The sequence below is a fragment of the Ursus arctos genome, unplaced genomic scaffold (genome assembly GCF_023065955.2).
Source record: "Ursus arctos isolate Adak ecotype North America unplaced genomic scaffold, UrsArc2.0 scaffold_13, whole genome shotgun sequence".
In the NCBI taxonomy this organism is placed as follows: Eukaryota; Metazoa; Chordata; class Mammalia; order Carnivora; family Ursidae; genus Ursus; species Ursus arctos.
In genome coordinates this window covers 1019367-1090118 of record NW_026622797.1, presented here as the reverse complement: position 1 = coordinate 1090118, position 70752 = coordinate 1019367, and the positions used below count along the sequence as shown (strand labels likewise).

Here is a 70752-nt window from a genome sequence, read left to right as displayed (position 1 = left end):
ATAGTAGCACAGCCCCAGGAGGACTCTTCTCTGGGCTACGCCCCAGGTCCTGACTCAAGTCGGGCAGCACACCAGGGTCCAAAGAACCTGTCGGGTTTTTTGGTTCTTACTTTCAACAGCTAGAAAAGATAATCCCTTTCCATGTACAGTTAGCAATTCCGCACCCTCCGAAGTGCAAGGCTCATTTCCCTTTTCCCATTTACCCGTTTGGGTGAAGAGACTGTTTTGAGATGTGAAACAAACACTCTTTCTGACTCCCACATGGCCACAGTCTGAAAGCGGGCACGTTTGTAAACGTGAATTCTGCGTGGAGGTGGTTTTCTCCCGGGGTGTGTGTGTGTGTGAAGCTGTGTGCTTGTTTGTGTTTGGTGGGTGAGGAAACAATTTACATCTGTAAATATTGCACCCATATCCAGAAAATAGGTGAGCCTACAGATCGTTTATACACACTGTCCTCTATTCCAAAGCGCATGTTTGAATGAAAAACCAAATTTACTTAATTGTCAAATGCCTTGTAAAACATCCATAAGTGCCATTAAATCTATGGTTACCCAAAGAAAGCACAGCATGTTTGGAATCATAAGTAGACACAACTGTTTTGCTGCCTAAAATCTAGTTCGTTTTCAGGAAAATAATGAATACAGCTTAATATAAAAACAGAAAGAGAACTAGCACATATTTAGACGATGTTATGTATATATTATTATATAATATATATACATGAAACACACGTGAGTCCGAGGAGAGTCTTGATCATGAAGAAATCAGGTGTTGCTTAGTGATTGCTTTATTTTATGTTGTGTACCTAAGATGGGTTTGAGGGATACAGGTGATGCTCGGTGGGGTGGAGTCCAAGCCCAGACCAAGGGAGAATTCTTGAGACGTCCTTGGGGCAAAATGGTGGCTTATTAAAGCAGGAGGACAGGACCCGTGGGCAAAAAGAGCTGCTGCCCGGGTTGTGAGGGGGGCTGATTATATGCTATGGGGTTGGGGGAGGTGAGGAAAAGGGAGGTTTCCAGAAAGTACTTTCATATGTTAAAGAGACTAGGGATACCAGAGGCCTTGCCATTGTCAAGTGAAGGCTGTTTACCCTCCAGCAAGGTATTAACATGAAGATAGTTGGGGGCTTCCTGGAGGAACATTACACTCTGGTCGCTTCAAGTATCTGTCAATGGGCTGCAGGTTACAAGGACATTCAATTGTATCTACATTCCCTTCCGGAAGCTCGTTACTGATAGAAATGCTTTGTTCTTGTTTTTTTTTTTTTTTTAGATTTATTTATTTATTTGACAGAGATAGAGACAGCCAGCGAGAGAGGGAACACAAGCAGGGGGAGTGGGAGAGGAAGAAGCAGGCTCCCAGCAGAGGAGCTTGATGTGGGGCTCGATCCCATAACGCCGGGATCACGCCCTGAGCCGAAGGCAGACACTTAACCGCTGTGCCACCCAGGCGCCCTGAGAAATGCTTTGTTCTTGTAGCTCGTTAAGACATTTGTAAACTGAGGGAGACTCGGGTCTTGCAGGGTTGTGGTCTCTATAGGTTAACTATTTCTTCTTCCTTTAGGGCAGCCGGGGGTGCCTGAGGGATGTCACGCACATCCCATGGTGGGGGGTGGTGTCAGCGTCTGCTTCGTCCTCAGCTGGCCTTCTGCTCCCCCATCACTTATGTTCGTCTACTTCATTGTCGAAAAGACTTTCAACATACATTTGCTGTTGCGGGAGAACGTTGGGCAGGGGACGCTGGAGCTGGACAGAAGCCCTCGTGTCCTCTTCAGGTCCGGGTCCCAGCTGTGAAGTGCAGGAAATCGTCCCGAAGCTTTCTGTCACGGGATGTGCCATCTCCACCTGCAGGGTCTGCTCAGGGGTCTCCAGGAGCAGGATGGAAGGACCCCCAGGTCCAGGAGCACAGAGCCCAGGGCCCAGGGTCACAGGTAGATTGCCAGGTGTTGGGACACTGGGACGACATTCAGGGCAGGGCAAGCTCTCAACTCGGAGCCGGAGGTTGGCCTCTGGGGAAGCCCGAGGGTCGCCCTGACTGGGCGCAGGGCAGAGGGAGACCCGATTAGACACAGGCCTGCAGTCACGCCCAGGGGTCCGACTCTGGCGAGGTCAGACCCTGGGAGCCCAGGACGGCCCCTCCAGCCCGTCCAGCTGAGGAGAACAGGGGCACGCGGTCAGACTGGGGCTCACGCGACGAGATGTGAAACACCCCGTGAACTGCAAAAAGTAACCACTTCTAAGGCAGAATGTGGGGTCTGTGCACTGTTCCTTTTCTGTGCGTCGGGAACCGAATTATTACATGAGATCAAAACACAGGGTTTCCTACCCAGCACGGGACACTGCTCTGCTTGCCGTGGACACACGGGCTCGGCCGTGGCCACTGTTCACAGTAGCAAGCTCACGTCCAGCCCGTCCACGGCGTCACCCTGGCTTCTCCCTGTGGCGCCGACGGGTGGGATCCACTCACATGAACCCTCCATGTCTGGAGGGTTTGCTCTGCTCTGCTCTGCTCTGCTGGGTCTTCTCTCTGATCCGAGGAATGTAAGACCCACGAAGACCTGGGTTCCCAGGCCGGTCCGATGCAACGCTGCTGAGGGAGGCCTGGATGAGTAACGCACGTCCCTTTAGTACTCGGGACCAGAAGGTTCTCTAAGCCCAGGTCTGCTTACCTTCCTAATTCCGTGTCCCCCCCACACACGCAGGCAGTGGCCCTTCCCCAGGGCAAGCTGGACATGGAGCCCTGGGTCCCCACACGCCCCACTCCACAAGCCTGGAGTGCAGCCGTATTCGTTTCTGGGGAGTCAGGCAAACCTTGGCCCCGACCGGCCCCTCCGGCCCTGCGTCTGCAACCGCGCTGACCACAGGCACGCATGTCTGCGGCCCGGCCCCGATGGGTCGGTTCTCTCCCACATCCCCAGACCCAGAAGAGGCAAGTGTCTGGGTATGCGTGTGGGGAGCTCTGTGTGCGGCCAGAGGCAATCAGCCCCAGCAATCTGGGTTCTTCCTAGCTTGGGTAATCCTAGTTGCTCTTTTCTGGGAAACTTGGAATCTTGGTGTTTAAGAAATTCATGTTACTTATTTAAGGTAGATGTTGAAACTTTCCATTTCATAATAAAGTAAAAGCTAGATGTATTCTCACTAGCCATTAAGGGAACCACAAATGACTTGCCGATTTTTTTTTTCAAAGAAATGTTTTTTAAGTCATGTTTTGGCAAGTAATATAATAGCTATTTCTGGGTTTTTAGCTTTTCTTCACTAAGATTTCTGGACTTAAAATGTTGAAGACGACTTCAGTGTAAAAATAAGAAAATATATGAAACACCAAGTTAAGATTAATGCCCCATAGTTTAGTGTTATTAAAAGATGCAAAACTCATAGTTTATTAAACTACTAGGGGAACCTGGACACAAGATAAACTCAAAATGGTGCCGGCAAAAACTGAAGTGGGTCCCAGACAGAAAAACAAACATACACACAATTAAGCAAAGAGCAGGACTTAAAACTTCCAAATCCTGGTGGAAGAGTGACAGTTGGGTCCCTGAGCCCCGGGAGGGCCCTGACAACAGCCAGCGATGCGAAATCGGGGTGTGCTCTGAGGGACTCAGTGAAGGGAAGGGAAGGCCGTGTGCTGAGCCCCCGGGGTCCCATGGCGCTCGGAGAGTCTCTGCGCACCTGCAGGGTTCCCCGCGCTCCGTGATTTAGCCGGCTCCGAAACCACAGGCCTGGACTTTGTGCCCAAAACGTAGGCTTCTTGTTACAAAGCAGGGCCTGAATTCTACGAAAGGTGACTTGTGTTCACGCACGGATAAAATAATACCCCAGGGTCACAGGGTCAAAACGGGGGCCCTGGTTCCCTCACGTTTTGCTTGAACATTATACACAGCGTCTTAGGGAGTCCACTGAGGCCCCCACTTGCAGAAAAGGATCCTTCGGTCTTCCTGGACCAGCTCATTTGTTATTAAAACTAAGTGAGAAAATAAGGTATCAAATTTCTAGTTTTCCTTTTTATACTTGAATTGTATTTTAAGTTTAAATTTTATTGCCTCCAGAAGGTAATTCGGTAGCAATCTCCCTTCCATCATCTTCCGCTAAGCAGGACGAGCCACAGGGGGGAGGCGAGGGTGGCAGGAAAAACAGGCCCCCACGCCTCCTGCCTCTTCAGTCTCTAGTCATCCTCGCTCGGCTGGCACGGACAGCCTGCGCCCCCGTGCCCGTGCTCGGGGACAGCATGTCCGGAACGGCTCCGCGGCCCTCCTCAGCCTCGCACGCCTCCTTTCGAGGGCCCAGCTTCTCCCTCATCCTCACGCCCCGTCTCCGCCGGACATAACCCCCGACCGGACCCTTGATCCCACCCTCTGAATCCCATCCCCCCTCCCCACTTTCTGCTCTTTCAGACCCGCAGGGAGGTGCTGGCCTCCTCACCCCCGACGCCAGGCCCCCTCCGCTCTGCCTCATCGCCTCGGGGATCGAGCCGCAGGGCTCAGGTGAGGCGGTGCTGGGCACAGGGCACGTGCAGCGGGCACAGCGACCAGAACCCCGGGACTCCAGCTCCAGACCCTGTGCCGAGGCCCACTCAGTCCTACAAAAGCCTTGAGCTCTCTGAGTTCGTCAAATCTGTTCAAACAGAATCCTCATATCCTGATGCTACCGAGGCGGGCTGTGCCCACGTAGGGTTTCGGGTCGGGGTTTGGCCTGAGGTGCAGAAGGAAGGCAAAAATGGCACATCTTCTGCGTGGGGCGGGTGCTCGCGACGACCCTTCCTTCCCCCGCAGCCCGCCCCTCTTCCTCTCCACCAGCGTCCCACGACCAAGACAGGGCCGCTCCAGGCACAGGAATCCTGCCCAGACACGGATGGTGCCTCGGGAGTCCCAGCGCGGCGCACAATGCTGTTGTGAACTCAAAATGGTGACCTCTCCGCTGGGCCCCTGGGGTGCCAGTCCTTGGGATGAACGTGGCAGAAGCCCGGCAGGGACACCAAGGCACATGCCACGGGGGCGTGTCCCAGGCAGGCTCTCGGAGGAAGGACCGAGCACAGTCGGAGGACAGCGGCTCCAGCAGGACACGAGTGCCTGGATGTGGCCTGTCCTGCCCGGGACGGCCCACCCGGGACAGAACCGTCTCCCGGGGGAACACCTGAGTGACAGCCATCCCCTGGGACCTGCTCTGTATGAGCTGCAGCCGCGGTGACACCGCTGTCCCTCCTGCCTCGCGTGAGCCCCTTGCAGCCACCTTCCTCCAGCACAGCCCACAGGTGAGTGCAGCCCAGGGCTGAGGGACGGGGGAGCCCAGGGCTGGGGGTGGACAAACGCCCAGACTCCTTCCTTTCACAGGGACGTGGGGTTCCTGCCGCAGCCTGGGGAGTGCGGAGCCGGGTTGCCCACAGCGATTCACACCCTGGGTGTGCGTGCTAGTCCGCTCCCCTCCCAGCTCCCGGTCCAGCTTCCCAGGACCACCTCCAAAATGAATGAGCTCATCCGGCGCCAGAGGCCATGCCCCGCTCTGGGCGAGCCAAGCTAGGACCGAGCCCAACTACAAAGTTTCCTTGGTTATTAGAGAATCGACCCAAGGAAACTAATCTTTTGGGGTCCTAAAGGCTGAAACCAGCAAACTCTGATAAGCATCACGGCGTGACTGCCCGGGCCTCTGAGGATGGAGCCGTCTGGGCCTTTGCACGCTGCCCGGGAAGCCCGCTGGCTGGCCCTGCGGCCGCCCTCCCTCCCTGCCGCCCCTGTGTCTGCACTCCACGGCTCGCTACCCTTTTTCCAACAGCACAGCTGTGTTCCAGCGAATTGACACACAGAGGAACACGTTGGAGCTTTTGCAAACGCATTCTTCTGGCAGGTTACACCCAGGACATTTGATTAGGACCCAGGTGTTGCTGAGACGCTTCCGCGCCCCGTCCGGAGGCTGCTGTGCGGGGAGGTTACCCTCCGTGCCGGAGCCTCACCCACCACGGGCTCGCTGCTCCAGCTTCGCGCTCCACGCACAGGGTGCCCACAGCCCCCATGTCTCACATGTGCCCAGTCTGGCCAGGGTGGGTCGCAGTGCATCTTCTGGAAGGTGCGGGGAGGAGCCTCGAGCCCTACGGGCTCCCCTTTCCTCTCCAGCTTTCTTGGCCTCGTTTTGGTCCTGCCGAGACCTAACAGAAGTTCTGCTTGGAAAGAGGCTCCATTACGAAGGCTGTCTGTGCAGCCGCTCCGTCCGCCCGTGAGCCGCACCCAGGGGGACAAGCAGGTGCACACCTGTGTCAAGCCACCTGTCACTGCCATGAGGGTGTATCACTTTCAGCCAGACTCCCCTCCTTGTTTTCAGTTCTTTTAGGAACTTTGTCCTACATATTTTTAATGGGTGCTTGTAGTTTTTCTCATAAGACAGACACAATGTGAGGGTCCAGACGAAGGTGGAGGCTTGCTTGCTGCTACCGGCATCTTGGCTTCAGGACCCCTTCCAAGGATGTACCCTCACCCACTCAGTTTTCTAGGGCAGGACCGAACTGCAAACCCTCCATGCTGCTGACGGCCTTCCTCTGGGTTTAGGAGGAGCCGAGGTGCCCGGTGAGCTCCCGCAGTGGCTTGTTCCCCGCTAGTGAGCCGGGTCCCCGTCCCCCCTGCAGAGCCTCTGCACGGAGTGTTTCCGAGTTCCCTGAGCCCGGCTCGGGCTCCCCATGCCAGCTCTGTCCTCAGCAGCTTCACGGTCCCAGCTGCTCTTCCTCCAGAGTCTCCCATGGCTCCCGGAGGCCCTGTCCTCCCTGCAGTGTGCGTGCATCGCTCCTGCCCACAGTCTTCCTCTCGCTTCTCACCCCCTACCTTCTCCAAATCACCTCAAGCCCAGTTTCAGTCATTGCTTTGAATGCCCTTTCATTCTTGCAGCAACCCTGAAAGGGATCTGTTACCTCTGCCGTGGAACAGACGGGGAAACCGAAGCTCAGGATAGGCAGGTCACTTTCCCAGAGACACACAGCCGGCCGGTTCGTGGCTGAGCCCACGAGGGGTGCAGAGTTGCCCAACGTGAGACGCGACACTCAAAGTGTCCAGACGTCATCGGGGCTGAGGCTAGAAACAAACTTCCGTGCAAACAACAATGAAAACTGCATTTCACAGGCTGCCTGCCGGCCACGCGCGCCTCTGCTCAGAGCCTCCCACCCACGCGTCACGCAAGCCGAGGGTGTGGGGACGGGACCCTGGCTTCCTACGTGGCCCGAAGGACGTACCCACGCCCCGGCCGAGTCCCGGGGTCTGCACGACTGCATCACACGGGCTCCCGGAGGCACAGCCGTCTGCCACAATCATTCACTCCATTAACCCGCCGTTCGGTCCCCCTGACTCTGAGCTCAGCCACACTCTTGCAGACACCTGGGCTGCAGGTGAGGACGGGCCGGACGTGCTCCCGGGAGGCTGGCGCTCAGCATCCCGGCGCGGGAGGCTGCGCTGGGGACGGAGTCCTGCTGAGGACTCGGAAGGCCCCCCCCTTGCAGCACGGCCCATCCCCAAGTGCAGGCGGCCACATAACAGTCCCGTTCTGCAGGAAGAAGAGGCAGGAATCTTCCGTCGGAAGGCAGCAGCTCCCCCAATCCACACTCCCAGAGAGATGGAGTTGCTCACGGGAACTCAGAGAAGCCGCCGGACCCGGCCTCTGTTTCCTCGTGGGACGACGGGTACCAACAGGAAACACAGAAGGCCTGGAACACTGTGGTGCGTGCCCAGCATCTGTTCCAGCCTTCACTCCCCAAACACGCACGTGCACACACGTGTGCACACGCACACACATGCACGTGCACCCACGGCATCTGAACGAAGTTCCCAGTGCAGGAGTTTCGACACCTCGAGGTCCAGGAGGTCTTGAGAAACAAGGCAAGACTTAGCGGTCAGAGGAGCACACTTGCTGTGTCCTCACTCTCCGTGGTGGCTTCGCAGGCTCTGGCTCTCACAACGTGGGTCTGTGGAAGAGTCAGGGGGTGCGGGGCGAGCGAGGGGGGGCTGCAGGGGTGAGGCAGGGCGGCGCGGGGCGAGGCCGGGCTGCGGACACTCGGCAGTGAGGGCCCAGCGCCTTCCCCAGGGCACGTCTGCCGAGCCATCCCCCCAGAAGCAGGGGTAACCCTCCTGAGCACCTCCCTCTCCGGCTGCAGTCCCCCGACACCCCAGCTTGGCCTCGCCCACATGGAGGGGCAGGGGCCACCCCCGGGTCACAATGAGCCTGACACACCTCCCCCCCCTTCCTCTCAGGGAGGCTCAGGGAAGATAGGACCGCCAGTCTCGGTGGGAAGAGCAAGGCTCAGATGGTGTAAGTCAGGGTCTGAAATCAGGTCACAGACACCGACTCAAGTCTGTTGTCACCTCTCCACGGTTTTCTTTCCTTCCAGGTCAGGATCCCACCGAGGTCAGAGGGAATGAGGAGTCCTGGGAGGAGAAAGGACCGGAGAGAGGAGGGAGGGGGCTGGGGCGTCCCCACGGTCCCGCCGACCTGTCTGTGCTCCCCCGACACCCTGTGCTCACAAAGCAAACGCCCTGCCCCCAGTTCTGGCGACGAGTCTGGCGGCTGCTTTCGGAGCACGGACGCACTTAGACCCTGCACTCCTCACCGTCCTTTTTCTCATCAACGTGACGTTTATGGAGACAGAATTAGCCATTTTAACGGGTACCACCTGGAGGTTTCGTGCATTCATGACACGGCGACACCATTATTTCCGTCTAGTTCCAAACCATGTGATCACCCCCAAAAGAAACTCTGTGCCCACCGTGCAGTCATCCCGGTGCCCCGCGGCCCCCGGCACCGGCCGTCGGCTACGTCTCTTCTTAGCTGCTCCGGGTACTCGGGATAAACGCGGCTGTTCAGCACATAACACAGTGTTATTCGGGTCCGTGCATGCCCGACTTCCTAAAGCTTCCTGCACCTTCTCCTGGGACGGCTGAGTGATGCACCGCTGTGCGGACAGGCCATGCTCGGCCACCTCTTCACCAGCGGCAGGACACTGACGCCGTTTCCACCTTCTCACTGCCATGCACGATGTGTTAAGAACGTTCAGGGACAAGTATTTTTTTAAAAAAAGATTTTTATTTGTTTATTTGAGAGAGAGCGAGCGAGAGAGAGCACAGGCGGGGGGGGAGGGGCAGAGGGAGAAGCAGACTCCCCGCTGAGCAGGGAGCCCGATGCGGGACTCGACCCCAGGACCCTGGGATCATGACCTGAGCCGAAGGCAGATGCTTCACCGACTGAGCCCCCAGGCATCCCCTGGGAACAAGTATTTGTCTGAGCTTCCGTTTCTAGGCCTTTGGGGTGTGTGTCTAGGAGTGGACTTGTGGGGTCACATGGGAACTCTGTGTTTAACTTTTTGAAGAACCACCATACTGTTTTCCACAGCAACTGATGTCCTAATTAAGAAATAAATATCACAGGGATGACCTGCTCAGCGGGAAGTCTGCTTCTCCCTCTGCCCCTCCCCCTGCTCGTGTTCTCTCTCTAATAAATAAATAAAATCTTTAAAAAAATTTAAGGTGTACTCCCGTTTTTTTAATCTCTGAAAGATAAGAAAGATCTTGGGGATTTAAAAAGAGGTTATCTAAGAAGTCCTGTAGATGAGATACTTTGGCATTCCTGCCCTGGACTCCGGAATGGGCAGGTATCCCGTGCTGTAGTGGATGACATGTGACAGCCCGAAGGGAGTCAGCTGGACACACGATGCCAGGAGGGGCCATTGGACCCCCCTCCTTGTTCGCTCGCCCGGGACGAGCCTCCGTCCTGGACGATTCTCCCCAAACACGGAAAGAATGTCCAAAATGTGATGGAACCGTCCTGCGGGGATCCCTGCCTCTTCCCAGAGTAGCTGGAACTCTCCTCTTGACCACAGAGATTCTTATCTGCAAGGTCGCGACTCCCGGGGGTCATTCCTCACGGAGAGGCTGTGTCTTCACGTGGTGGGTGCGGAGTGTGTGCATGGTACCAAGTACAACCTTAAGTACATGGCTTTAAATAGTCACAGTTAAACATACAGTGACACATTTAATATATATGTCTGGTTTAACAATGCCATTTGTTCCCGAAACCATATTAAAAAGAAAAATAATTCCATTTTTAAGTGGGAAAGATTACTTGCATTCTGTCCCAACCCAGAATAACTAAGCAATTTTCAGAATTAGAAAAATAAATCCACGGAACAACAAAACAAATTTATATAAATAATAAACAACAATCTGAAAGTAAATAAATACCATATAAAATAGAGCATAACCGAGTTTTATTATACTAACACTTTTTCTTCTTTTTACTCAATTTTTTTTTTCAAAACCCTTTAGAGGCTCACAATTAACTTGCAGTCAGACTGTCCTTTAACATACAGTGATAGCAGAGAGAAGGCTCACCGGTGCAGCCCTAAGGTGAGTCCCAGCGTGTCCTGGGAGCCATAGGGACAGGCGGGAGAACATGGCAGGGGTTGGGGGGAGCCCTCCTCCTCGCTCCTCCTGGGCAGTTGGCCCTACCCACCCGTGGGCACTTGACCTAACTGGCCCAGGTGATGTCCTGACTAAGCCACGGTGTCGAGGTGTATGCCAGGGTATCTGCTGGAAACCAGGGGATCTAAATGTCACTTCTCACAATGCATTTGATGTGTTTGGCGTGAAACATCCGTTCTTTGGAGAAAGCAACAGCACTCTTGTGCCAGGAGACGTGAGCTGGAAACCCATCTGTGAGGCCAGCCTGCAGCTACCAGGCCCCGTGACCGCCCAGGGGCCGGGCCGCCCACATTGTGTAAGGACAGTGAGGGTCAGCTGGGGCTGTGGGCTGACACTTGGCAGCTCAAGGCCCAGACTTCTTGGCTGGCGTGCCCACCCGTTTCCCCGGCGCTGATGGCCCCTCGCTGTGCTAACACGGGCTGCTCCCGTCCATCCCGGACCTCCCCACCTCTCCCCCCGCCGAGTCACTGCCTGGGGATTATAGAGGCTTGGCCAGGCTTGGGCCGTCCCCAGAGGTCCTGGGTTGTTCCCTCCCCCACTGGGATTGCAGGCTGTGGCCCAGTCCAAGCCGTTTGAGGGTGTTTCTGTCCTTCACAGAACCCTGCACAGCAGATCCTGGGTTTCTGCTTCACGGCGGGCCACCAGACCAGGGCCACGATGCTGTGGGGTGGCTCATGGGTTTCTCTGCAAGCCCCTGCCCGTTCCGCTGCCAGGGCCAAAACTCGACTTTGTGAAACTCAGAGTCACCGAGCAAAACCTGCCTGAGATGTCGAAACCCACAGAAACCCCGGGAGGGACCTGCATTGAACCTACAGTGGGCGCTGCTGGCCGCCAGGGAGGGGTAAGGCCAGGACTCTGTCCCAGAACCATCTCCCCTCCCGGCGATCATGGACCCCTTTCCGGATCCTTGTGACTCAGGATGCCACATGCACCCGCAGCTGGCACGCGCAGGCGTGTGCGCTCGTGGCCCCGGGGCTGAGCGCGGCCCGCACTCGACGGCAGCTTCTGCTGGAACGCAGGCCGGTGGGAGGTGGCCGGACTGCTCTGTGTGGGAGCCTTGCCCGGAAGGGAAACACAGGACTGCACAGCCGGTTCTCCACAGAATGTGTCCCGCTCCAGCGATGCCTCGCTCCTGTCGGTCCTGGGGGGCACGGCCCCGGGGGCTGTGGACAGACAGCAGCCCAGCCCGTCACGGACGTGTACAAATCACAGTGCAGTGAGTGTGTGGAGATCGAATCTGAGCCTCATGCCGGCCTCCTGATCAGCGGTCCGGGTCGTCTTGTTTTTATTTCTCGAGTAAAATGTGCATTAAGCTCCCTCCAAGAATCACCTACCAGCCAACCAAAACCACTTCCCTCTTTGATTTCTAGATTGTTCAGAGGCCTCCTGTTTGATGTACACAGACCTGGTCTCACCCTCTGCGATTATGTCACCTCCCGGATGAAATCAGGGCTTTGTCCCGTCCTGTCTCCCCAGACGGCCTGTCCTGCACCTTGTGGTCCTAACGCGAGTGTCCCCCGTGGCCCCCCTGTATTTGACTCCACCGTACCCTCAGAAACCCCACGCCTCCTCCTGCCGAGGGGCGGGCTTGCGCGCGTCTCGGCGCCAGACTAGATGTGTGCTCCTCTGTCTCTGCTCGGATGGGGCAGAGCTCGGAGAAATACAGCTGCATCGGTGGGGGGTCTCCTGTGCTGCTCAAGTCCCTCTGAATCTCCTCGGACACCCTGGCCAAACCCACCACACGCCTCCGCTCTCGTGTGCACGGAGGAGCCGCAGGCGGGAAGGGGCGCTAGGGACTGGCGGCCGATGGAACACGCGAGGTCGGCCCTAAACGGAGCTGCTTTCTCCACGAGGACCCCAACCTACACCTTCAGCTCAGAAAGGCAGGGGAAGGCCTCCAGCCAGACGAGCTCACGTGGAGGGAAGCAAGACATCAACTCTCCCGTCGGGGTTTGTCTCCCTTCCCCCCAACAGAAGCCCTGCTACTTCTTTTTTAAAAAAGGGAGAGAGATTCATGTATAGAAAACCTTTTTACAATTTATTTCCTGTTATTAATCCTTAAAGTATAAAAATGAGGGTCTAGCTAAATGCAGGGTTTCAGTGGTGAAATTTTGACCATGTGAACAAATAAATAAATATTTACAGTCTTTGGCAGAACAAATGAAGTTTCATCAGTCTGGAAGAGAAGTTTGTTCAAAAAAACATAAATAATTTACCAAAAAACTATGGTACATTGTAAATATTCACATCATCACCCCACAGCACTGTGCTGCTCGGCTAAGGGGCGCCAACACGGAAACCTGTGCGGACTCCACGACCGTTACATTTAGTCCCATCTCCCACCCCCGCCGTCCTGGGGACGCGGATCTACAGAACAAAGGAGAAAGTGCAGCAAAACAAAAAATCAATCTCGAAGGAAGCAACAAACATAACTTTATCAAATGAAGTGTGCAAGTTACGACAAAAGTTATGGATCCTCTCTACTTTGCGTAGACATGAGATCGCTAGCAACAGAAAGGGGAGAAAGATTCGCCCGCCTCAGACAAGACAAACTTCTCTTCTTAAACCCCTTATGTGGAGTGAGATTAATATTTCCTGCAGAAAGATCATGCAATTTAAGGCAAAAAACAAACACACGCAAACTTGTGTATATTATTGTATGACTGATTAGTGGGTGTGTCTGGCAAAGCTCGATGCTGGTTTTCCTTCCGCATTCAAGGCCTTAAATCCTGTGTACAGCAGAAAGGTAACAAGAACGAAGACCGAATGACAGTCCCTGGCAACGGGATGGATTAAGGTTCCATTATAAACTCGTTATCACTGATCTATCCCGTTTAAGCACGCTTTATCATGACAGCATACTACGGTAAAGCTTTTATCTTGACAGGAAGGTATTCGTTGTATTTTTACATTATCATATACGTGTTATACGTTTATTCCTGGAAATCCTGCCACACGTGTTACTTCACATATTTAACGTAAGTGATTGTGGATGAAGCTGCATCTGCAGTCATGTAATAAATATTCACAGAGCATTTATAACTGGAACCTTACTGAGAAGTGTTGCCAGACCAGGTAAGGCACTTGGCGTACTTTCAAAGTCTAGAATAGGAATCGACGCTAAGGGGCATCTGCGGATGTGTTCGTCTGCTGGTCTGTCCCCAGTAGCAGAGACTGGCCTGGAAGCACCAGCAGGAGTCCCGGCAACGGGAAAGCAAGATCGCGGGACAGCCGGCCCGGCGCTCCCGCGAGCCTGCAGGCAGGAGCGGCCAGGTTCCCTACAGGGGGCTTTGCCAGGACCCACGTTAGCGCCGCTTTGCAGAATGTCCCTTCTCAGCCGCCACCGCACCTCTGCGGGTACGTGGACTTCCTCCGTGGGCAGGGGCGGGGGGGAAGGGGCTTCGTTTGTTCTTGTCATTATTGCTAATGTGCCGATCAGAGAGCTGGCTCCCCACGCGTGTGACTGGTCTCCTGACCTCTCTGCCCCCACGGCGCTTCACACTTCAGTGGACCTGCCTCTGTGGTCGACCAACAAGCCTCCACGGTAGGTAGAGCAGCTCTAACCCAGGAACGGAAATGGCTTTAAGCACTGAAAGTCATGTAGCAACATTTTTCCTGCTTAATTTATGATAATGGCTTGTGCACAATATTCCCTTCAACTCCATATACACATAAATACAATAAGTAATTACATTTTATATGTAAACGTCGTTCTTTTTAAACAAACAAGAGAAAAACGATGTAATGCCATGCTCAGTTTTCACCACACAGAAAGCCTCGCGCAGCATCAAGCCATGTTCTTAGCGGGCTGGGTGTTCACCTTCGACACTTATCCTCTGGAGGCGCCTGGGCTCGGGGTCAGTGGTGGCGAACGACCCCCAACGTCAAGGTCAAGGACAGGAGCTGCTGCTAAAGAGAGAGAAGCTGGAGGCACCCCACACACTGCGGGTCTACGTAACAGCGTCTACAGTACGTCTCTGGAAATGCAGCCAGTCTTGCTTAGACGTCTACAAAAATAAAAAAACAGTAAACAGAATTAGGACTGCTGAACCATAGGTTTTGTTTTCTTTTATTTTATTCTACCTGTAACCTAAAATATTATCTTAATTTTTTTAAAAAATCCACAACATGGATGGATGGATGAAAGGCTGGACGCACACACACACGTGGAAGGGAGGGAGGGAGCGTGTCACGTCTTGAAAGACAATCCGATAGAGGGGAGAAAACGTATCACCAGAAGCAACGTTTTCATGTTCCCTTTCTCTACATGTGATTTTCAGTGCGTGACTGTTGAGAGGTGCCTCGGAACCTCACTGACCTCATCAGTAGGAGGGAATATTTTCATGTGCTCGTGAAGGTCTGGGGTCAGACTTCCAGGTCTGCAATATTGCGATTCAAATATAGTCCTAGAGCCATAGCTGCAGAGAAGCCCCTTCTTGCTCGCTTCTTTCCTCCCTCCCCCGCCCCCCTTCCCTTTTTCAGCAAAGGTAGCCATCTAAGATGCCGTCAGAGGCCCAGGAGGGGTACAGAATACACAGCTGAAGGACAGAGCACGATGTGAAGAGCAGAGCCTGTGAACTGGAAAGGGTTTGTTCTACCAAAGGGATTCACACTCAATTTAAAGCAAACAGATAAGGAAACAAAACAACAACAACAAAACAGTCGCTTATTGTCCTACCGTGCTGCTTTTATAAAAGGAAAGTTAAAACACGTGCCCCTTCCCCATTCTCTGTGCTGCAAGCCGCCTCGCAGTGCTGCTCTCACCCACCTCTGCATTCGTATTTGAGGTCCGAGAAGTAGACCATTTCTTGAGAGAAGACAAACAGACCCAGCCGCCCGCCAGCGTAGGTTTGGTCATAGATGGGTCCTGAGTCCGCCATGACCTGCTTTCCTTCATGCACTAAGACTCTGAAAACAGGGCGCAGGAGAAAAAGAGGGTATGAATGTTGGGGGGTGGGAGTCAGCTCTCCTCACGCAGCCAGCCAGCAGCAACAGGTCATCGCTCCAAGACCCCCAGTCCCCGTAACTGGCCCCTCAGCCACCGTGGGATAGCTCTCGGTCCCCAGGTCCTACCACCAGGGCCACCCTCCCCGTGGCCTGCATGGAAGCCACGTGCTCACCTGCATCCATCCACCAGGCTGGAACTGCGTGGACAAGGACGGGGCTCTATCCTAATGCCCGAAGCAGGACTGCGGGCACTAACGTCTCCCTGACAGGAGGGCGGCAGGTGGGCGAGTAAACATCACGCCCAGACAGCGAGTCTGTGCTCCCCTGCCCTGGTCTGCTCATTCATGCCGGGGACACACACACTCCTGGCCTTTGTGAAGAATCCAACCCAGTCCTGACCTTATCAGCCCAGTTTAACTTTGAAAAAAAAATTATTTAAATCATTCGTTTAATGAAAATCAATGACAAAAGCTGTCATGCCCAAAGAGCAAAATACTGTTAGCCTGACACTTGTGAAAGTTCTACTTGAAGATGTGTTTTCAGTTCAGCCATTCACAGTATCAGAAATAACCGTGACTGTTCTCTGAACGGAGCACATGTGAATTTTGCAAAGATGCCTTTACTCTGCACTTTCTGGGGGCGCCTGGGTGGCTCAGTCTGTGAAGCATCTGCCTTCAGCTCCTGGGGTCAGGAGTTTGGGGTCCTGGGATGGAGCCCCGCCTTGGACGCTCTGCTCAGCCGGGAGCCTGTTGCTCCCTCTGCCTGCCCCTCCCCCTGCTTATGCTGCTCGGCTGCTGCATCTGTGACCCTTCAGACCTGCGTCCCACGCGGTGGGCGGTCCCTCGGGGGCGTGCCCGGGGCGGTGGGCGGTCCCTCGGGGGCGTGCCCGGCGCAGTGGGCGGTCCCTCGGGGGCGTGCCCGGCGCAGTGGGCGGTCCCTCGGGGGCGTGCCCGGGGCGCGGTGGGCGGTCCCTCGGGGGCGTGCCCGGGGCGCGGTGGGCGGTCCTCGGGGGCGTGCCCGGCACGCGGTGGGCGGTCCCTCGAGGGCGTGCCCGGCGCAGTGGGCGGTCCCTCGGGGGCGTGCCCGGCGCGGTGGGCGGTCCCTCGGGGGCGTGCCCGGCGCGGTGGGCGGTCCTCGGGGGCGTACCCGGCACGCGGTGGGCGGTCCCTCGGGGGCGTGCCCGGCGCGGAGCCGCGCTCACCTTATGTAGCCGGTCTTGGGCCTGTGAGTTAGATGCCACCGGTAAGCCGTGTAGTCTTTCCAGCCGACGTTTTTGGGGTCATGCCACAGCGTACGCACCTGAGAAAACACGTCAGTTGGCATCCTGCGTCGTGACCTCACGGCACCGAAGCGGAAACGAGACGCGACCCTGCAAACCGATCCCTTGGCTCGGGCCGCTACACCCCCTCCGACGGTTTCAGGGCCCAAATGTCTCGTGCGGATCGAACCCGCGGACCGGGAGCAGCGGCGCCCGACCAAGAGCCTGGGCGTTTGAGCTGGAGCCAGCCGTGGATTCAGACTCTCCGTCCTCCGCCTCCTCGTCGCGGGGCGGTGGGCAGAACACAGGCTCCAAACCCAGTTCTCCCCACCTCTAGAAGAAATAGGTTTAACGTGCAAGAGGATCGCCGGCTGTGGTCATGAAAGCACCAGGCCCGGCTTCTTCAGTCAGGGAGATACTCCCTAAACGAGCGTTCAAACCGGTGCAACTTGAGGGCAACTGATGACAACACCGAGGCGGGGGCGTCTTTGCGGTGGGGGGCAAGGGCTGCTCTTGGGAAGCCGTGGCGGCTGCGACGCCCGCGGAAGGGGCCTGGCTGGGCCTGCCTCGGTGTCCTCACCTGCCCTTCGGTGTTCCCAGTGTGCCACAGGGCGTTCCTCAGGTGCTCGCCGGTCCCCGTGGTGGAGTTCACCACCTTGAGGGACACGCCGGAGTAGCCGTAGGCCCGGGTGGGCTGGTCCTCCCAGTAGGTCTGCGTCACCTGCTTCCACATGACCACGTAGAAGCGGCTGCTGGACTGGTAGCCGAAGACGAAGCCGGCGTAGTCATCGTCGCGGTCGGTGTTGACGTAAAATGTGCCGCTGAAGTCGACAGACCCGAACTCATCGAAACCTGGGTGTCAGGGGACATTCAGGCGGAGGGTTCGGGGGAACAGCCTTCGGGCAAATGCCTGCATTAGCCCGGGATCAGGGGATGCAGATATTAGGAGATGTGCCTCGGGTTCTGCGGCTCACACATGACTGACATGCATGGGATTTAATAGGTTCAGATCCCACGTGCAGAGTGTAGGCAGAGCTTTCCCGCATCATGCAAAATTTCACAGACCAAGTCCAGAAACTAAAATGGCGTACCGAACATGAAATTTCAAACGTGTGACTCCCCAGCCCCTCGTCGAGACCATTTAGGCAGACGTGGAAGGACGAAGGCTCCCAAGAGACCTCCCTAATCCCACCCCCATGAGCCTCCTGCGTGCCCCGTGGGCACCTTGCCCCCACGAACCACAAAGGCGCATATCTCCAGGCTCACCAACAGCGATGCCGGGGTCCGAGTTGGCCGTCTGCACCAGCTCCTTGCCTTGATGGCGAATGACCCAGTTGGGGTCGATTTGAGTAGTGCCCTTGGGGTCCAGGTGGACCATCTGGAAGTTCCTGAAGTCGGTTTCACTGATGGCGCTATTTTCAGGACACACGTCATCAATGTCTGGGATGCTGTCATTGTCAAAGTCGTCCTTGCAAGCGTCCCCACGTCCGTCACCTGCCGCCAGGACAAGCAGGACAATGAGAAAACAAATAGATGGTTTGCCATTTGCCTTTCTGAAGCGTCCTCACATGCTAGCTGGGGCACTGCATGGAGCAGTGACCCCGTGCAGTGGCTGCAGTGGCCTGGCCAGCCTGCAGGGTCCCCCCACTCAACACTGGACCGAGGGGTGGGGGCGGTCAACCGGAACCGAGCTGAACTTGCAGCTTTGCTTTCTGATAGTTTTCAGAACTATTACGACCTTTCTTCATCATCTTGCCCAAACCTTTGATTTGAAGCAGAGCTCTTACTCTACTAATGACTTTCCCTGGGGAGATGCTTTTTTCTGGAAGCTTCTTTCAACTTGTCCATCGAGGTAGTGGAAGGGGTGGGGTTTGCAGCAGGCCCAGACCTCTGGCTGCATACGGGGGGCCCATGGCCCCCACAGCTGCCAGTCTGCACTAAGTATGACCACCCCCAGGCCGATGGCAGCTTCCTACACTTGCTTGTTCGGGTGCTGATTGCTTCAGAAGGAGAAAAGGTACCTACTTCAGCTAATTTCCCATCACATTCTGGAAACTGGTTCCGCCCCCTCACACATCCCACAGGGCGGCCTGAGCAGAGCACTGTGGGTCCAGACAGGCTTCCCGTGTCCACTGGAATCACCTTCAGATCCCGAGTCCCTGTGTGGCTGTGAGTCACATGGGCTCAGAGGCCCATACTCCGTCTCCGCTCCTGGAGGCCGAGCAGAGCCACACGCACCTGCAGCCACTTTCTCATGCTCCCCCAAACCCTCTGAGCACAACGTGCACCTCATTGCCTATTGGAGACCCTCCCGGGGGTCCCAATTCCTGCTGCGGCCCCCTGGGTGCAGTCAGCTGCGGGGAAACAAGGCCCTTTTCCTAACATTTCACACCCACCATTTTTTGCTTGCTTTGCCCTTGAAAGAATAAATCCCAGCCCTCACTGTCATGACCACAGATCCCCACCCCATCCTGTCTGTGACGGGTGCCTCTCTGCGGAAACCGCCAACAGCTTTGACTCTGAGACTGCTGCTGCCCCGATGCGCGAGGAGCCTGTGGCTGGCACAGCAGGCTGGGGGGCGGGGGTGGAGCTGCCACAGAGGGGGCGTGGCACCCCCATGTACCCCGCAGACTTGGCCCCTGAGCTCCCAGGCGCAGCACCTACCGTCCGAGTCCTCCTGGCCCGGGTTGGACACCAGTCGGCAGTTGTCCCTGTCATCGGGGACCCCATCGTTGTCATCATCTGAGTCACAGGCATCGCCCTGGCCATCATGGTCATGGTCAGCCTGGTTGGCATTGGAGATGTAGGGACAGTTGTCCTGGTTGTTCTGGTGACCGTCCTCATCAATGTCCTCGTTGTTGTCACACTGGTCTCCCACGAGGTCATTGTCCACGTCAGTCTGGGGGACAGAGCAGGACCCATGCTCAGCATCCGCCCAGGGAGCCGGGCGCTGGGCCGGAAGTCGCCCGGACCTTGCGGCTGGGCTGCCACCTCCTGCACGTGCGCGGCTGAGCCCCGGGGAGGGCTGTCTGCGTCAGGGGGCGGCATCAGGACACTCCACCCTCCACGACCGCTCTCCACGGGCTCGCGTCATGAAAAGAAGACTGGAAAGAATTAACGCCACGGAATCGAGTGCCTTTTTGACATCGTCTGTGCGGTGTATCCCGCGTGCGACAGCGATGAGCTACGTTCACTGTCTTCCAAAGGCAGATCTGGAGGAGAAGCCGGTTCCCACGTTTGCTTCAGGGAAAGGAAGTTAAGTGGAGGGAGGCACAGTTCCCATCAGGAAGGGCGGCAAAGGCACCCACGCGTTTGGCTCTTGGCCACCGAGATACGAGAGGGAAGCGCTGAGTTCAGTAAATGTTTTCAGTTAAAATGATTGAAAAGCCCGTGCTGTCACTTGTTGGCAGAGCTCACGGAAAGCCACACAGACACATCTATCGACGACTGATAAGGCCCCGACCCCCTTCTGCTCATAGACACACCGATCAATCACGTGATCAATTACCTGGTCGGGGTTGTGCACCAGGGGGCAGTTGTCGCAGTGATCGCCCACGCCGTCCCCGTCGGTGTCTCTCTGGTCAGTGTTGTAGACGTAGGGACAGTTGTCCCGTTCGTTGAAGACATCTGTGGGTATTCCAGGGAAAACAGAGAAAGCACGGAGCTTTTCCTACTGCATTAAACAACTTACAGCCAAACTTTTGTTCAACAAAAAAGGATCTAAGACTATGGAGAAGTGTAAATATTATTGAATTCCTGGAAGAACATGTGTCAGATTTCCCACTGAAGTTCAAATCCCCTTAGTTTGTAACAGCCGCTCGCAGAGGCTTCCGGATAATGCGGCAGACGAAGCGTTGTGTTCTCACGGTGTGATCTCTGAGTTCACCCTGTGGATTGTTCCCCCACATCCATCCCTAAAACTGGCCTTGAGCCCGGAGCTGAGTGCCTTCTGGGGCCATGCTGCCTCCTTGTCACCATCTGCTCCACAGAGGAAAGTGATGGAGGCAGAGGCTGACCTCTGGGTTTCCGGGTGTCCTACCTCATTTCAAGAAATCTGCCTGCAGGCGATGGGTCCCATCACCACTGGGGTCATGGGAACATGAAGTAACAGTGGGTCGCAACAACCCCATCCACAGCTGGCAACCCCAAACATCACGATCGCTGAGTCAGAAGCAGGCGCAGGACGGGCTGAGGCGCCTCCTGCCTGAGGCGCCTCCTGCCTGGACAGCTGGGGCCCGAGGGGGCGGGAAGGGGAGGGCAGCGAGAACGGACCCCAGGAAGGGCTGGCTCACGCTCCGGCTGCTGCCTGGGCAGAGAGCGCCCGTCGGCCCCAGCCCTAGCCCACGGACACCCGGCAGGCGAGGGACAACCACTGCTGGGGGTACGGCCTCCCTTCCAGGGCACCAGCAGCCTGGGAGCTCGGGGCACTCTCTGGCAGAACGTGACCTGGAGGTGTCAGACGTTCCTGACACCTGGGGCACCCCTGAGGGCAGCTTTGCCATGGCTGACTCATGAGTTGTTAGAAATAAGGGCATGGCAGGATCATCCCCGGACAGGGAGGCAGGCAGCCGTCAGACATGTCCCGGAGGCGTGATTTGGTGAGGAGACAGGACTGCACTCTTGGGGCTCTGACGGGGGTAAGCGTGAAGGACATAGCGCGTGGGACTAAGGGCTGGGTCACGAGAAGGAAGAGGCCACGTCTGCAGTTCTATGAAGGGAGGTCCTAAGGCTGCTGACGCCCCCACCGACCCCAGGAAGGACGGGTCGGGGGAGGCTGGTTGGGCTCCCGTGAGAACAGCTGAATCTCGTGCCAGCCCACATATGCGGCCAGCTTACGCCACGCCCGTGGGAGGACGATGACTCGCCGGGTCTCGAACACTCGTGTATGGCAAGGAGCAGAACTGACCGTCTCCGTCGATGTCCACGGAGCACGCGTCCCCCTCGCCGTTGTTGTCCGTGTCGATCTGTGCGGGGTTGTGCACATACGGGCAGTTGTCACAGCGGTCCCCAACCTCATCCTTGTCGTAGTCAAATTGGCGGGGGTTAAAGAGAAGCTGGCAGTTGTCCTACGGGAAGGCGAGGGAAGGAGTCAGGAAACCGCGTGGGAGCTGTGCTGGGTTGCACGTCACACCCTCCCAGGGAGCGGACGACCCACGCAGACGGAGCTAGGCAGCCCCAGAGCAATGCATCTGCCTCCCGCTAAAACCGTTGAGATTTTCTTATGGCAAAGATGACATACTGCTCGCTGCATGGTGAGAACAGATACGTGCCCATCTCACGAGCGAGTGAGTAGTGATGAGTGGGTCGGTGGATCAGGAAAGGCAGAGGTGGTGAAGCCGTGATTAGGAACAGGTGGCCTGTTCCCGCTAGGGCCGTGCTGAGCACCATGTGAAGTCACTGAGGTCTTGCAACGACCTTCTCAAAGCGCTAGCATGCACACGCAGTAAAGGCAAGCACATCGCTCATCGCGGGGACAGCCGTGCTCGTCGCTGCGCCCACAGGAGGACGGGCGGGCCCTCTGCGCGTCGCGAGAGGTTGAACTACTGCCAGCGTCCCAGCAGAGTGCCCACGGCCCCACACCGGGCTGGTCACTGTGTGTTGCCCACGCCCCACACCCTGTCAGTGCTGGGTTGCGTGTGCGGGAATGCAGATCACAGACGTGTACGGGGGCCTGGGACGAGGCTCTCCTCCCTGGCCACCTGCTCCTGAGGCCGAAAGTGGCCCCGCTGGCCCCACCTTCTCATCGTCCACGCCGTCATTGTCGTCGTCATCGTCACAGGCGTCGCCGGTGCCGTCCTTGTCGAAGTCTTCCTGCCCAGAATTAGGCAGTAGGGGACAGTTGTCCTGCGAGCAGAGGACACACAGGAGTCATAAAACACTCAGGGGGCAGGGGAGTAATGCCGCGGGCGCAGAGCTGTCCCCAGGGGGGCGAGGCTGCGCTGGAGACACCGTCCTGCCGCCAGCGCGTCCAGACAGGGACGCTCGTGTCCTTCGCTCAGGACCCCCGTGAAGCTGCCACAGGAGAGCAGAAACCCAAGGGGAGGAAGGGGCCGCTGCTCTGAAAGCCTGGAGGAGGGCAGAGCCCGCGGGGTCCCCTTCCTCCCCACGACGCCAGCTCACAGAGAGCCGCGCTCACGCATTCTCGCCCTCCTCAGCCAACAGGCGCCAGGAGTCAGAGGTGGACATCTGCTCAGAAACCGAGGCATAGAGTCCAAATCATCTCCCCAGTCAGCTCTTCGCATGAGTGGGTAACTGGCGTAATGAGAAGAATCATTCTGTGTCACTCCAACGATGTCATAATTCAAACCTGAGCTGCATTTCAATTCTGTTCCCCCGTGCCCCACGGAAGTCCCAGGGTGGCCTCCAAACAGACCAGCAAGGACCCCAGTCCCACACGTGTCCCACCTGGGGTCAGGTCTGGAGCCGGCAAAGGGCTCCCTGGTGCCATCGCACCCAGGCTTCCCCAGTCCCACAAATGTGGGGAAACATGGCTCCAGCAAGTTACCGCCTCAAGAAAGGGAGCCGTGCGAGCGAGCGGAGGATGCCGTGGGAACCACCCGGAGCTCCCAACTGTTTAGACCCGTAGGTTATCTCCAAACTGCCACAACGGCCCCGAGTGGGGACTCCTGGGCCGGTGGGGGCGGGGGAGCGCTCACCTGGATGCAGTGGTACGTGGCGTTGGTGGCACAGACCAGGTTCTTGTTGGGCCAGCCGTCCAGGTCCGAGTCCTCCCCGCAGATGAGCCCGTCGCCCGCGTAGCCCGTCTGGCACTCACACTTGTACATGGGGTCGCTGAAGTGCCCCAGGTAGATGCATTCTGCATGCTTGTGGCAGGCATGAGTCTTGTCCTTGCACGGGTTTTCAGGCTCACACACCTGCGGGGAAAGGGCCATGTGGTTAGGACACATGGAGACCCTACCCCTCACGTGGAGGGTCTGAGGTGGGCGTTCGGGGACAAGCGCAGAGGTGCAGGCCCCCCCTGGAGGGCTGCAGGGTCAGCAGGTGCCGGGCAGGCATCCAGAGACTCAGAGCGATGCTCTCTCTGGAGGCGTTTTCCAGAGGCTCCAGAGCAGCACTGGCATGACGTCCGAGCCCACAGGCGACCGTGTGCTGTCACCCCGGGCCTCTCGGGCTCCTTGCAGGAAAGCTCCGCTCCGCCCCCACCAGGCTAGTCCAGTCGGGGTGGTGGATAGGCTCCCACAGCCCTCCGCCGGCCCCAGGGAGGCCGCCCCTGTTCTTCTCCACCCCCCTATGCCCAGTGCCCCGGGCTCTTCCCAATGGATTTACAGCCTTTCCCCAGCGCACGAAGGGCCGGCTTCCTCACCTGCTTCTCGGTCCTGGCGACCTCTAGGCCGACGCCGAACGGCTGGGTCCCTTTGTAGCGAGGGGGGCACGGCAGGCAGTGGAAGCCGGGGTTGGTGTTGACGCAGCGGTGGGCTTTGCTCGTGGTGAAGCAGACGTCGGTGACCACAGCGCACTGCGGGATACACAGGCGTGAGCCCTGTCCCCGCCTCCGCGGGCACCGCTTCCCCAGGGCGGGCACCCACCTCGTCCAGGTCCTCACAGTGCGTGCCGTTGCCCAGGAAGCCCACGGGGCAGGAGCCGCAGGACCAGGAGCCGTCGGGAAAGCTGCTGCACTGGGCTCCAGGGAAGCAGGGATTGGATAAGCAGCCGTCTGCGTGGGAGGACGCAGAGCGGGGTTAGCCGGGCTCACACCCCAGAGCCAGTCACAGACGCACCGCCACGCCCCAGGGGCTCGGCTGCAGGGAAACTGAGTAACTCAGGGAGGGCCGGGGGCGCCTGCAGCGTCACCACCTCCAAGAGCTCACCCTTGGGCGGTACAAACACAGCGGCTACCAGGCACGTGCACGGCTGTCGCCACACAAAACACTCCCTGTGCGTCCTGCATTTGCCATGTTCGCATAGACATGCTGACGAGCTCGGTGATAAGAGCGGCTATCGTGACGTGCACAGAGCTCATCTTTCTTTTCTATTTTTCTACTGTTCTGCTCTTTGTTTTACGCTTTCTGGTTTTGCACCTGCCCCCGCCCGCACACCCACCGATGGGACAGCTTCTCTTATTGCACATCTGCTGCTCCTGGACGTCCCCCACGCAGTCCTTGCCCCCGTGCTGGGGCTCGGGGCTGTTGCAGACACGCGTCCGCTCCCGGATCCCGCCGGCACAGGTGACGGTGCAGGCTGACCACGGGGACCACGGGCTCCACCGGCCGTCGACTGCGGGTGGAGAGCACAGAGGGTCAATGGGGAAGGCAACCTATGCGGGAAGAGCCAGATGGAGCGGAACCTCCACACATGGCTGGAAAATTGGGAAGAGTGTGCTTTCGTGGCCCTAAGCTCAGGGGTAATGCAGATGATAGATTTCGGTTGGCGTGGTTTTCACCTCTGGGAAGAGAAATCACACAGGCGCTGCGCGTGGAAGCTGACTGCTAACGCGGGCCTGCGGGCGCAGGGGCACCTGTCAGGGAAGAGCTCACGTTCGTTTTAATGGACATGCTGGCTGCCCGTGCTGGGCACGAATCGGGCTTCTGAGAGGCCTCCTGGCACCGTGGGTCCCGGGTCCAGCTGCAGGTCAGCCGTGCCCTGAGACCCACGGTTCTGGGGCATCCACACGCCCCCAGTAAAGGGCACACAGTGACAGCTCCCATAGTTCTGCTGATGTTTCGCTCAATCGCGGACGAGCCGTAATCTCACTGAGCTAGCTTGGACGAGGTCAGGGCTCGCAGGTGGTCGGGATCTGCCCCGAGGCCGGCTTCCAGCAGCTCAACGGCTCAGTCCCGCTGCCGCTGGGCAGGAGCGGGCCTGGCCCGGAGCCCTGGTCCCCACTGTCTCGTGCACCCGCTCCCGCCCTGCCTTCACCCCACCTACTCGGACATGGGACGCCCTGGCAGCCCTTCGTCTCGCGGCCGCTCCCTCTGCAGTTCTTGCCGCCCATCTGGGGGACCGGCGAGTTGCAAAGACGGATGCGCGTGATGTTGCCGACGCCGCAGGTCACAGAGCAGGACGACCAAGGCGACCAGTGGCTCCAGCCCCCATCCTGCCGGACTAGCACACAGACAAGGACAAGGGCGTCAGGGCGGCCGCTGTCCGGGCATTTGCTCACGCCCAGCGGTGGAGAGGAGGAGAAGCAGCCGACCCCACCCCCCGACACTGAGCACCCCTGACACTCACTGCGGTTGTCACACTTGCCCAGGCTGCACACCCGCGTCTGGATGGACGGCCCCAAGCAGGTGTTGCTGGTGACATCACAGGACCGCCCTCTCTGCTGGGTGCCTGAGCCACAGGTGACAGAGCACTGGGTCCACTCCGCCCATGGGGACCAGCCTTCCTCTCCGTCCAGTGCTGCATGGGAATCACAGGGCCTGTCAGGCCTCTGTCCAGGGCAGCCCGGGGGTGGACCAGCCCGTGAAGGGAGGGAGAAGCCGCGTGCTGGGGAGGGCAGGTGTCCAGAGTACACCCTCCCCTGAGCAGGGCGCCCGGTGCGGCACACACCAGTCACCCGACGTCCACACCTCGGTCGGAGCTCAGGGCCTGCCCGCCTGGGTGGGACGGAGGGACACATGGGGATGCCTGCAGAGCGCCCCGGAGGCCACGGGATTTACCGTTCGTGCGCTGAGCCGCACTCACTGTCCGTGTCGGGTCTACGGATTTCTTAAGATGGCTCACAGGACAGAGTCCAGAACAGCGTCCACACGGGACTTTATGGGACTTACTAAGATTTAACTTGCTTCCATTTTAACCTCCTGCTGAGTTACATGTGATAATGAAATTTTTAAATTTTGATTGAAATGACAGGTCACAAAATTAAGTCCCAAATAATTTAAATCAGGACAAGTTAAATAAAAAGGCAATTTCTTGCAAAGAAAGTCTTCCAAGTGAATTATAATCCGTAAGTAAGAGAAACGAGAACAACTTCCTGTGAGAGATCTGTCTGGTGAGCGCACAATGCACTGCTTTCCCGCGGTCGTTACTCGGGGCATGTGCTGTGTGAAGATTAAACATTGCAGAAAGCAGGAAACCAGACGAGAATGAGGTCGCGGAGACTGCTCTCAACAGTGCGGACGTGGGCCCTGCCCCTCGGGGTCGGGACGCCGCCCATCCAGCTCTTAAGGCACGTCAGGCCCTTGCACGGACGCGGTCTACTCTAATATTGTCCGTTTTAATCATAAAACTAACCCCATGTAGTGGGCATAATCACCCCATATTTTACAGATAATGAATCTGAGTCCCAGAAAAATTATATTTTGCCCAAAATCACAGAGTGGCAGAGCTTGAGCTCATCCCCAGAGCCATTCTCCAGCCTCGTCCAGAGGGCGTGTGGAAAGCCTGCAGCGCGTCCCCAGCCCATGACCTCGGCCTCGAGGCCTCCAGACCAGGCAGGGGAGGAGGAACCACAGACGCCACCGGAGTGGCCGGCATGCTCACACGGGGGAGGAGAGAGGGGCCCGCAGGGTAACAGAGGGACAAACGCGGCAGAGCGCAGCGGCAGGAGCGGGGGGCGGCCGCGTGTGGCTGCAGCGTGAGACCCCAGCTGGGACACCGGGGCGACGAAGCCTGGGCCGGCATCCGTGCAAAGGTGCCGTCCCCAGGGAAGCCACGAGGGCGCAATCCATGCAAGGACCCGGGGACACCGCACAGCAGGACCTGGGTGGGGACCTGAGCATCCACTAGACCCCGGCTACCCGGAGCCCGCGGGGCCAGGAGCCGACCTCGGATGCCGGCTCACCCCGCCTGGGGAGCCCGTGGGCGTGCAGGGCCCTCCCGCCCTCAGTGTCTGCTCCTGGGGACACCATCTGTTACGAGGGTGCATTGGGGGTGCTGCTCTGATGGGCTTTGTTCCCACTGTCCTTACTCTGCGGGGTGTACTTCCAGGGTTACTGGCTGTCCTAACACTTGGAGCGCCAAGTCTCAGTGCCCGGCACTCCTGAGGGCCCTAAGTCAGCGCTCTGCCCTTGCACAGCTGCCGTGGAGCCCGGCCTCCTCACCCAGAGGTGACAGGACAGGAGCCTGAACTCCAGGGACGTTCAGACTCCAGGTCAGTGTGGGCCGTGAGTGTGGACTGCCTCAGGGTGAGGCGTCCCTGCACCCTCTCCTCCACCCTGCTCACAGTGTAAGGCTGCGGGTCAGCAGACAGAGTAACAAACAGGCACAGGGCCGATGAACGGGCCAGCCAGCACCCCGAGCTCCGCGCACTTACAGTGGAAGCAGGACGGGCAGCACTCTCCTTCCACAAAGGACGGGTTGGCGCAGGTCGCCGGGGGACAGGTGATTTGGTGGCAAACGGTTTTAAATTTCTGCAAGCAGAGAAAGGGGTTCATGTAACATGCATTTAAAAGAACGAACATCGGTGCGAGGGCTGGATGGGAAGGGCTGGGGGGACGGCTGTGCCCATCCAGGTGCCACAGACCCTGCGCGTCACAGACAACAGAAATAAAGACAGGCCGTCTGCACACAACAGGCAGGAGGCCCAGGTCTGCGTGCACCGCGGACCCCTGAGGCCGCCATCGTGGAGACGGGTAGGGCTACCCCAGGGGAGGAGGCTAAGTTCCCTACCGATCACCGTGGGCAGCGACCTGCACCCCCAGGCCCCGCGGAGCTGCCTGGAGTTACACGCACTGGCCAGCTCCACCCCGGCCGCCTCCCACCTCCCTTGGGACAGTCATTCTCCTCCTGGAGCTCCGTTTCTTTTGTGCAGAGCAGTGGGGTTGGCTGGAGCCTTACTTACGGTCAACACCGCTCACCCCCATCCTCCCGGGTCTCCGGACGCGGCTGCACATGTCTGCGGCTCGCCAGGGAAGACTGGGGATGCGGCCACCCCGTGCAGGCCCCCGACGGGAGGAGTGTCCCCATGCCTCACCTTGCAGGTACACTTGGTGCAGCTGTCCACCACCCACGTCTCATTTTCCGCGAAGAAGCGGCCGTCTTGCCAGCAAGCGGACATGTTCCTCGTCTTAGGCGGGCCGCCGATGAGCTCCCAGAGAAACTGGTTATCGTTGGACTGGAAGGTTGAGGGAAACATCTCAGTGTCAACGAATACAACATACCCGCTCATCATCTCACGGCCGAGAAAGATCGCGCCTCCTTGACCGGAGAGCGCCCGCGGTCTGGACTAGAGCCGCCAGCTGTGCAGAAGGCTCTGCGTGGGGCGCCACAACCCCCTCAGAGAGTCGGATCCGGTCGATGTGAAACCTCCCCAAGCAAGGTCACGCCTGCCGCCACTGTTCTCGCTGCACTTGCGCCTCAGCGCCCGGCTGACAGCCAGTCTGGAGCTCACGCCTCTGCACGTCGGCCCAGGGGGCTCCAGCCCTCGGGGCCCAGCGGCGGGCTGGTGCTGGATGGAGAAGGGACCCTCCTGGCCAAGCGCCACTGAAAACTAATGCCCAGTTTGTGAATTCACCCATTCTTGCAAAGACCACAGACCCGGTCTGAGAACGTGATGGCAAGGACACGCACACACCTAATTCTTGCTGTCTTGGGGGTTACAGGCTGGAGGAAAAGCTATCAGGTTTTAAACAAAATCAAAGAAGTGAAAATGACACGGGCCACCCCGACGTGTTTCTAGCGCTCCTCCCGCTGACGCGCTGTGGGCTCCTCTCCCCCTCGGGGGGGCTTCTGGGTGGGGTCACAGGCCCTGTGAGAATCACAAGAAAGGCACGGGTCCTCTCTTGCCCCAAAATGCACAGAAACAGTGCTGTTGAGGAAGGCACGCAGCCTTTGCCATGAGCTGCCTAGCTGTGCCCACTGCCTCTACCTCTCCACGGAGTGGAAATCGAGCTGGTCCCACCCCATCCTGGGCCACAGTCAGAACATGGCTCCGGGCCCTTTCCTGTGGGGCAGAGGGTGGGAACGGGCGACCCCCGCTGAGCGTCTCTGCCCGGGCCGCAGGAGGGAGGACACCCCAGACCTGCAGACCCTCCAGGCCTGTCCTCCCCGTGTCTCTCTCCCTGTTCCCGTCCCCTGAGCCCAGCGGAGGGCGTGTCGCAGGGGAAGCTGGCTCCTGTCACCAGGGACACTGCTTCCTCCCCAAAGTGCTGGGGACCTGGCTGTTCTCATCCTGCCCGTGTCCTCACCTCCCAGAGCTCCGCGGCCAGCCCTCGCCTCACCCATCCTCTCCACAAAAGCGCCTCCCTCTCCCTCAGAAGCTGTATCTGCTGGGGACATGAGCGCCCCCGGGTTAAGAACCGTCCTGAGTGCATGGAGCCCGTGGGCCTCCGATTCAGAGTCCCCGCCCCCACCTGCCCTGTCTCCCTGCCGTGCGCGTCCCCGCGGGGAAGCGGCCGGCCGGGCACCCACCACTGTCCGCAGGTTCTCGTGCAGCTGGTTGACCATGACGTGCAGCCCCGACAGCTCAGTGATCATGGTGCCCAGCTCCTCACAGGAGCGCTCACACACCTCCGGCCTCCTGGGCGCACCTGGGCCCGCGTACTCGGGGGCCACCTGCGGGCTCAGGTGCAGCGTCTCTGTGGTCTCGCTGATGGCATTGGCTTCAGCTGCAGGAAGCACAGGGACGGAGGTGAGCGCGGCCTGGCCACGTGGAGGTGGTGCCACGGAGAAGTCCGGGCCCACGCCACGCAGGCGCGAGGTCCACCCAGAACAGCGAGTGACAGCACCACGTCCATCACGGCCCTGCTGGTAAAACAAGCCACTGCCCACTTGGTGACACCTGCCAACAGCGCCATGGACAGCCGCCGGCCGCACAGCAGGGGTGCTCAACAACAGGGCAGTGATGGAAGGCAGAAGCCTGGAGACCGTCCGCGCACAGGCGCAGCTCTGCCCTGTGAGGGGCTCTGCCGAGAGGAGGCAATCTCCTGTGACAACCCTTTTCTTCCATCCCCACCGGATCTGCTTCCGACCATGTGTTCTCGGGAAATCCGCGGCCTCCCCCCAGCTGTTTGCTTGCCCATTTTTCTATTCCAAACACCCTTTATTTTGGGTTTTGGCTCCGCGTCAAGGAGGATTCAGCAGTCCTCACACTGATCAGTAGCTTGGTCCGACCTCACCGGCCCTCCCTCGCACTTGCGTCCTCTCTTCGTCCGCCCTGCGGCATCCCCTGGAGGGAAGGGCAGACCCCTCAGACGCTTGACCAGGGGATTCCCCCTCAAAGCCCCTGAAGCCGCACAAACCCTCTGGGGTCCCCGCCACGGGATGGGCTAGGACACAAACCGGAAACGGACTTGGGCCAGTCCAGAGAGAAGGGACCCCGTGGGAGCCGGTGGTCCTAGACGTGGCCGTGCCCCCACCACGTGACTGCCACGGGAGTAAGACGCCCTGTGTCTCTCAACGTCTCACTGCCGAGTTACGCCTTGCGAACGCCATCATTCCATCGGGGCTCCTGCTGTTGAGGTTTTATTCCTCGGTCATAAATCCTTGCACAATCGCACTGATCTGGGGAGCTCCCCTGCCTTGCTGGTTGGACGGGGGTGCGTACCCCACAAACATAAGCACGTCAGCCACTGCACACAGGTATCAGATTAAAAACAACACTGCACCCAGGAACATGCCCCGCGGCCCACCACCGCCTGATTTCGGATGAGCCCCGGAACACCTCCTCAGAACGGGATACCCCACAGTCACGGTGTCTGTCGCCCTCTGATGAGACAGACGCGCGGCAGGGTCCCCTGTGGTTAGACCTGGGACCCAGACTGGAGTCCCCTTCTCCTGCTATCGAGGGTGAAGGGTCTCCTTGCCCCGCGGAGCTCAGCACCTGGAATGGCGCTCAGCTTTCCTGTAAACACAAGCACAGCCCCCTCGGGTCAGGGCACCGAGAGCCACTCTCTGCTTTCTCTGTGTCTGTGGAACCTTCCCACGAGGTTAGTGTCAGATGTCCATTTACTATCCTAGCCTTTACTGAACTTTTTGCTTTTTAAAGACTACATTTCGGGGCGCCTGGGTGGCTCAATCATTAAACCTCTGCCTTCGGCTCAGGGCGTGATCCCGGCGTTCTGGGATCGAGCCCCACATCAGGCTCCTCCGCTGGGAGCCTGCTTCTTCCTCTCCCACTCCCCCTGCTTGTGTTCCCTCTCTCGCTGTCTCTCTCTCTCTCTCTGTGTCAAATAAATAAATAAATAAAATCTCAAAAAAAATTAAAAAATTAAAAAATAAAGACTACATTCCCCCCCAAAAAGGCAGTGGCTTAAGTCACGGGGATCAGCAGCTGGCCTGTTAGCCGGGCTGGAGACACGGGGGTGAGGTCGTAGCCCCAGCAGCTACTGCAAACGAGGGGCTTCTTGTGGGAGCCTGTGTGACCGGGGACAGGCTCTAGGAACTTCTCTCCACCCCACCATCTGGCTAAAAATCACTATCCAAATTCCTTTCCTGCCCAGTGCTTGTACTGGCTGACCGTGGAAGACGTGCAGATGGACAGGGGCACAAGCTCCATGGTGACCCCCGGCCGGCCGCACGGCGCGCCCAATGCCAGCAGGGCAGACATGCGGGGTCCCTGCTCTTCCGCGGGCCGAGTTCCGCTCCTGGCTCGGGGGAGTGCGGGCCCCAGAGCCACCGCGGAGACTTACAGACCTCACATCCTCCATGCTCTGCACACGTCGGTCTCCATGTGTCAGACTCTAGAGCTGACACGAACACGGGCCCCAGTGACAACAGCTCACAGAAGGAGACCGCGCTGGGAGACAGGTGGGCGGCCAGCCCGCAGGTAGCCACGTGCGGCAGCCGTGGACCCGGAGCCTCAGCTGCTTTACTGAGCATAAACGGGCCCATCCCAGAGGCATTCTGAGGATTCACCGACACTGAGTGTAAAGGGCCCAGCAAACTGAGCTTCATAAAGTAAGCACTCAAGAACGTGTCAGATTACGGCTGCAGGTAAACGCGAAAGGCCGTGAGCAGGCAACGCGTACCGTCCGTCAGTGGTTCCAACAGCCCAGATGTCTTCATAGCTGGGCTTTGTCAACAGCTGTGAGGAGCATGAGAAAACCCCCTGAAACCTGTCAGGCAAGTATCTGTGTGTGAGCTTACAGAGATGATCTTCACACATTAACAGACTGGAAAATTGGCTGTATTCACGTTAAAATGCAGGGGTTGACTTTTTGGCTTGTAAAATGGATTATTCTGGATTATTAAAATATATTCAAAATTAATCTTTCAAGCAGGTTATCATTTTCAGATGTCAACATGTCTAAGTTGACCAGCAAACCCACTCAAAGATAATAATGACACTTAATTAGAATAGTCTTTCTTAAATTCCCGCTAGCGCTCCCCCATATACACACGCGTGCACACACACATTCGCACATTCGCACTCACACGCACACGTGTGTACATGCACACTCACAGACATGCACACACATCATAGTAGAAATCCGTCCAAGACAAGAAAGGAAACATGAAATACGTTGCTCAAAACACACCTACCTCCCTGACTTTGCTGACAACCTTTCTTGCTCAGAACATCTTCCACTGAGTTCTCGAACACTAAGTAGACGTTCTGCAGCAAACCCTGGAAATACACGTGAGGAGAGAAACAGAGCAGCGGATAAAAATCCAACGTCTGAGGCTAAGCTAAGTGACATTTTAAAAATACAAGATGTGTTCTTTAAACAGTAAGAACACTTCCTTCCACGACTTTACACTTGCAGGCTGAGCTCTCATTACCGTGGGTCCTCCTGCGTGGCGCAGACCGGGGATCTCACATACGAGACAGTGAGGGTGGCCCCAAGACACGTGCGCTAATTCTGTCTTCAGAGCACGTCTGGTCAAGTCGGACGCGCTGGGCTGCATTTCCTTTTCCTGGCATCTGGCTAACAGTCTCGGAAGTGCCCGAGGCCTAATCACAGACACGGGCTCCCAAAGGCGAGAGTGCCTTCCTCACCGTGAGCGGTCAGCAGCCTGCACGGCAGGGCCCACAGGAGCTTCCCGACGGCCACCAGAGCTGAGTTCAACAACCAGTGAGGACTCCAGCCTTCTACTCAAATAACTGAATTTAAATGCACGTTGATTTCCAAAGAAGGCGCAGATCTGGAGGGGAGAACGCACTGACTCCACTGCGGGTTCTAAACACTTGTGGTTTTGGAAAGATCTTCCCAAAACTATTTCAACATGGATGTGTTTTAAGATGAACATGGAGCTCTCTTCTCATAAATCAATAGCCCTTTTCTTAACAAGCATGGCTGTTAATCTGCTCTCCTAGCATCTCAGTACTAAAGGAGAGTGGGCAGTGGGTTCCACGTACGGACCCTGGGGTTGCCAGAACCTTGGAGGGGGGCGGATGCCCTGGTCATTGAACCGTTTTCAGTCTGGAAAGCAGTGACCGCTTGCACAGGTAAGAAAGCACACCTGGGACAACATGCTCTGCTCATCTGTGGTTGAGACAGGTGTGTGAGCACGCACGCGTGTGCATAGGTATGTGTGCAGTGGTGTGCACACATGTGCATGCATACAGTGTATGTATGTGTGTGCGAGTGTGCACATGTGTGCACGCGTGTGCGTATGCACGTGTGATGCTTGTGTGTGCATGTCTCTGTGCGCTGCACAGGGTGGTGTGTGTCTCCCGAGCCGGGCCTGACCTGCTCCAGCACCGGCATCCCGTTAAGAGAGGCCTTTGCTGGTCAGCTCCCAGCTCCCACTCCCCTGCCTCACGCGTCGGCCGCGACCCTGCCGTACGTACCCTGAAGTGACTTTCTCGCGCAGAGCCCTTGGCCACATACATCCTGCTCTTTTCTGTCCGCAGCTGCTCATAGAAAGGCTCGTCCAGTGTGAAGCTGTCGATGAGGTCACAGCCCACGTACAAGCTGTAGGTGTCCCCGGTGACCTGCACGGTCACGTTCTTCCACTGGGAGTCAGCCAGGCCCACGTCCTCCAGGGAGATGACGTGCTGGGTGCCGTCTATCCAGTAGGTAAGGTCCAGCGTGTCTGCTGGGCCGTTGGAGACAATTTCGAATTGCCTCTGGGAGGCTCCGGGGCCCTCCAGAGCCAGGAGCGTGCCCCGGGACTTGGGGTCCTGCTTCAGGCTGGCCGTGAGAAAGAAGCCCTCCTTTTGCCGCACGGTCTTGGCGATCTTGCTGAGGTAATCTGCGTTCACCGGCGGGATGTAGTCAAAGCGGACGAAGCGATAGGCAGGCACGCTGGGGTCAGGCCCCCGGAACTGCTTGGCCCCGATGGTCTTCCGGTTTATGTTGCTGATGCTGAAAAGGTCGAAGGCCGTGTCCTCGTCCTGGCCACCGGCTGCCAGCAGGGACAGAGCAGGGAGGTTACCAGCAGGCAGGGTGAGCACGAGCGCAGGGGGGATTTTTACATGTGGGGGAGCAATCCGTGATTGCACGTGCCCCTGAGTCAGTGAGGCCTCGGTGTCCCCCGGCTCCCCTCCCTTTCCATCGGGGTGCTAATGGCAGCTTTCATGTGAAGCCATTATCCTCTCTCTCCGGCTGCTTCCCAAAGTGGGGCCCCTGGAGACAGCTGCTGGTTCACAGAACTCGATTCCATCCTTGGCTGAGCAGGGAGCGTGAGCCAGAAGGTAAACTGAGCACATCGTCTAGATCAGCTGGCGCTCTCCGCAGCCAGACGTTCTTGGGGAGGAAGCACTGCCCCGCTGGGCTCTGCACACCTTCCAGAATCTGCCCCTGCTCTCCCACCCAGATGCGAGGCTTAGGTGAGGCCCTGCCTCTATCATTTGATCTCCCCGGAAAATACTCCTGCAGAGGAAATGGGCCTTTGTCCTTGCTATGGACGCATTACATGTTGCTTTCCTGTGATCACTTACACAAGTTACATTGTATCTCTTTATTTTGCAGAAGTATATTCTGCGGGTCTTACTGAACACTCCAGGTAAGGCTCTGAGACAGTGGTGGGTCTCAAGTCTGCAAATCAATGGTTTTAAGTCACCCTCTGAATGACTGGAAAGAAAAGTAATCAGACCGTCCCAAATATAACGGTTTAAATAATTCAAAATAATTTACTGAACAGAAATTTTAAACGAAGCATAGCCTTCCATCTCCTACATGGCAAGTTCAAACATCATATTCACAGTGTTGCTGATCCACGGGTGAGTTCTACCACCTTTGATAGAGCCATTTGGCAATATATCAAAAATCCTTAAAATAACGAAAACCTGTGACTCAGCAATTTTGCTTTTGTGCCTCTTTCTAAGGATATAATCACAAGTACTAGTAGAGATTTAGTCACAGCAGGATTCCTGGTAGCATCATTTATACTCATGATAATAAACCAATGATGTAGATGGAGATTGGTCTAAAAAATATCAGGGTTATCTTGTGGTGGAATATTACACAGTCCTTAAAAACCATGTTGTGTGAAAATAAACACACGGGAAAGTATTTATGATATATTTTCAAGTAGGGAAAAAGTGGGAAGAACAGAGTTCTAAAGCACCAGGTACAAATTCAGCATCTGGGGAAAAAAGGCTAGATGTGCACAGCAAACGTCGTGTCTCTGGTGAAAGAGTATTTTTCTCTAATACCTAGATTTTCCAAATGTAAGTAATTTCCTATTATGCAGAGTCAGAAGTAAGTAAATATTTGGTGAAGAGGAAGTTCCGGACCTTCTCAGGAATGGCAGTCACGTCACCTGCTGGGGCCCGACAGCCCCGCACGACCGGAGACGCTGTCCACACTCACCTCGAGCGCCGGACGAGGCCCAGAGCGCCAGCAGCATTAGCGTCCAGAACATCCTGGCGTCCGCGGCCGAACCCTACGGAGGAATCAGACCCCGGTTACGCAGGCACACACAGCAGCCACTTTCTGTGTCGGCCGGAATTTTCACTCACAGGAACAGTTTATGTATCAGAGTCAAAAACAAAGCGGATTTGTGGGAAGTAAACGCTGGATAGGAAATGAGCTTTTCGAAGGGGGCGCTTCTAACCGTGGCTGGTTTTTATTGGACTGGCATGTGTCGACAAGCACTGTGCTAATCACATCTCAATGGTCACATTATTTGATCCTCATAATGACCTAGGAGGCAAATACTATTATTATCATGCCCATTCTACAGATGGGTAAATGAAGAACCAGGAGAGTTAAGTGCTTGCCCAGAGCAACGCTGCTGGTGAGAAGCGAAGCCAAGACTTAAACCCAGGAAGCATGAATTTAGAAAAGTATCAGCATTATTTAGAAAATCATCTACGAAGACGTTTTTGAGTAAATAGCTAAGGAAAAACAAAGTTGTGCCTAACTTAAACAGAATAAATACTAACCGTGTGCAGGAGAAGTAAATTTAATTTGGTGTATCATAACCACAAAAAAACATAGCATTCTACTTAGCCATCACTTTTACTCGGCTGCTCTATTTTCCTGCAGGCCTGTTTTTCCATTCTTGAGGATTCTCAGTTGGCCTGGTTCAGGCCAGCAGACGCTGGGCCAGAACTCAGGAGACCTGGACAGAAGCCTGCTCCGCTCTTAACTCCTGCTCCGCCTTGGCGCTCCAGCTCCAGCATCCCGCGTGGGCAGTATCCCGCGCGCACATGTGGGGCACGGAGGTCCCTCCCAGCAGCAGGCTGCTTCCTGCTCCGGATCCGAGCGGGGGCTGAGACCCCAACCCTCCCCTAGGAGGATAGCAACGCTCGTGAGCAGCTCAGGGCTGAAGAGAGCCAAGCAGTGTCCGTCTCCAGAAGGATCTGGTGAACTGGAAGCAGTCATGTTCCTGGGAGGGAGGAGTGCTCCCCAGGAGCAGAGTCTGCTCTGCAGGCCTCGCGGGCTCCTCCGGAGTCTGGACTCCGGCTGCATGCAACCTCTCCACGAACAAGGCCGCGGGCCCGGTTGTCTGCCAGTGGCGCATTGCGAGGCAGCGGGCCCCAGCGGGCGGCCTGCTCAACCTCCCACCTCAGTTTGGTCACCTGCCCAATGAGGAGCAGTCGTTGGAAGCACCACCGGTAGGGTCACTGCGAGGAGTGAGCTAAGCGAGTCGTACTGGAAAGGGTGCACGCAGCACGGCAAGCCCAGGTGTTGCTGATCGCACCACTCGGCTGTCCCCAGACCGCTCTCTCTGGGGCTTTCCCACAAAGCAGGGATGCGCACCTGGTTCTCGAAGGACAGAGGTCACGAGGAAGCACTCTAGAACTCAGAACGACACCGGGCGCTCAGTGAGCTCCTGCAAGTGGTCTCAGTGTAAACAGTGGTGAGCACATCTGGAATGCTCCCTGTGTCCCCTCAACCAGGTGTGTGCTGTCTGTCCCCTGCAGACAGAGGGTGACAGCTGGCTCTGGCAAAGGTGGGCTCCCTCCAAGATGCACGTCCCCGAGGTCTGGACGCCCTGCTTCCCGAGTGTCAGCTTAGACAGAGTAACTTGAACTCTGTTACTAACAAAACCAAAACCTCTGGTCCCCAGAAGAGGAGTGTCACCGGGTGTCGGCGTTCTGGCCAAATGAGTGAGGGGATCGCCTCTCATTTCACGGGGTCACGGCAGGACCAGGAATGTCCGTATCACATACAACGCTCAGTACGGACACACGGACACATGCCGCCCTCAATGTGCGGTTGACCTCCACACGCTCTGTGTGTGTTCACGGCTCTAATTTTTCCAAAGAAACTTTCAAAGACTTTCTGAAGCACAATGTAATTAGAGCACATAAAGGTCTTTTAAAATCCTTTTAGATCAGCCATCAAAGCAGCAACTTTTCTGAGCAAACTCTAGTTCCCTCCCTCAGGAGGGACACGATCGCATAGGAGCCCCCACCCAGCCTCCTGCGGGACCCCCGGGCCAGACTTTCCTGGACAGATCAGCCCCCGCTTGCAACCACAGCTGGATTCCAGGGTCCTCACACGCTTCTCTAGACTATGGTACGTGGTGTCCATTAATAACACTCCAAGACACCTCTGAGCTATTAGCAGTGTTTAGAATTGGAGTCTCTATAATCTGATTGTGTTTTCACTTTCCCAGGAGGGCTTTTCTCAGACACCCCCCTCATGGTCCCCCCTCCACGACAAACATTACTGTGGGAGCTTCTTACTCTGTAGCTGAAAACACAAGCCTATGCCCAGCCTCACAGACAGGTACACGCGTGACAGTCACAAGGACCGTCAGACCCGACGACCGCCAAGGAAGCTCCCCGCGCGAGCCCCACACGCAGAACGCTTCCCGGGGCTTCCTCACGTCGGCTCTGCTCGCAGGGTGCAGACGGGGTCGCAGACAAGCCCCCACCTCACATTATAAATGTATGTGGCTCTTTTTCCTTCTCCCTTCTTAGAAATCAAAACAGCTGTTTCCAAAAATTAAAGTACAATGCCATGATTTCCTACTAATTGCACAAAGTTCTTACCTGGCACGTGAGCAGCTGTGGCGAGGGCTGAGGCCGGGCTGGGGGGCTGAGGGCAGAGCACCGGGTCCGCGGCGTGCGTGCGGGAGACTCAGTCCTCTCTGCCGCCGAGCTGGGTCGGCACCGCACTGGCCGCCCGGCAGCAGCCGCCGCTTTATATGCTCCGGTCTCCTGGGTGGTGCTGTCAGTCAGACGCGGAGGAAGCACGGTGAATTCATCCTTCGAAGGAGTGACATAATCCCCCTCCGATCTCGCATTCGCTCCGAGCACCTGGCACACGGGTGCGGGTGCCGCCCCGCTCCCGCAGCCCTCCAGCTGGCCGGCAGAGGAGGGGCCTCCAAGAAGGGAGAGCAAGCACTCACTTTTCCTGTCTTCTCTCAGGAAACAAAGTGCTATAAAAACAGCCAGCAAGACTGGCTGGAACTCCCCTTTTTGCTTCACAGAAAGATCGCAAGTTCTAGGGTTTTAAATAAGCTTCCCATCACCCAGACTGAGAAGGTCTTTCTACACCAGCGAGTCCCAATCAGCAAAATGCAGAGCGGCTGCTGGTGGGAGGAGTCGATGTATGGATGAGGTTATCCTATGGCTGGATTCATTTACCACGTGCAAAATAAATATCTGACCTAAGAAGAAGTGGGAAACTTTTATTTTCACTTAGATGACTGAGAAAGAGGAAAGGGAGGATTTATTTCATCCGAATCGTGCACTGTGTCCTGTCTGGACCCCAGAGGAGGCCTCCCTGCGGGCACCCCGGACGGGGTCACATCCCGCTGGCACTTTATCTCCGGTGGCAGACAACCAGTCACCAGCTCCAAGGGCTCACTTAGTGGGACAGCCTGCAGGATAGAGAGTCCAGAATAATAATAGTGGCAGCAGTCAGACTCCCTGCCCCTCCCCAGAGCCCATCATCACCCACAGCAAGCGTAGACAGTGGCCAGAGGGAGGAAGTGGACAGAGGGAGGAGGAGGACAGAGGGAGGAAGTGGACAGAGGGAGGAAGAGGTGGTCAGAGGGAGGAGGAGGAAGACAGAGGGAGGAGGTGGACAGAGGGAGGAGGACGTGGACAGAGGGAGGAGGTAGAGGGAGGAGGAGGCAGACAGAGGGAGGAGGAGGCAGACAGAGGGAGAAGGTGGACAGAGGGAGGAGGAGGTAGACAGAGGGAGGAGGAGGCAGAGAGAGGGAGGAGGAGGCGGACAGAGGGAGGAGGAGGCAGACAGAGGGAGGAGGAGGCAGACAGAGGGAGGAGGAGGCGGACAGAGGGAGGAGGAGGTAGACAGAGGGAGGAGGAGGCAGACAGAGGGAGGAGGAGGCGGACAGAGGGAGGAGGAGGTGGACAGAGGGAGGAGGAGGTGGACAGAGGGAGGAGGTGGACAGAGGGAGGAGGAGGCAGACAGAGGGAGGAGGCGGTGGACGGAGGGAGGAGGAGGTGGTCAGAGGGAGGAGGAGGTGGACAGAAGTAGGAGGAGGTGGTCAGAGGGAGGAGGAGGTGGACGGAGAGAGGAGGAGGTGGTTAGAGGGAGGAAGTGGACAGAGGGAGGAAGAGGTGGTCAGAGGGAGGAGGAGGAAGACAGAGGGAGGAGGTGGACAGAGGGAGGAGGACGTGGACAGAGGGAGGAGGTAGAGGGAGGAGGAGGCAGACAGAGGGAGGAGGAGGCAGACAGAGGGAGAAGGTGGACAGAGGGAGGAGGAGGTAGACAGAGGGAGGAGGAGGTAGACAGAGGGAGGAGGAGGCAGAGAGAGGGAGGAGGAGGCGGACAGAGGGAGGAGGAGGTAGACAGAGGGAGGAGGAGGCAGACAGAGGGAGGAGGAGGCGGACAGAGGGAGGAGGAGGTAGACAGAGGGAGGAGGAGGCAGACAGAGGGAGGAGGAGGCGGACAGAGGGAGGAGGAGGTGGACAGAGGGAGGAGGAGGTGGACAGAGGGAGGAGGTGGACAGAGGGAGGAGGAGGCAGACAGAGGGAGGAGGCGGTGGACGGAGGGAGGAGGAGGTGGTCAGAGGGAGGAGGAGGTGGACAGAAGTAGGAGGAGGTGGTCAGAGGGAGGAGGAGGTGGACGGAGAGAGGAGGAGGTGGTTAGAGGGAGGAAGAGTGGACAGAGGGAGGAAGAGGCGGTCAGAGGGAGGAGGAGGTAGACAGAGGGAGGAGGAGGCAGACAGAGGGAGGAGGAGGTGGACAGAGGGAGGAGGTGGACAGAAGGAGGAGGTGGACAGAGGGAGGAGGAGGAAGACAGAGGGAGGAGGAGGTGGTCAGAGGGAGGAGGAGGTAGAGGGAGGAGGAGGTAGACAGAGGGAGGAGGAGGCGGACAGAGGGAGGAGATGGACAGAGGGAGGAGATGGACAGAGGGAGGAGGAGGTGGACAGAGGGAGGAGGTAGACAGAGGGAGGAGGAGGTAGACAGAGGGAGGAGGAGGCGGACAGAGGGAGGAGGTGGACAGAGAGAGGAGGCAGACAGAGGGAGGAGGAGGCGGACAGAGGGAGGAGGAGGCGGACAGAGGGAGGAGGTGGACAGAGGGAGGAGGAGGTAGACAGAGGGAGGAGGAGGTAGACAGAGGGAGGAGGAGGTAGACAGAGGGAGGAGGAGGTGGACAGAGGGAGGAGGAGGTGGACAGAGGGAGGAGGTAGACAGAGGGAGGAGTTGGACAGAGGGAGGAGGAGGCGGACAGGGGAGCAGGCGGACAGAGGGAGGAGGTGGACGGAGGGAGGAGGAGGTGGATGGAGGGAGGAGGAGGTGGTCAGAGGGAGGAGGAGGTGGACAGAGGGAGGAAGAGGTGGTCAGAGGGAGGAGGAGGTGGACAGAAGTAGGAGGAGGTGGTCAGAGGGAGGAGGAGGTGGACGGAGAGAGGAGGAGGTGGTCAGAGGGAGGAAGAGTGGAGAAAGGGAGGAAGAGGCAGTCAGAGGGAGGAGGAGGTGATCAGAGGGAGGAGGAGGTAGACAGAGGGAGGAGGAGGTAGACAGAGGGAGGAGGTGGTCAGAGGGAGGAGGAGGTGGACAGAAGGAGGAAGAGGTGGTCAGAGGTAGGAGGAGGTGGACAGAGGGAGGAAGAGGTGGACAGAGGGGGGAGGAGGAGGTGGACAGGAGGAGGTGGACAGAGGGAGGAAGGGGTGGACAGAGGGAGGAAAAGGTGGACAGAGGGAGGAAGAGGCGGACAGAGGGAGGAGGCAGTGGTCAGAAGGAAGAGGTGGACAGAGGAAGGAAGAAGTGGACAGAGGGAGGAAGAGGTGGACAGAAGGAGGAGGTGGACAGAGGAAGGAAGAAGTGGACAGAGGGAGGAAGAGGTGGACAGAGGGAGGAGGTGGACAGAGGGAGGAGGTGGACAGAGGGAGGAGGAGGTAGACAGAGGGAGGAGGAGGTAGACAGAGGGAGGAGGAGGCAGACAGAGGGAGGAGGTGGACAGAGGGAGGAGGAGGTAGAGGGAGGAGGAGGCAGACAGAGGGAGGAGGAGGCGGACAGATGGAGGAGGAGGCGGACAGAGGAAGGAGGTGGACAGAGGGAGGAGGTGGACAGAGGGAGGAGGAGGTGGACAGAGGGAGGAGGAGGTAGACAGAGGGAGGAGGAGGTAGACAGAGGGAGGAGGAGGCAGACAGGGAGGAGGTAGACAGAGGGAGGAGTTGGACAGAGGGAGGAGGAGGCGGACAGGGGAGCAGGCGGACAGAGGGAGGAGGTGGACGGAGGGAGGAAGAGGTGGACAGAGGGAGGAGGAGGTGGTCAGAGGGAGGAGGAGGTGGACAGAAGTAGGAGGAGGTGGTCAGAGGGAGGAGGAGGTGGACGGAGGGAGGAGGAGGTGGTCAGAGGGAGGAAGAGTGGACAAAGGGAGGAAGAGGCAATCAAAGCGAGGAGGAGGTGGTCAGAGGGAGGAGGAGGTAGACAGAGGGAGGAGGAGGTGGACAGAGGGAGGAGGTGGACAGAGGGAGGAGGCGGACAGAGGGAGGAGGAGGTGGACAGAGGGAGGAGGTGGACAGAGGGAGGAGGAGGTAGACAGAGGGAGGAGGAGGTAGACAGAGGGAGGAGGTGGACAGAGGGAGGAGGAGGTGGACAGAGGGAGGAGGAGGTGGACAGAGGGAGGAGGCGGACAGAGGGAGGAGGAGGTGGACAGAGGGAGGAAGAGGTGGTCAGAGGGAGAAGGAGGTGGACAGAAGTAGGAGGAGGTGGTCAGAGGGAGGAAGAGGTGGTCAGAGGGAGGATAGGTGGACAGAGGGAGGAGGAGGTGGACAGGAGGAGGTGGACAGAGGGAGGAAGAGGTGGACAGAGGGAGGAAGAGGTGGACAGAGGGAGGAGGTGGTGGTCAGAAGGAAGAGGTGGACAGAGGAAGGAAGAAGTGGACAGAGGGAGGAAGAGGTGGACAGGAGGAGGTGGACAGAGGGAGGAGGTGGACAGAGGAAGGAAGAAGTGGACAGAATGAGGAGGTGGACAGAGGAAGGAAGAAGTGGACAGAATGAGGAGGTGGACAGAGGAAGGAAGAAGTGGACAGAATGAGGAGGTGGACAGAGGAAGGAAGAAGTGGACAGAAGGAGGAGGTGGACAGAGGAAGGAAGAAGTGGACAGAATGAGGAGGTGGACAGAGGAAGGAAGAAGTGGACAGAGGGAGGAAGAGGTGGACTGAAGGAGGAGGTGGACAGAGGAAGGAAGAAGTGGACAGAGGGAGGAAGAGGTGGACAGAGGGAGGAAGAGGTGGACAGGAGGAGGAGGTGGACAGAGGGAGGAGGTGGACAGAGGGAGGAGGCTGTGGACAGAAGGAGGGAGTGGAAAAAGGAAGGAAGAAGTGGACAGAAGGAGGAGGTGGACAGAGGAAGGAAGAAGTGGACAGAAGGAAGAGGCGGACAGAGGGAGGAGGTGGACAGAGGGAAGAGGGGGACAGAGGGAGAAAGAGTGGACAGAGGGAGGAAGAGATGGTCAGAGGGAGGAGGATGTGGACCGAGGGAGGAGGAGGTGGTCAGAGGGAGGAGGAGATGGACAGATGGAGGAGGTGTACAGAGGGAGGAGGAGGTGCTCAGCGGGAGGAAGAGGTGGTCTGAGGGAGGAGGAGGTGGACAGAGGGAGGAGATGAGGCCACACCTGGGCAAGGGTGGACAGTGGACAGAAGTAGGGGTGTGAGGTCAGCTTCACAGGCTGGTCCTGGGCAGAAGGCACTCATGCTAACGGGCATCAATGTGCACAGCCATAGACAGGTCCAGTTTTCAGTCAAGAATGTTAAGGAGAGTGTGTGGAGTTAGCTGTAAGCCACCACCGATATATATTAACAAGGTAACATCATGAGGGACATGACATTCACTTCACCTGGGTCCCTGCTGGGTCACGGAAGTCAGACTGGGGCCACAGAGGGGCCAAGGGGCAGCAGGCAGCTGTGACCCTGCTCCTGGAGCTTGTGGTGGTATTTTAGGACGGGGCAGTAGCTCTGGAGACTGCAGGTGCACGGATGCTGATCCTTGCTCACTGTGCATTGTTGTAAAGATTGTATTTATTTGAGAGAGAGAGAGAGAGAGAGAGGGAGAGCATGAGCAGGGGGAGGGGCAGAGGGAGAGGGAGAAGCAGAACCCTCCCCCCTCTGCCGTTAAGCACAGAGCTTGACGCTGGACTCCATCCCAGGACCCCGAGATCATGATCTGAGCCAAAGGCTGACGCATCACTGACAGAGCCGCCCAGGCACCCTCACTTTTTGGAAGTCTTTTTACCTAATGCTACTCTTCACTTATCATCTGGTAGGTATTAATTTCTTTTTTTTTTTTAAGATTTTTTATTTATTTGACAGAGATAGAGACAGCCAGCGAGAGAGGAAACACAAGCAGGGGGAGTGGGAGAGGAAGAAGCAGGCTCATAGCGGAAGAGCCTGATGTGGGGCTCGATCCCACAACGCCGGGACCACGCCCTGAGCCAAAGGCAGACGCTTAACCGCTGTGCCACCCAGGAGCCCCAGGTATTAATTTCTGATGTACAAAGAATGTGTATGTCTTAAGATAACATATCCTCCTGTGGCCAGCTAGTTGGTAATGAAGTCATCATTTGAATAAAAAATATCTAGATTACATCACTAAATTAATGTTATCTGAAATTCCAGCGAGGAATGCATAACCAGGTTTCCCTTAAAGGATCCGTAGTGGGTAATTGTCCATTGATTAGTTTATCTTTTTTTTTTTTTTTAAGATTTTATTTTATTTATTTAACAGTGATAGAGACAGCCAGCGAGAGAGGGAACACAAGCAGGGGGAGTGCGAGAGGGAGAAGCAGGCTCATAGCAGAGGAGCCTGACGTGGGGCTTGATCCCACAACGCCGGGATCACTCCCTGAGCCGAAGGCAGGCGCTTAACCGCTGTGCCACCCAGGCGCCCCCTAGTTTATCTTACTTTGCTCACCAGTCAGTCATCTCTGTGGCCAGAAGGTGCAGTTGATACCCCTCATGCATGTGTCAGCAAAAGATGGTTTGAATGCGTTTCTTCTTCTCTTTGTTCATTTAGCATACACTTACTGAGTGGCCCTCTTAGCATTTCGGGAATATGCAGGGCAAACGGGACAGCAAGACTACCTTCAGACCTGTTAGGAGACATAAACCTCAAGCCACAGACGCATGTTCAGAGGAGCCCCTGGCCACAGGGGAGAGAGAAGAGACTTCTTCCTTGGCATCCTCCAAAGCAGATAATCAGGGAGGACTTCTTGAGGAGACAGAACATGAGCTGACTCGTCGTGTAGGGAGATGTCCCAGGAAAGGCCCCAGTGTAGAGAATTAATCGTGTGCAAGAGAAAAATGAGCCAGCACCTCTAGTGCCAAGGCAGCTCGGAGGTGTAACAGACTCCAGCTCCAGGTCCTGGGAACGTTCCCATAGGTGATGAAAGTCAGGGAGGTGCTAGGGGCAGGATGAAGCTGGACTCTGGGACCCCGCTGGGCATGGAGGGGAGGATCCTGGCCAGCTTTCACAGGACAAAGAGGACTTGTGTCAATGAAGCCACGGAACAAAGTTGGTGGCATGGCAGGACCGTCCAAGAGTTCTTGGAAGCCCCGTAGAGACTTGGGTAAAATATCAGTTTGGGAGGATGGGGGAAAGTGAATGTCTAAGGGAAGTGGAGAGGAAGAATCAAAGCCACCCACACGAGGCTGAATCGTGTCTGCCTGGAACCTGTGAGCGTGAACTTACTGGAAATAGGGTCTTCGCAGATTTGGCCAAGGTGACAGGAGGCCCTGCTGCAGTAGGGTGGGCCCTAGGCCAATGATTCGTGTCCTTATAAGAGAAGGGACATTGGGACACAGAAGAGAACCATGTAAGCACAAAGGCAGAGATGGAAGTGATATGGTCAAAGAGCACCCAGGATTGCTGTGGGGTCAGAAGCTGGAGGAGACAGGAAGCGTCCTCCCCTGACCCTCCCGGGGCAGTGTCACCTTGCTCCGCCTGGATCTCAGACTTCTGGCCTCCAGACGGTGAGACAACACATTTCTGTCATTAAGCCCCCAACAACCTGTGCTTCACTAAGGCAGCCCGGGGAAACTAATGCAGATTCCTTGCCAGGTCCCAGAAACTTCTATCATGACTTTTCATTATTTTCCAAGTGTCAGTGTGGTCCCATGCCCCCCGTCCAGTGGGCACCCTATGACAGATAGATCTTCTGGTCTCTGTTATTAAGACAGGCTCTGTGGAGGGGAGCAGGCTGACGTCTGACGTTGAGGACACAGCATGGAGGGTGATCTTGAGGACGGTGTGGCAGCGACCATGCAGGGCTGGCTTGTGAGCATGCCCACCCGGTGCCCCGTGAGCACCGAAGGGGACAGCAAGCAGACTCCCAACTGCGGTGAAGCCAGGATGGCTAATGCATCGATGATGGGGCCAAAGGTCTCAATGAGATAAAAATGGGTCTAATCGGACCATCAGAACTACCAGAATGAGAGGTCACTAGTTCTCTGTGGACACTAGGTCGGGCCAGGCCAAAGGTTCTAGAATGCCCAACTGGGTGGGAAATTGGCATGTACGAGGCAGGAGATAGGGGAGGTGAAGGGAGGCAGGCCCTGGAGACAGAGCCGAACCTGGAGAAGCAGATAATGCAGAAGGAGCCATGAGGAGCTGGGACCAGAGTCCCAGACAGCTGTGAGAGGGAAGGCCCCAGCGTGGGGCAGAAGATCAGCCGATGGAAGTGCTGTCACCTGGTTAAGAGCTTGAGTCCGATCTGTGTCCTGAGCTTCCCCCGTGAGGTGGGCGCTGGCGGAGAGCTGGATGGGGCTGGTTGCACCCCAAAGGGTTCACAGACCAGAGGGGGACACCTGACAGAGGGCCAGCCTCACCCAGGGAAGTACGGAGCCCAGACCTCTCAGGAGCAGCAGACAGGTCCACAGCCGCCCTGCCCGTGAGCAGAAGCCAGCAGACATCCCACCTGTGGCCATGGCCACATCAGACAGGTGGTCATTGACTGCTCACGCCTTCCTTGTGGCTAGAAGCCGTGGTCATGGCAGAGGTCTGAACTGTAAGTACCTGACTCAGGGTGCTCATGCGTGTGACTGAGCACGGGGACAGGAGAGGGACACAGACCCCGGTTACAGAGCTGCCGTGGAGTCGGGCCCCAGGCCAGAGCTGCCAGCACCAGGATCGGCAAGGAGTGGGGTTTCTAAGCGGCTGACCCGGGGCTGATGGACACTCTGACTGGGGACAGGCGAGGTCATTACGAAGCACAAAATGAAGACTGCATGCAGACTCAACATCGCCTCCTCCAGGGCGTCCTCCGCAGAAGGGGGTGAGGGTGGGGACCCGGCCCTAGGACCTGCCCGGGGCTGTGCTCACGCACCACGTGCTCAGACCAACGGTCCTGGCCACCCTGGGCTCAGGTCCAGCACTGGACTGGAGGAGAGAGGTGACCTGGTGATGGAGGACAAGGGCTGCGGGGTGGAGACCAGTCTGGAGAACCGCGGGGATACGGGGTTTGTGGCTTCCGGGGCAAATTTAGAACTTATGCACAAAGGAAGCAGGGTTAGGAATCCTGCTCACTGCTGAAAGCTGCCTGCTGGACTACTGGGCACCAACCCCCCACGGGAGACACGGCAGGGTCCACGCAGGAGTCCACACGGCAGCCATAGGTTGGGGGAGGGGGCGTCCACACAGTGGGGGGGGGTTAGTCCACACGGCGGCTGGGGTCTACATGGCGGGTGGGGTGTGACTCAGTGAAAAGGCAGGGCCACTTCTTGCAGGTTCTCTGCTGTCAGCCCAGTACCGTAGGACAGGGTCTGGTGCGTGTTAGACTCTCAGTAACATCTTTGAACAGCTGGATTCACAGGTAAATAAACAAAGTGGCCTCTAGTGTCCTTTCCCCATGAAAAGTGGGAGTAGGGGTGGTTCTAATGCAATCGGAAGAAGAGGGACGGCCCAGCCCTGGCACCTGGTGGGGTTCCAGGCCAACGATGGGAAAGGACCTTGAACCCCTGTGGGAAGCCGGGGGTCTGGGGGCGAGGGCAGGGGGGCCCTTGGCCTTCCGTGCTGGTTCTGGGGGGCCGGGGGAGGAGCTCAGAGGGCACAGGGCAGCCAGGTCTCTGTGATACGCGGGGCTGGGAGCTGCTGGTATCATGAGATGTCCCAGATCCAGACATCTGTCTTCTCTTAGTCCGTCCTTGGGCCGTGAGTAAGCAGAGGGCTTTCCTGCCCTCCTCTGGGGGAGAGAGTTACGGGAAGGAGGAGAAACAGCAGTGTGTGAGTCCTGTGTGAGTGTGCCCAGGGCTGGTAGCAGGAGGAGAAAATTCCTGAAAAAAAAGCTCATGTGGATGGAGGCCGGCAGGATGAGGTCATGGGTTATTTAAATTCTTGGCGTGTACTGAACACTCACACAAAAATGCTAGAGGGGGGCGGGGGTCAGATGGACGGGCCCGCTGGGCACGCAGGCAAGAGGGCAGCTGTGGGGAGACCCCTTTTCCTGGAAGAGGTGATAAAATGAGATGGGATGGGCAGAAAGCCCAGGTTCCCACCGCGAGCCAGCTGGGATGCTGCTGTGAGCCTTCTGGGCCTTGGCTTTCTCCCCTGTAAAATGGGCCCAATCACAGAACACGCTGAGGCAGAGCCTGCTCCCGAGCCAGGCCGAGGCAGCCTGTGCACTCACTGCAGTTAGAGAAGCCCTGCCCTTTCCTCTTCTGATAACAGCAGCAAGCCCGAGACATCCCCAGCCTCTCTGGAGGGCCCGGCACATCTCCAGCTGCTCAGGACGCAGGGACAGAGAGCCGAGCAGGCAGCAGGCACCTATAAAAACCCCAGTCGGGCGGCATTGCCAGGAGCGGGGAAGAGGCCGCTGGTCTCCCTGCCCCACTCTCTTTCCTCCAGATCAGCCGTCTGGGTTACGGAATGTGGGCACACTGACCCTCTGCTCACTCAACGTGCTTATCTCCTCTGAATGCTCTGAGAGGCTGTGAAAAGAACAGACCCCTTGGCGGGCGTTGCTTGCTCTCCAGTTGAGTGGGGAGCATGGGGCACCCTGCTCGCGGTCAGGGGGCTCTCTCGGATGATGCTGACGCTCAGCCCGGGTGCAGAGGCCTGCCGGTTGGACAGGGGTTCTCAGCCTCACCCTTGCCAGCCCGTGCCCTGTGAGGCTCAGACCACCTCCCCAGCTCTGTTCAAGGGTGCCATCATGTAAAACCCATGCCCACAAAGGAAGCCCCCATCTGCCCACCCCCACGAACAGGGGGGATGTCCACCCAACTTTCCGGGATGAGGGTCAGTGAGGATGGGCGCAAGGGCTCGTCCGCCTCACCTCTGCTGCAGCCCGACCCGGAGGACGTGCTCGGGAGAGTACTGGCTGATTTCACAAATGAGCCAGTGTCCGTGCAGAGGGGCACGGTGAGCTGGGAGGGATGGGAGCCACCTGTTCCCTTCATCCAGATCCCATTGGCCCTTGAGATAAGCCATCGGAGGAGAATGACGCTCACCAGTTAGTCTTCGTTCATTTGCCAAGTCAGTCAGTCTAACATCAGTGAGCACCTTATGCCCGAAACACACTAGTCACGGAGTCTATTCACGTGGTCGTGAGGCGACCACGAGAAGGAGCTGTGACTCCCTGAGGGCGACTCTTATAGAACTCCGCCGCTGAGCTGGGCAGACGTCCGTGGCGAGCACACGGTTGGGGGTGAGATGCCACCTCCCGGAACCCGGAGACTCTGGAGCAGCGGCAGGGCCGCTTCGGGGGCCGCTGTGGGCGCGAGCTGTCAGCATCACTTCCTCCTCGGGGCCTCTGCACTCGCAGTCCACACTGCCAGCTAAGGACAGACGGGCTCGGATCAGGGAAATTCAAATCAAAACCACACTAAGATACCACCTTACGCCAGTTAGAATGGCAACATTGACAAGGCAAGAAACAAAAATTGTTGGAGAGGATGTGGAGAAAGGGGATCCCTCCTACATTGTTGGTGGGACTGCAAGTTGGTACAGCCACTCTGGAAAACAGTGTGGAGGTCCCTTAAAAAGTTAAAAATTGAGCTACCCTATGACCCAGCCATTGCATTACTGGGTATTTACCCCAAAGATACAGACGTAGTGAAGAGAAGGGCCATATGCACCCCAATGTTCATAGCAGCAATGTCCACAATAGCTAAATCGTGGAAGGAGCCGAGATGCCCTTCAACAGATGACTGGATTAAGAAGTTGTGGTCCATATATACAATGGAATATTACTCAGCTATCAGAAAGAACGAGTTCTCAACATTTGCTGCAACATGGACGGCACTGGAGGAGATAATGCTAAGTGAAATAAGTCAAGCAGAGAAAGACAAATATCATATGATTTCTCTCATCTATGGAACATAAGAACTAGGAAGATCGGTAGGAGAAGAAAGGGATAAAGAAAGGGGGGGTAATCGGAAGGGGGAATGAAGCATGAGAGACTATGGACTCTGGGAAACAAACTGAGGGCTTCAGAGGGGAGAGGGGTGGGGGAATGGGATAGACTGGTGATGGGTAGTAAGGAGGGCACGTATTGCATGGTGCACTGGGTGTTATACACAACTAATGAATAATGGAACTTTACATCAAAAACCAGGGATGTACTGTATGGTGACTAACATAATATAATTAAAATTATTATAAAAAAAAAAAAGACGGGCTGGAGACCAGCGGGGGCACGGCCCCTCTTGAAGGGGGAGCAGAGGGAACAAGCCGCCCATGACCCCCGAAGGTGGATCCGTAGGCTGGGGGAGGGGAGGAGTGGATGTGCGTTGGCACGACTGCCTGCTGGTGGGTCACTGATAGAAGCAGGAGGTGGAAGTCAGCCCAGGCACGTTCTGTATTGACAGTGAAAGACACCGTTTATTAAGTGCCTACTGTGTACTGGCCCCCTGCCTTGCCCCTGAGATGTACTCTCTCCGTTCTCACAACGAAACCTCCCAGCGGGTGTTACAGAAACTGTAACCGTATTTTGCAGAAACTGCGGGTGGAAAACGTTCAGTACGTTGCTCGTGCTGACAGCCGTAGAGCTGACCACGCCTAGGTCAGCCTGCACCAAACCTTGCCCTCCCTGCCCCGCTGCATCTCCCCAAATGTGTCTGGAGGGAAGGCATCCTGGCTTACAGGGGTGGGTGGGGTTCTGGGAAACACCAGGGAGGCCTTGAGGTGGAATGTGGAGCACACCTCGGTCGACAGAGCAGTGCGTCTTAGCAGAAACGTTCGGGCTGCGAAGAAACGGTCAGTTTCCTGAAGATACCTGAGTACGTTCCCTGAGGACAGGAGTTTGTCTTTTTAATGTTCTTTCCCCCAGAAGCTAGCACACAGGGGAGAGCCGACTGACAGACAGACAGAAACGTGCCGTCTCAGTTTAGAGACCACGAGGGAGAGCCTGGAGCAAGGAGAGCACACTCAAGTCCCCTGGCGTGAGGTGGTACCGTCAGAACCAGAACCGAGTCCAATGCCTGCAAAGTCAGAAATAAGCTCCCACCTAGGGGTGGGGGTTGGGGCTTTGGGATGCGTTGTAGGTGGGATCTGGAAGTCTATGAAGGACGGGTCCTACAATCCCAACAGTGGCTTTGGTCCACGGCAATGCGGGATGGTGTGGGAGACAGCCAGTGGCCTCAGGCCGACCACAGGCAGGGGCAAGGAGACCGAGCCAGTGCGGACCACAGGTTCACGTGCAAGCAGGCCCACCTCTTGGAAGGAAGGACAGCGCTGGTGCCTGGCCGTGACCTCCATGTCCTCGTGCCTCACTGCCCCCAGCCGGTCATCCGCCAGGTCACATCTAACAGGTAGGCTCAAGGGAAGGCACGCTGGAGGCCTCCACAGAACTGGGCACGGGAGGAAGAAGCAGCAGCTGGAGGAAGTTGTCTGGGGGGAGGCTGGCCCAGTAAAGTCCCTCCATTACACCGCCTCGCTGCACACAACCTCCTGAGCGCCTGCTGGGGCCAGGCGTTAAGTCAGCAGGCGTGATGTGCAGCGGAGGGAGGCAGGGCCGCCGTTTACAGCAGCAACGCGCTGGAGAGGCTCGGACTCTGTGCCTGGCCCCACGGGAAGGGAGTGAGCAGAACTGGGCAGGGTACGAGGCCCCCGGGGAAGCCAGGAGGCCCGCAGAAGGGATTTGTGCGGGCTTAACGAGAACGCAGAGTCAAGAGAACGCCTGGGAGATGCTGCGCAGACACATGGGCCGGTCCACGGGGCTCTAGGTTTGCAGCAGAGCAGGTCCTGGGACGGGACCCCGCCTCGTGGGGGCTGCTGCCCTTGGCCTGCCCGGTCAGGCTGGCCTCAGGCTCCAGGGGAGGACCTGGCTTTCGGCAGCCCCCAACTCCAGAAGCTTCTTGGGAGCTGGGCTGACACAAGAACACGGAAGCAGAGAAATAAAAAGGAGCATCTCCCGTGATGGCGGCAGGAAGGAAAGCCGGCACGTCTTCCCAGGGAGACCGGAGCACCTGCACTCATGTCACCCAGGACGCTCAGAGGTGGGTGGTGAGGCTCCGCACACGTGGCCTCCAACAAAAGCTGTCTCTGAGTCCTCTTGCAGGAGGGGTTGTGCACGTTCTCAAGTTTCAGAACGACAGCCGTGTTCGGCAGAGCTGAGAGGACAACGTGTTTGCTCAGTTTCTTTCAACGGAGACTTTTTGTACATACGTTTATGTTGTTCAACGTGACATCGATGACTAGTGCTTTTATTTTTCTCACACCTTCAAGACCGCCGAGGTCTCACACACAACCTACACGATGGGGACTTCCGGAATCATGAGGCCCCAGCGGGACCCGAGAGCTGCCGACACGGTGGCACACCCCCTTAAATCAAGAAGCGTGATGCCAGGCAGACATTTCACCCACATTCGCTACCCTTCAGGAGGGTTTTGCCCCATACTGTGTCTTTCGGGAGGGAATCGGCTTGGTGCTGAATCACCCTGTGCGCTGTCCTGGGAGAATGCACACATGGCAATGGGGTTTCACAAACAGATTCATGTGACTGACATTTACACAATATTTTTGTAATTAGCCAGGAATCTGAGCGCAGAGACAAAGGGGAGGGGCTCGGGCCAAGCGGCTCTGTGCTCACCCCCTGCTCGGCTCACTCGGCGTGTGCATGTGTGCACCCTGTTATTATGGAATTCATTATTTAGTCAAAAAGGGCAGAAGAATTCCAGTAATTGTAAAACACCCCAGCTAGCAAGACAGATATAAAAATGACTCCCAGGATTGAGCAAGCTCACCCTTGCAAAGCACAGCCACAGGAAAGAGTCCAGAAGTTTCTTCTTTCTTTTTCAATACATTGCAAATTAGTGATAAGGCCTAGTTTGCAACAAGTCCTAAGACGCACAACCTCATAAGAGGGCTCAGAGACTTTTCTACTCAATTTTGGATTGTTTTCAAAAGTACTTGGCAGACCTCAAGTGTTAGCCGGGGCTCTACAGAGAACGAGAACCCACAGAAGAACAGAACCACACAGAGAGCAAGATCTATCACAGGGAAGCAGCTCCTGTGGCGAGCAGGCTGGCAAGGCCCAGGATCTGCAGGCATCCCGCTGGAACCTGGGGAGCCGACAACTCAGGTCCCGCCTGTCGACACAGCCTGAGGACCGGGCGGACGGGGTCTCTCCTGTCTGACCACCAGCAGGCTCAAGACCCAGCAAGAGCCAGTGATTTTGTTAGAGGTCGAAAGGAGGATAAGAGTCCAAGTCCCAGCTCGAGGACGGTCAGGCAAGAAGAGCGCGCTGTTGTTCAGGGGATGGTCTGCCTTTCGATCTGCTCAGACCTTCCACGGACCCGATGCAGCCCACCCACGAGAAGCGGGGCACTGCTTTACTCCGTGGACAGATTAGTCTAGAGAGCTCATACCACTAAGGATATAAAAGGAAACACTGTCAGTCTGCTTTCGAGCTATTAAAAAATAGAAAAAATAACAGAAATGTTCTGTAATTATGAAGTTAATAAAGTGTTTTATTGTATTCATTCCGAAGAGCACTGAGAAAATCCATATGAGATGTTCTCAATTATTTTTTAAAGGTCTATGAATTTATTTGATAAAGCACCTAGCACAATGAGGTAATTGGGTGATGAGCACTAAGGGGGGCACGTGCTGTAATGAGCACTGGGTGTTGTATACACTGACGAATCACTTGACTCTACCTCTGAGACTAATAATGCACTATACGTTAACAACTGATAAATTCCTGAACACTGCAGTGTTCTACTGAACACTGAAACCAGTGATGCACTCTGTGTTGGCTACCGCATTTAAATTAAAATAAATAATAAATAAATAAATAAATAAATAAATGGGATAGGCCGGTGATGGGTAGTAAGGAGGGCACGTATCGCATGGTGCACTGGGTGTTATACACAACTAATGAATCATCGAGCCTTACATCGGAAACCGGGGATGTACTGTATGGTGACTAACATAATAAAAAATTATTTAAAAAAAGGAAAAAAATATGAATAAAAGAATTTAAATAAAAATTTTTGAAAAGGGACCTAGTAGTAATGCACATATTTTTCACTGAAATTTGTCAATTCAAAAAATGAAGCCTCTGATTCAAAGCCAAAGGAAAACTGGGCAAAACAAAGTAAGTTTTGGACTGTCCAAGACCCAAACCAAGCCTTATATAAAAATGTTACGATTTAACTCAGATTTAGGGGTTTACCTTTCTCTGTTTTTTTTTGTACTATCTAGTATACATGTCTATGGCCAAATCAAGAAATCTACTTTTTTATAGTTATTTTAATAATTTTGTGTTTTAACTTCATACTGAGGTTAGAGTGATTTACGTGCTTGCAGCATTCTGTATGTGTCAGGCCCTTATCTGCCCTCGAGCTTCATTCTTTCACACGCTTCTGTGTTCATTCAGGTTCCTTCACGTCACATTGACGATATCACCATAGCACTTCCTCAAGGCAGGTCTAGGGATGATGAACTCCCTCAATTTTTGTTTGTCTAGGAAAGATTTTCTCTCTCCATTTTTTTCCAATTTTCAATTGTATAAAATACAAATCGTATAAAATTTACCATCTGAATTAGTTTTCAGTGCACAGTTCAGTGATGTTAAACACATTCACAATTTTGTGTAACCATCACCGACATCCATCTCCCTAAAAAATGGATTTATCTTTTACGATCTTTTCATCTTACGATACTGAAACTCTATACTCATTAAACAATAACTCCCCATTTCCCCTTCTCCTTAGCCCCTGGGAACTGCCATCTACTCTCTGTCTTGGTGATTTTGACTACTCTAAGTATCTCATATAAGTGGACTATTATAGTACTATCATTTTTTGACTGGCCTATTTCCTTTAGCATAATGTCCTTAAGGTCCATCCATGTTGTAGCAGGTGTCAGAATTTCCTTCCTTTATATCGATGGACAAATATCTTCTACAGACCCTGCTTTCAGTTCTTTTGGGTAATCACCCATAAGTGGAATGGCTAGATCACATGGTAATTCTATGTTTAATTTTTGAGGAACCATCATACTATTTTACATAGTGGGTGTACCATTGTCCACTCCCATCAAGAACGCACAAGGGTTTCAGCTTCTCCACATCCTTACCAATACTGGTTAATTTTGTTTATAGCAGTCATCCTAATGAATGTGAGGCGGTATGCCATTGTAGTGTGATGTGCATTGTGTTACATTGAGTATAGTGCTCAGTATAGTGCTTGGGAAATGAGAAATCATTAGCCCTAAATCATGTGCTGCTTTCATCCCACCTTGTGAATCTCAAAGGCAGGACCTAAAAGGGTTAAACTGCCCAAACTAGTTTAATTGAATCCTAAAATTGAATATAAGAATATTTATAGGGATATAAAAATATTCATTATGGCACAGAGTAAAATACTTAATGTCTGGTATGTAATGAAAGATTACTGCATATGCACTGATGAAGGAAAGTATAACTGACAAAGAGAAGAATCCAGTAAAACTGCCCAGAACTGATGTGGGTGTTAGAAATAGCAGAAAATGGCATTAAAACAGTTTTTATAACTGTACTCCATATGTTCCAAAAGTTAAGCAGAGACATTGAAGATAAAAAACACATCCAAATAGAACTTCAGAGATAAAACTATATTGTGTGAGATGGAAAATACATGTGTGCTGATTATACATCGGAGAAAAAGATATCAGGGAACTTGAAGACCTAACAAGAGCCACTTACTCCAAGAAAATACAGAGAGTACAAAGGATTTTTAAAAATAAACAAAGCATTAGTGAGTTATAAGGCAACCTCAAGAAGATACATATACTTGTTCTGGGAGTTCCCAAAAGAGGGGGAAAACCATAATAATGCCCCAAATTTCCAAATGTGTAGAGCACCATGAAGCAACGTATCGATGAAGCCCAATGAATCCCACTCATAAGTGAAATGACAACTACACCAAGGTCCATCATGGTCAAATTGTCTAAATCACTGATAAAAAGAAAATTGTAAATACAGCCAGAAAACACAACACATTACATGTAGAGGAACAAAATTGATAATGACAACCCCCCCTTTTTTTATCCCTTTCTTCCCCTACTGATCAAGGTAATCAGAAGGGGGAATGAAACATGAGAGACTATGGACTATGAGAAACAAACTGAGGGCTACAGAGGGGAGGGGGGTGGGGGAATGGGATAGGCCGGTTATGGGTAGTAAGGAGGGCACGTATTGCATGGTGCACTGGGTGTTATACACAACTAATGAATCATCGAGCCTTACATCGAAAACCGGGGATGTACTGTATGGTGACTAACATAATATAATAAAAAATCATTATAAAAAAAAATTGATAATGACAGTAGATTTCTTCAAGAAACATTCAAAATAAATGAACAGACAATGGAACCCCGTGTTTACCATATTGAAGTGAAAAAAAAAAAACAGCTTAGAATTCTATACCCAGCAAAAATATCTTTCAAAAACAAAAGTATAAGAAATACTTTTTCAGACATATTAATTGGAAAGAATTGATCACCAATAGACCTGCAACATACAAAATGTTAACGGAAGTCTATCAGACAGAAAGAAAATAAAAATACAAGCGGGAAATAAGAACACAAGGGAACTTCCTCAACCTGATAAAGGTCTATAAAAATCCTACAGCTAACAACACACTTAATGATAAAGACTGAATGTTTTCCCTCAAGATGCAGAACGAGACACAGATGTCTTCTCTTATTGCTCTTAATCAGCATTGTATTGGAAGTTCTAGCCAGTGCAACAAGGTAAGAAAAAGAGTATTGATGCTGGAAAAGTAGAAGCAAAACTGTCCCTTTATTTACAAATCACATGATCATCTATGTAAAAAATCCAATGGAATCTATTAAAAAATTACTACAAATAATGAGTTTAGTGAGGTTGCAGAATATAAAATCAATATACAAAAACCAATTGTACTTATGCACTTAACAATGAACCATCAGAAATTGAAATTTAGGATATCATGTACAACAACAAAAACATGAAATACTCAGAGTTTAGTCAGACAAAATGAGTCCAATTCCTGTCCACTTACAACTATAAAACATTAGGAGTAATTGAAGAAGTCCTAAGTAAATGGAGAGATATACCATGTTCATGTGTCGAATGACTTGATATTTTTAAGATGCTAATTATCCCCAAATTGACCTGTAGACTCAATACATTCTCAACAAAATATGGGCATATATTTTTGTAGACATTGACAAACAGATTATGAAGTCCATGTGGAAATGCAAAGGAATAAAAAAGACAAAATCACTTTGAAACAATAGAACAAGGTTAGAAGACTAATACTACCTGATTTAAAGTCTCATTATAAAACCAATCAAGACAGATAGTATTGTTGGAAAAAAATAGAAAGATAGATCAATAGAACAGAGTAGAGAGTTATGAAATAGACCCATACATGTATGAACAACCGATCTCTGACGAAGTTACTAAGAAAGTTCAGTACAGAAATGATAGTTTTTCCAACAAGTGATTCTGGAAAAATTTAATATATGCAAAAACAAAACAAAAAAACAAATTAAACTTTTGATCCATATCTTGCACCATATACAAAGATTAAGGCAAAGTGAATGACATCTAAATGTAAAACCTAAAACTCAGAAAAGTCTGCAAGAAAACAAGGAAAATATCTTTGTGGCCATGCTTAAGGTGAAGACTTATTTGCTACAACATCAAAAGCATAATCCATTAAAGAAAGCATTGATAATTGGACTTTATCAAAATCACGTAGTGCTGCTTTTCAACAAAAATGTTAGGAGAATGAGAAGATAACCCTCAGACCAGGGGAAAAATTTGCAAACCCTATCTCTGATAAGAACTTACATTCAGAATATAGCAAGATTCTCATTCGAGAGAAAGATTTTAAAAGATTTTAGCAGACATTTCATCAAAGAATATATGAGATTGAAAAGATGCTCAGTACACCAGTCACCAGGTCAATGAAAATTAAAATCCCAGTGAGATTCCACTCCATACCTACGAGAATGGTTTAAGTTAAAAACATTGATCATACCAAGCATTGGCAAGGATGTGGAAGAACTGAACAGGGACTTTCACGCGCTAGTGTTGGGAAGGTAAAATAACACAACCGCTTTGGAAAATAGTCTGCCCATTTCTTCAAACGTTAAACATACACCTGCCATAAAATCTGACCATTCCATCCCTGGGTATTTACTTAAAATAGATGAGGGGGCGCCTGGGTGGCACAGCGGTTAAGCGTTTAAAGATTTTATTTATTTATTCGACAGATATAGAGACAGCCAGAGAGAGAGGGAACACAAGCAGGGGGAGTGGGAGAGGAAGAAGCAGGCTCATAGTGGAGGAGCCTGATGTGGGGCTCGATCCCAGAACGCCGGGATCACGCCCTGAGCCTAAGGCAGATGCTTAACTGTTGTGCCACCCAGGTGCCCCAATAAATAAAATCTTAAAAAAAAAATAGATGAGAATTTACTTCCACTCGGTTTGCACAAGAATGATTGTATGAGCTCTAGGTAGTAGCCCCAGAACTAGAAACAACCCAATGTGTACTAACAGGTGACTGCTGAAGACAATGTGGTGGGTCCTGCCAATGGGCACTAGTCATCCCCAACAATCAATGAACTCATGGTCCATGCAATAAATGCGTGAATCTCAATGCGCCTGTGCCGACTGAGGAAATCCAGACAAAAGAGCACATAACGTACGAGTCTATTTATGTAAACTCTAGAAAATGCAAATTAATCAGTAGTGACAGACAGAAGATCAAAGGCTGCCTAAGGTGAGGGGGTGGGAAGGGAGGCTAGGAAGGAGGGCTCACAAAGAGGCAGGAGGAAGTTTCTGCGGCAATGGACGTGCCAGGGATATTGTATGTGTGTGGTAATGGCTTCCTGAGCATATAAATATGTCAAAACATATGAAATCTTACAGTTTAGATAGATGAAGTTAATTATATACAATTCTAACTTATTGAAGTCAAAAACACTAACAGAGACTGACTAACAATGTGTTAGAACAGACTTGTTCTGCTTTACTAAACCCAGTTGTTAGATTTTCAGGGTTTTGTGAGCCAGTTAGAGTCAACTTAGTGGGTTGTGATTCCCTCGTGGGGACCACCTACATCATGGAAATGTGCACATTTGTTGAGATGTCTGTTTTCTCAAAGGCTGGTTGACAAACATTCACCAGCACACCACTGGACTGAGAGTATAAAAATAGGGTCAGAGGACGGAGTTACTTGTAGAAAATATTTTTCCTCTTGATCTTTAATTACACCTCGGTGGCACATAAACTACTAAATTTGTTTATATATTTGAACGTTATCAACTAATTAAATGGCAATAACTCAATTCATGTTTAAACACTGAATTTTAATCCTCTATCAAATTAAATTTGGTAAAATACTGATGGAAAAAGTCATGAAGCACTCGCCTTTTTTTCTCTCCCTCTTAAGAAGGGGAAAGAAATGATCATTTTGGCTCTGTCTCATTTTTCATTCCGGGAACTCAGAACCACTAAATCCTTAAGCATCCCCATGTTCTCCTTCTGAACATAATGTTCTCTCTGCCTGGAAATTTTTCACCCATGTCCCCATCCCTCCACTTACCTGACTCCATGCCTGGTTCTAGGTTTGGCATCTGGCCAGGAGCCTGCCATGCCGTGCTGAGTTCATATTTTTTATGGATCCATGATTGAATTAATGATTTAATATCCATCCAAGAGAGTACTTGGCTTAAAATAAAACATGGGTGAATATCCTTGACAACTGTTAAGTTCTATAGGAAGGGATGACATAATTATTTCTAATTTTTAGTTTTAAATGGCAGGTATTACTTGGATTCTTATCTCTTGTCTAGCTAAATGTCTGTCTTATTTTATGATGAAACTTAAGTTCCAATAGTAGTGCAGTTTCTGTTCTTGTTTGATAAGAGATCAGTATATAGGATTTGTGATGGATTTAAAGGAGTAATATAAGGGGCACCTGGGGGGCTTAGTTGATTAAGCATCCAACTCTTGATTTTGGGTCAGGTCATGATCTCACGGTTGTGAGATCGAGTCCTGCGTTGGGGCTGAGTTGGGAGTCTGCTCGGGATTCTCTCTCTCCCTCTTCCTCTGCCCATCCCTGCACCCCCCTCTCTAAAAACGAATAAATAAGGGAGTATTTTACATTTTTGATGTTTAAAATGATTTATTTTCATTAACATTGGTGGCATATTCATTAAATCACAAAAGTGATTTGTTCTCTGTTTCCTAAAGCTGATGGCAGATTAATAATTAAAAATACCAAGTAGCATTTGTAGAAGCAAGCACATTTTCTATGGCTACAAATGAATCCTTTCATGTAACAACAGAGTAAACTATGTATAAATGTCCAGCCTTAGTGTTTTATCAGATTCACTGTTTCCGTGGTATTTCTGTGCATTTTTAAATGCTACTTATTTTCTATCGGTGTCTTCAACATTGTAGTTTATGTTGCTATTTCTTTTTAATATAGTTAATCCTCACTCGATACTCATGCACATTTCAAGCTTAAAATTATTTTTTCCTTTTCAGTTTTATTGAGATATGATTGAATACAGCACTACATAAATTTAAGGTGGACAGTATATTGATTTGACTTCCATATATTGTGAAATGATCACCGCAGTAAGTTTATCATCTCGTGGGATACAAGAGAAGACGTGGTCTTCCCTTGTGACGAGCACGCCTAGACCCGCTCTCAGCAGCTCTCCTGTGCACACCCCGGCCGGGTCAGCCACAATCACCACACTGCACAGGACACTCCAGGACTCACTTACCTTATGACCGGAAGTTGGAGGCTTTGACCCCCTTCCTCAAATTCCCCCTCCTCCACCCCTGCCTCTGGTAACCACAAGCCTGATTTCTTTTCCTAGACTTTGGTTTTGGATTCCACATGTAAGTGAGATCATATAGCATTTGTCTTTCTCCGTCTGGCTTATTTCTCCAAGCATAATGCCTTCCGGGTCATTATATAACACATTTTGCCCTCAGATCATAACACAGTCCCTGCAAACATCTGTTTCAACATAACTGTAAGTAGGCTCATGACCATTTTCATGTGATGAAAAATCTGTCCAACGCACTTAGTTTCCAGCAGTAAAACGCACTGGGTACGTTGCAAAAGAGTAAGTCTGTGTGCCTAATTTGTAAGAGAATTTTAAATGTCCAAAAGTATTTTCTTAGCTTTAAATAGAGCACAAAGTATCGCTCAAATGATGGCAACCTGATCTGCATAAAGTCGAGCCTAAAAGCATTTAATAAATTGAGGGGAAAATACAATTACAGCATTTGCCTTAACTCTGCCTCTGGTGAGGAGGGTTAGCTCAGTGTCGAGGAGGGGGCTGGGAGACCCAGATGTGAGTTCTGCTCGCTGGTTTTTGCAGTCCTAACCTCATCTGGAAAGCAGCCGGAAATGCAGCAGTGAACCCTCTGGGTCTTTCTGAGGATCGGCGAGAGGGCAGTGCATTGGGGGCGCTGAACTCTGGACGAAGAGCGACCGCCAGCACCATCGTCGTGGGCACCCTTGTCTCCTCCGGCATCGGGGGAACAGCACTGCTCAGCTGGTTTGGACCTTACTCCCTTCAGTTTACCCAAAACGCTATCTATGTATTAACTGTTAGGCACACAAATTCTTTTCTAAAGATTCCCCCACTTTTTAGGGCCTTTCACAGTACTTGTTGCCAAAATCCTGGATGAAGAGACAAATGCCAGGGAAGGGTGATGGGATGAGCAACGAGGACTGACTCACCCACATCCAAGGGCTCCCACTCAGGCGGTGACCCAGCACACAGAATGTGGTCACGGCCTCCGGGAAGCAGGGATGCTATCGCTGGCCGAATTCTCTAACCTTCCCCTTGACAAGAGCAGAGCCCCCTGAGCCCACCTCTGTCTGCACACGGGGTTGGGCTGGGGGTCCCAGGCATGTCACAAGACAGTTGTATAAACCTGGCAAGTCCTTCACTCAGTGCTCTCGTGGGTGAAGCCCCTGGCAGCTGTCTCCACGCCCCCTCCAGATCCAAGATTCTGTGAGTGTTAAGCCGCACAGTTGGAGCTCAACTATGTATAAATAAGCCCAAGTTTGTGCACTCACCCAGAACTTTTCAATCAAATAAGACAGGGAGTGAAGGAAGCAGCCCCCACATTTCCTTCATCCGCATCAGCACCACCCCTAACTTGCTACCGGAGAAAGTTGTTCTGTAAGTAGTAACGCTCTGGGAGTGACGGTGTCTGTCCACCTCCCTCTGCGTCATCCGACAGACTCGCTCAGGGCACAGTCTGGGAGAGCACGTCTCCCCTAAACAGAAATAATGAGAAACAATTAACGTCAGCACAATTCTCAGAGCTTATACAGATTGTTATATTTATTTCCTTTTTATTGTTATTTAAAGATTTTATTTACTTATTTGAGAGGGAGCACGAGCAGGGGAGCTGCAGAGCGAGAGGGAGAAGCAGACTCCCCACTGAGCAGGGAGCCCGATGCAGGACTCGATCCCAGGACCCTGGGATCACGACCTGAGCCAAAGGCAGATACTTAACGACTGGGCCCCCAGGCGCCTCTGTGATATTTATTTCTTAATTAGAAGAGTTTTCATTTTAACCACATCTTATACGTGGTCGCTTTTGGCAGGTGAACTGAGCCGGCGCCGTGGGCCTACGTTCTATTTCCCACACGGGCACGCGGTCTGAGAGCGGTTCAGCCGTGGCTTCCTGCGAAGACACAGACTGTGCAAGGGCTGTTTCCTAACATCCACCTTTAAGTTTACCCCCCAAAATCATTACAGCCAAGCAAGATCGTTACTGTGACGCCCCATGACCTGCGCTAAGTATGTTCGGGGTCAGCGTCGTGAGAATAGGGTTTTGAGACGCTAACAGACGCTCTGCAGAGAAAAACGATGCTGGCAAACTTCCCCTCCAAAACGCGAAATGTCCTTAAACATGGCAAACACATTTACAGCTGTTCCTATCATTGCATGATATTCTGCCTTTAAAAAACCTGAGGAGTTTTACAAAAATACCTGACAAGTACCTGGTGGAAGGTGAGCGCCATTACCTGAGCATGTTTACGAACTGGCCTTCTCCAGAGATGGGCACGTGAGCAAGCCAGGCCCCTGCCTTGGCACTGGATCAATACGAAATGGCAAAATAGCTGAGAGTTGTGAAGGGACACAGAAAGGATTTCCTTGATAAGCAGTTTGGAGGGAGCCATGAGGCCCTAAGCATCGCCCTGAAGGTCACAGGTGGTCCTGAAACTGCCTTTTAAGAAGGATAGAACTGGGTAAACAATGATTGTTTTTAGCTGAGTTGGGTAAAGGGTATTGACCCAGATCGTCTGCCGAATGACACAGACCAAGGGAACGTGTTGGGCATTACATCTTCGGAAGCAGTAGGAGCACGATTGGCCAGATATCGCAAGAGCTCTGCAAGGCTACCTGACCCCACGTGAAAGATCAGAGCTGCTGTGTGTGAACCCGTGAACATCTGCCCCCTAACTTTCAAAATTTTGTTTTCCGTTGCATCAGGGCCCTATAGAAAATCGAGACAATCGAAAAAAGAACTTAGAAATAAATAAATACTTCGTTGCCTCACCACTCCAAAACAATCTTTGTCGACTCTTAATATTCCAGATATTCTGGAATATATCCTTTTGGTTGTTTTGCTGTGCATATCTAATTCTGACCATATTTTAAAGGAATTTTAGGAGTCAACATCAACTGAAAATTTTTTTTTAAGATCACCAACACAGTATGGTACTGACACAAAAACAGACACACAGACCAATGGAATAGAATAGAGACTCCAGAAATGGACCCTCGGCTCTTTGGGCAACTAATCTTTGATAAAGCAGGAAAAAACATCCAATGGAAAAAAGACAGTCTCTTCAATAAATGGTGCTGGGAAACTTGGACAGCTACATGCAGAAAAATGAAACTTGACCACTGTCTCACACCATACACAAAGATAAACTCCAAATGGATGAAAGACCTCGATGTGAGACAGGAATCCATCAAAATCCTAGAGGAGAACATAGGCAGCAACCTATATGACATCGGCCAAAGCAACCTTTTTCATGACACATCTCCAAAGGCAAAAGGAACAAAAGATAAAATGAATTTATGGGACTTCATCAAGATTAAAAGTTTCTGCACAGCCAAAGAAACAGTCAAAAAAACTAAGAGGCAGCCCACGGAATGGGAGAATATATTTGCAAATGACACTACAGATAAAAGACTGGTATCCAAGATCTACAAAGAACTTCTCAAACTCAATATGCGAGAAACAAATAATCAAATAAAAAAATGGGCAGAAGATATGAACAGATACTTTTCCAATGAAGACATACAAATGGCTAGCAGACACATGAAAAAATGTTCAAAATCATTAGCCATCAGGGAAATTCAAATCAAAACCACATTGAGATACCACCTTACGCCACTTAGAATGGCAAAAATAGACAAGGCAAGAAACAACAATTGTTGGAGAGGATGTGGAGAAAGGGGATCCCTCCTACATTGTTGGTGGGAATGCAAGTTGGTACAGCCACTCTGGAAAACAGTGTGGAGGGCCCTTAAAAAGTTAAAAATTGAGCTGCCCTATGACCCAGCCATTGCACTACTGGGTATTTACCCCAAAGATACAGACATAGTGAAGAGAAGGGCCATATGCACCCCAATGTTCATAGCAGCTTTGTCCACAATAGCTAAATTGTGGAAGGAGCCGAGATGCCCTTCAACAGATGACTGGATTAAGAAGATGTGATCCGTATATAAAATGGAATATTATTCAGCTATCAGAAAGAACGATTACACAACATTTGCTGCAACATGGACGGGACTGGAGGAGATAACGCTAAGTGAAATAAGTCAAGCAGAGAAAGACAACTATCATATGATTTCTCTCATCTATGGAACATAAGAACTAAAATGATCAGTAGGGGAAGAAAGGGATAAAGAAAGGGGAGGTAATCAGAAGGGGGAATGAAGCATGAGAGACTATGGACTCTGAGAAACCGAGGGCTTCAGAGGGGAGGGGGGTGGGGGAATGGGATAGGCTGGTGATGGGTAGTAAGGAGGGCACGTATTGCATGGAGCACTGGGTGTTATACACAACTAATGAATCATCGAACTTTACATCGGAAACCGGGGGTGTACTGTATGGTATCTAAGGTAACATAATTTAAAAAAAAGATTTTATTTGTTTATTTGTGAGAGAGAGAGAAAGAGAGAGAGAGCACGAGCAGAGGGAGCAGCAGAGGGAGAAGCAGGCTCTCCTCTGAGCAGGGAGCCCGACTCAGGACTCAATCCCAGGACCCTGAGATCATGACCTGAGCTGAAGGCCGACGCTTCACCAACTGAGCCACCCGGGCGCCCCTTGACTGAAAGCTTTTTATATTAACATGTATTTACTCTGAACTAATTTGCCCAAAATCAAAGTGAAGTTGAGGATGTGGTCAGGTCCGGTGGGAGAGGGTGTGTAACAGTGTAACACAGAGACCTGGAGCGGCTGGACGAGGATACACAGAGTGCAACAATACCAGTCACGGCTCCTCGACACCCACGGCACACGCTCACCATGGCGGCCCCCCTTCGCTGGGAACGGGCAAGGCGAAATCCACATGCCGCGTGCACAACACTTCCTATCGCCGATCACAGGAAAGAGCTGTCGGTGTCTGTACCCAGCAGACAAGCTGAGAGGCGCTGTCGCGAGCTGACATGTTCAACTCCCTGGAGGTAAAAACCTGAGGGAATCATCTACTGTGTAATGAACAGTGTGTTCTGTTATGTGCATGATAGGCTATGTTAGAAATTAAAAAGGTGTTATTTTTTCTTTACATGTTGTAGTGGAGCTGTGTAGGGAATTTGCTACGAATTAGGGAAGGAGGAGAGGCCAGGACGGCTGGCTCCGCAGGCACCACACTGGGACAGAGCCCGAGAGGGTGCAGGGGTGACAGTAGGAGAGACCCCAGGGGGAGGACACCGCGTGAGCATGGGGAGGACACGGGTGTGGGAGGTGCATCTGGACAGAAGAAAGTGCTCCCCAGCCCCTGGAAGGTGCGAGAGGCAGCAGAAGCCAGCAGCCCACACCCCCAAACGACTGTGTTAGAAGGAGCTTAGCCTCCACTCTGTCAACACTGGGGTCCGGGTTTTGCTTGTCTGTTTTAATATTCTTTCATTTTTTTCAAATGCATAATAAATGCATATGCTACAAAATTAAAAATAAATCTGAAAGGATATTTTATGAAAAGTATGCCTCCCTGTCCATGCCCATTTCTGCTCCTGCGTTCCCCATGGCCAGGGAGCTGCAGGGCCCCCGGTTCCTTGTGTGCCTGCCGGAGGTCACGCAGGGACAAACACGGTCACGTGTACGGCAGCACACTAGAGACTGTTCTGCAGCTTACGTTTTCCATGATGTAACTGTCTACAGTTAGGTTGCCCGGAACCAGACCTTAAAAACTAGTCATGCGAGTGACGTGTTGAGATGGGGCTCCCTAGAGAAACAGGCAGGAGTGCCCCCTCAGAGCTGGTGAAAGCGTGCACAGAAATGGACGGCTGGGTCCAGAGGGCTCCGAGGGGCTGGGCAGAGCACAGCGCAGCTGAAGGCCTCCCCGCGGAGCACAGGACGGACCACAGCACCGTCGGCTATGCCAGCACACCTCATTGTTTGGACAAGTCCCTTGGTTAGCCAGTGTCCCTGCTGGTGGACAGTCAGGATGTCTCCAGGCTTTGCTAAGGTACTTGCTGCTCCAAGTTTGTGCCCTTCTGCGTCCCGTCCCCGCCTATGACAGTATTGCCATAAAATACTGGATCAAAGGGTGTGTGAGTTTTCAATTTTGAAAAGTATGGGCAAACGCTCCTTTGCAGAATGCACCCCAGATTACCCTTCATCCCACAAAGCATCAGGGCAGCCGACAGTATTTAACCAGACGTATCCTCTGGCTAGATCTGCATTTAGAAAGACTGTCCAGGCCACAGTGTGAGATACAGGGAACGGTCTCTACTTCTGTCCTAGTCCATGCCAGGCCCATACGGACTTCTCCGCTATGCAGGAGCACAGCTGAGGGGTGCTGGGCTGTGGGCGCACGGAGGGTAGGACTGCCTGCCTGTCCCCCAGCTGATGGGGCTGAGCCTTTGACTGGGGGCCACAGATGGAATGGGAAGGATTCAGTCAAGGCAGGGAACAAAGATGGGGTGCAGGTCAAGGGAACACAAGGAGCTACGGGGCTCACGTTGGGCTGGACACTCCCCAGAAGGTGCAGGCAGCTAGCCCTGTGCGTGGGACCGCAGAAAAGAACCAGCCCTTCAGCTGTGGACAGAAGGTGCCAGCCTCCACAGGGTGGCCACCCGCTCACCCACAGAGGAGGGCGCAAGAAGAGGCGGTGGGAGACACCAGCGGGGGAAACCAGCAGTCAGTGGGGGAATGGCATTGGACAGGTTAGGAAGCCTGCAAAGAGCAACCAGGAGAGTGGGAAGCAAAGCAGGGGTGGTGGAGGAGAGCCAGGGATGCCGGGAACGCCTCCAGACGCCCCCGGCCAAATCAACGCAGAGCGACACAGAATCCTTCCTGTTCTGGATCAAAGCGTCACCTCTGATGGATTGTCGGAGTACATCCCTCGGAGATTGCCTGAAGAGAGTGCTGACATACATCGCGAGAAGACCTAGCAAACGCCTGCCGCCTTCACTTCTTCCTGCCGCTGCGAGAAGCGACTTCTACGACTCTGGAGATCCCCAGGAACCAGAGCTAGGAATTTAGGTGGATATGTGGATATCACCCCAAATGCTGCAAAAGCGAGCCTCCCTGCTCCCCCGACATCACCCACGCTGGAGGAGTGAGGATGAGAGGGTCTCAGGAGAGCACCTGTCCCATGTGTAGGGAGCATTGCTGGCTGGTTGGAGACCCATGAATGTCGCCAGTCCTGAGAGGGTGCGTGACCCGGGCCACCAAAGTCCACAGCAAATAGTAAGAAGGGAGCTTTTGCTTTTTGCTTTTGCTCCGGCATACTTTCCAATGGCGTTCAATCACGTACGCTATGCAACTCTGCACTCTGGAAAACCTACTCACGAAGGCATATCTGTAAGCAAACTCCAGGTAATTCTGCCTTGTCATCCGGGCGTCATTTCTGGGAACATGTGTGGCTGCTGGCACCGCCCCTTCAGGGCCCGGCTTCCAGTCCCCCCTTCCCACACTGGACCGCATGCTGGGTTCTCTAGCCAGGTCCACTTGAGACCTTCCTGGCTTCCACTCAATCAAGAGGCTATAAATAATTATGGTTTGATTTTTTTTTACCCAAGTTTATTAGTTTTGCAACTTCCTGAGTGACCCCAAAGTTGATGCTAAATCAAAACCTAGTGGCGTGACTCATAACTTTTACCAAATCTCATGAACCAGATACTTGGAAGTAAGTTTACACCAAAAGCTAAATACCCTGCAATGAGATCACTTATTGTGCATAATTATTTCTGCAAAGATATGACTTGGCATGTTTCTCTTGTTTATGGTAAGAACAAACTTTCCATGCTGGATAAATAAGAAAAGTTCTAATTTTTCTCTTCTATTTCTTTATTTCTTGATGAATAAGCAGTGAGAAGTGGTATACAGAGCTTGAATGGTCCAGGACCGGGGACCCATCTCGCCCTCTGGACCAGCTGTGGGACTGTGGGCGAGCACACTGCACTGCAGGTGTATTTAACTAAATGTATGTGCAGGTTCATTCTGAGAACCCCACGAAGTAATTTACATAAAACTGAAGACACCGGGCATATACTGAGATCATGGTACCGCTGTCCTTATTACACTCAAACACGTCATGTGCCATGTGGCACGGGTCCCATGGAACAAGTGATTGAAATGTGGACAAGCACGTGAGACAGACACGGCCTGTGTGGATGCAATGGGCCGTCCAGCGCCCACCCCCAGACCGGGACTTTCTGTGACTTCACCAGCCGCCAGAATTTCTTCCGTTCATACTTAGGCTGAGCTCCTTCCTGTAACAGGAGTAATTTCACACAGCAGGTGTTTTTGTGAGTCCCTGCATGGCACGCTTCCATGGAGAGATCCTCACCGCTGATTCCTGGCAGGTGCGTGTTCCGGAGGACCGAGCTGTGTCCGAAGAGCCAGCTGAGTGAGGAAGGAGAATGGAGCCGCCGAAGGGCCTCACGGGAGCACCAAGAGGATGCTATCATTCAGACCCCTGATATCTCAGTGGGTGAAGAATGGTGTTTTCAATAACAGAATGATTGTTCGTATGAAGGTCATCATGAATGCTGGTGTCTGGGAGACCACCTGGGATCCCCCTCACCCCGGGCAGCAGGGACGCGTGCTGGGTCACCAGCCAGATGCCAGCCTTTCAATTTAGTCCCACTGGCTTTGCCGGGAAGGAACTTACAAAAGCAATTGGAGGCTTTGTTCATGAACAGAAAAACATCATGATTGAACGATGCTTCACCTCGTGAGTCTTACTCCCGTTCTGTGGCTAAGACGCCCGAGGAAGGACAGACAGCCCACATCATGGCTGCCACAAACAATCGTGCTGACGGGAGTGGGGGGCTCAGACCTAACAGGAAAGTCCCATCTTGTATGAGTTAGTTACGCAACACGAGAGAACGTAAGTTAAGCGGCAGTCACTCACCCTAAATGAGCAAAGCAGCAAGAAGTACTCCAGGACGCGGGACAGCTCGACCGCCCGCGACACTTGGAGCGGGAAGAGCCCCCACGGCTCACGTCCACGCGTGCCTCTCTCCCGTCCTAACCCCCGAGACGCCCCACCTGGGAGGGGCAACTCTCACCGGTTTTTGAGTGTAGCTGCGTTAGTCTCGGGTGTCGGACGCGGCGATCTGACGGGTCTGTTCTGCTCACGGGTGTGGCCGCCATCGGTCACCACACACAGTGTCGCAGCAGCGACTGAGCTCTTGATGCGCCGTCTTCACTCTGAAGAGGGACGCTCACTGAAATCACATTTCAACTGTGAACCATGAAAAGGCTCAGTCCACACGGCTTACTGTACATCAGTCTA

At 54.0% G+C, this 70752-nt stretch overlaps 1 protein-coding gene across 1 annotated transcript; it reads right to left on the bottom strand.

The window, feature by feature from the left end:
- Nucleotides 1-12463: 12463 nt before the first annotated feature.
- On the bottom strand, nt 12464-39396 carry THBS2 (thrombospondin 2). The gene is made up of 22 exons (XM_026488001.4): nt 38887-39396; nt 36251-36323; nt 34285-34841; nt 33033-33117; nt 29961-30157; nt 28525-28665; nt 27865-27961; nt 25839-26009; nt 25536-25712; nt 24711-24884; nt 24197-24324; nt 23974-24126; nt 23306-23524; nt 22386-22493; nt 21556-21715; nt 20158-20276; nt 19314-19548; nt 17916-18143; nt 17230-17501; nt 16593-16690; nt 15213-15352; nt 12464-14451 (listed from the first exon to the last, which is right to left on the bottom strand). Exons 2-22 carry the CDS (start codon nt 36300-36302, stop codon nt 14444-14446), a joined length of 3519 nt encoding a protein of 1172 aa, XP_026343786.1. The 5' UTR covers nt 36303-36323; nt 38887-39396; the 3' UTR covers nt 12464-14443.
- Nucleotides 39397-70752: the final 31356 nt, after the last annotated feature.

Bases quoted from the DNA above. Each gene is read 5' to 3' on its own strand.
- THBS2 (XM_026488001.4), bottom strand. From the start codon at position 36,302: ATGTTCTGGACGCTAATGCTGCTGGCGCTCTGGGCCTCGTCCGGCGCT. The intron at 24,885-25,535 runs GTAGGTGGGGTG...CTCCACCCGCAG, and splicing joins CCAGGGCGTCCCATGTCCGA to TCGACGGCCGGTGGAGCCCG. The intron at 23,525-23,973 runs GTGAGGAAGCCG...CTTTCCCCGCAG, and splicing joins TCGCCAGGACCGAGAAGCAG to GTGTGTGAGCCTGAAAACCC.